The 72,089-nt window shown below is 39.4% G+C and overlaps 1 long non-coding RNA gene across 2 annotated transcripts; it reads right to left on the bottom strand.

The window, feature by feature from the left end:
* Positions 1–14,755: 14,755 nt before the first annotated feature.
* Positions 14,756–41,474, bottom strand: LOC131574751 (uncharacterized). 2 transcript variants are annotated; one of them, XR_009276570.1, is made up of 5 exons: positions 41,385–41,474; positions 21,442–21,517; positions 15,762–15,941; positions 15,464–15,657; positions 14,756–14,828 (listed from the first exon to the last, which is right to left on the bottom strand). It is a non-coding gene; the product is annotated as an uncharacterized LOC131574751 (long non-coding RNA). The 2 variants fall into 2 exon arrangements; XR_009276569.1 differs by lacking the exon at positions 14,756–14,828 and having other exon boundaries at positions 15,349–15,657.
* Between the last annotated feature and the right edge of the window lie 30,615 nt (positions 41,475–72,089).

Below are 72,089 nucleotides of genomic sequence, written 5' to 3'. Positions count from 1 at the left end.
GGAGGTTTCTTAGTTAATGGTCTTCAAAGGATTTTCTCAGGAAACCACCCCCATCTTTTTCGTATTAATGATTCTATTATTTGCAACGTTTTTGGAAGTATGTCTTTAAATCTCATTGTACATTCAAAGATTGTGGATTGCTTGTGCTTTTTATTTATTTATTTATTTATTTTTATTGAATAGAACAACAAGCTGGATAATAGGAATTGGGAAGCTTGAGGAGAAATGCAAAAATTTGACCAGTTGTTAAAAAGCATTCATTGACACAGTATGGAAAACTAGCAACCGGGTCAATTTTGAATGCTCTGTTTTCAAATAACTCTCTGAGGTCAAGGTATTTTTCAAAATCATTCCCCTCCCTTCATATAATGATCATGGTCAGTGCAAATGCCTGTCTTAGGTCTAGAAAGCCATCATTCTTTGAGACAAGCATCACTGCATGTCCTGCCTGTGTGATGTGGGACTGGAAATATGTCTTAATGTTCATATGCCTGAAGCCTTTGAGAGAAACTCCAGAAGGTTACAAAGGTACCTTCTGAGGAGAAGAGGTGCACACTATGTTTTTCCCATCTATCTGGCATCAGAAGGCATTGCAGAAGATCAAGCCTGGGATCTGTGGCAAGGCAGGAGGTCCTTGTTCTTTCTTTTCCAGTTCTCCCCCATTTGTGACACCTGAGAGTAGGCTGTTAATGGCCAGACTCCTTTATTTCTTTCCCATGTTGTGGCCCTACCCCAGCCTGAGATGTGGATTTTTCCTATTGCCATGCTGGATGTTGAACTGAAACATCACTGAGTGAGAAACTCATGAGAAAATATTTTGTCTGCCCATAATGGGTAGATCTACCACAATATAGCAGAGATGCCACAGAATGTCACCTTTCTGGTCACTTCATAACCTCTGTCCATTCCCAGCTAATAAATACATCTGGTCAGAAACTCCAAAAATCTGAAGGACAGCCCCTGCCTCAGGAAGAGCTGAAGCAATAAAGGTGCCGTGGTGATGTGCCATGAGAATGCATCAGATACCTCTGACTCAGAGGAGGCTGGAGGCAGCTGTGTGAGTCCTGTTGCTATGTGAGTCCTGTTTAAAGCCCAGGATGGGGAAGAAGATGTTCTGCTCCAGGGGCTCATGTGCAGGTAGCTTGGGGTGGCTGCAATGTCTGCTCTGTGATGGGCAGGTGGAATCACTGCTCCTCATTTTATCTCCTCAGGGCATGGAGCTGGCCAGGAAAGGCAGAGGCAGAATTTTGTGTGTGCTTTGCAGTGTAGGAGCCACTTCCCTGACTCCTGCTAGGGTGTGTGTCTTTATTTTGTGTATTGCAGGGTGTGTGCTCTCTCTGACCTCCCTACAGGGGATGTCTTATTTCAAATGAAGAGCTGCTATTCCTTGCATCCAGGCAGAATTTGGGAAGGGGAAAGCTCTTTGTCACATAAGTTGTTATCCAAACACTGCAGGAAAGCTCTTCTAACTGGGAAAAAGGAGACAGATTAAATGAGCTACCACCAGCACCACAGGATGGACACCCATGGCCACCTCTTATATAAACCTGTCCAAGAAAAACCCTTTCTTATGATTTTGCCAAGTAGTGTTTATATTCCAGCCTTGGGAAATAAATCTTGTGTCATTAAATAGGAAATAGTTTAACACTTTACCAATGCTATCATAATGAATTAATTTGATATTCATGGGAATACCACATGTGCTTTCCTAGGTGTCCTACTACCATTTCACTTTCACTAATGGGCACTTGAGTCATACTGATTTTTCCCCAAAGCCACATAATGATCTATAATATTCCTGAATAATTGTGCTTTAAGTGGAAGCTAACAGGGTTGACTACTCCCAGAAATATGTCAAAATATTTTTACTATTATAAGCAGGAATGTGAATACTAACTGGACCTGCCAATACATTTAAATATGTGGCAAAGTTTTATAAAAGTAAGTTCTGGAATGTTTTTTAAAGGTTAAAAAGTCCTCAAATGTTATTTTTTCCTGAATAATTTTTATAGCCATCTGCAGAAGAGCAGAATTGCTAAATTGTGTTAAAGAGGAAAAAAAAAAGGAAAATAAAAGCAAGCATAAGCTCATGTGGTACCAAAACATAATTATTTCATAGTAGCTGAAATAGCTTTGCAGCCTCATTTATGCCATTAATTGAAAATAAATGTTAGATGCAGGTATTCTAATACCAGGCTGGTATATGCAATTTGTGGGGGGAAAGAAGCCTTAAAAACCAGTCTCCTTCTTGAATAGATAAACTTTGCTGCCTTTCTCATGAGTAGGTATTCTGGAGAGCTTGGCATCTGTAGGGTAGTTCTGTTTTGAGGATTGTCTGAGTTTGCCCTGTGTTTGCCCTGCAGAGCCTGTGGGAAGGACCTTGGTCTGTGCTGGGCTCCCTGGGCAGTGGGGGCTGGATCCCAGAGCAGAGGGGGTCAGGGCCCCTCCCCAGAGCAGCCAGAGGGGGCTTCAGCTTCACCTCAGGACCACCAGGAAGCACCAGCTGTGCAAACATCCTCTGCATCATCTCTGCTCAGGATCTCATCACGACCCCTGTTTGTTTGTGCCTTTGGCTTGGCCACATGGGAAAGTGGGAATACCTGCGCTCCACAGGGAATGTCTGCCGTGTTCCACCTGTTTCTGGGCACAGCAAAAGCCAGGGAGTGGAGAGGAGAGGTGGATGGAAATTGTTTGCTGTGAGGCAAATCACAGCAGGCACACGGAACCCTCAGTGGCGGGAGCTCTGCCGCATCTGTGCAGCTTTTGCATCCTGGCCACCATGGAGTCACCAGGGAGAGCACGGAGAAGTTGCTGCAGCTGTGTCCTTGAGTGACCCCCAGTTGTCAGGTCAGACCTTGAATGCCAATGAGCCAGGAGCCACCCTGTCACGCTCACGTTAATGAAAAGGAGGAGGTCCAAGAATAGGACTGGGTAGGAGAAGTGGAGCAGGACATCTGTGTCCTCAGGAGGATCCTGTCGTTCCAGAAGGAACCACTGAAATACGTAAGACTTCTTTAATTAAAGGATTTACCTGTAGTCTCAGAATGGAAATGACGTGCTTTGTTGTGCCTAATTGGGAGGCTGATCTCCAGAGTCACGGCACTAACTCCCGAGCGCGCAGAGAAATTTCTACGTGCAAATCTCACCACAAACCAAACTGCCGTGGCAGCCCCGTACACGGCAGTACCTAAGAAACATCTAATTTTTATCTGATTAAGAACTGTAAAAAATGAGGGCAGGAGCCTTGCTCATGCATTATTGAAATGTCTGCAGTGACGCTGGCGGGATGGCAGAGCGTGCCTGCTGGTGCCCGAGGAATGGAGGCAGTGTCTGGTGGGATGCAGGGAGCCCTGGAGAGCAGCGAGTGCCTGGCTGCGGGGCCTGAGGAGGCTCTGAGTGCCCCTTAGCTGTCTGCAGGTGGAGTGTGTGGGCAAACAGCATCAATGTGCTGCATCCCAGGAGGTTTGGCCTGATCCAAAGGGCAGGAGACAGTTATGGGTGTGTTTTCCTCTGCTTTGGGTTAGTGTTGGATTTGGGCTGGCAGCAGTTCTCCTCTGCTACAAGACTTGTCACGATATAAAACATCACCTCCCTTCTGAATCACAGCAATTAAAAATATGTGCATCCAATCCACCCCATTTGACAAATTCACATCTCCTTCCGCTCCTCCAGCCTTCTCACCTCAAAATACATTTACTCTTCATATGGCTAATTAGCCCTTTCCCACTTATATCTCTTTTTTGGAGCAATCCCCAAATTTGAGGCATCAGTATTTATCAGTGAAAAACATTTTCAGGCAGAAATTCCCTACCAGCTCTAATTAAAAGTCAAGGCTGGTGACAAACCTTTGCGGGTGCATTTAGAGAATCCCATAAATGATGTGTTTAATGGTACACTATATCATATGTAGCCCTGAGAAATCAGAAATATAAGACTCCGAGTTGGAATCCATGTTGGATTTTGCCAGGGTCTTCGCTGTGTGCCCTCTTCACCCAGACAAGGCTGCAGGGTGGGCTGGACGTAGCAAGATTCCTGCTGTGCAAATTATAGTCTGGCAAATTAAAATGACAGAAGTGGCAATTTAAGTTAATATGCTGGGCTATGAACTCTGCTGGCAGAGGTACAGACAGGATGCCTGTTCTCCTGTGCTGACTTGTGACGGTGGCATTGGCCTCTGGGACAGGGACAGGGCAGTGATAACCTCTTCAGCCATCCCTGCTCTATCTGATGGGAACTGGGAGTCCCAATCTGTTTTGCATCATTTGGTGAGATAAACCAAAATTGTTAATAAAACAAGTGCCCTTTTGCAGTATCACTGCAAGACATCCTTGAGTCACGGAGGACCTTGAAGGGAAGTTCTGTTAAACTAAGCAAGTGAAATTCAGCTTGGGGCAACTAAGGAATCCCTTTCTTGCATTTATAAGGTTTTAGAAGGTTTGTCAATGCACCTAGGCTGGTAAATTCTGTTCTTCCCTATACTCCTTGCACCTCTGAACCAAAGCGCCACTGAAGGCTCTGTCACTGAAATAAAGGCACAAGACTTTACAGACTTACTATATGAAACACTGCAGTACTTATGCAGCATTTAAAAGCCCTGTTTTCCCCCTCATTTACCTTTGGCACTACAGGACTGCAGTTCTATGCCTGGACAAACTAGTTTTCAACTGGGGCCTTTTTATTTTTTGGAGAAGTGTTCAGTCCTTAGTTAAGCTATTTCAGTGGGGAGTTACTCTTCTTTTCTCATCTTAAATTTTGCTGTTGTAACATAATCCTAGTGATCTGGAATAGAGGACCAATCCTGAATGGTGAACAGCTGAACTGAGGAGCCTGGCAGCAATTCCCAGTGCACACATTTGCACATTCAGTTTAGGTTTGGGAACCTACTCTGGTTTCTGTGGAAAATAAATCCAGTTTCAGATGCTGCTCTGCCATGTAGTCTGGGCAGCTGGGGGATGGGAGTCCTGCATGGAAATCAGAGTGCCCCTGTGACCTGGTGCATTCCATCCCAAATCTATTTTTTCATTGTAAATCCCCCAAAATGGCCTGAACTCAATAGGCCCGAGCAATGCACTGCAGATCTATATTCCCCTATTCCTGCTTGCATCAGTTTAAATACTGAGTTTAAGCTGGAGGCATTAATGCTGTATAATCAGGGTTCTTAAAACCAAAAGAACTCGACACATTGCAAATTTCAATTTTCCACCTAATCAGTGCACTTCTTTCAATTTTACAAACAAGCATATTTCAACTCCACTACTTTAAATGACCCCCCTGATATTATTCGTTTATCAGTCAACTCTGATAGGCCAAAATGCATTAAATTATATATACAGAATATTAAGAAAATTTAAATGCAAGTCCAAGTAGAACATATGTAATGTCTGTTTTAAATTAATAATAATGTTACACATTTTCCCATTAAGCTACGTTTGCAAAGTTAGCCTGAAGAAATAGTGTTAAGTATCTCACCAGAGCAATTCAGTGCTCAGTTGACAAAACAGACAAATGTAGTACTTCTCATATAACAGCATCCATAAAAGCAATTACTAAATTCTTAGCCACTATGAATCAACAACTTTATTGAATGGAAACATTTCAGTCAACACCAGTGCCTTGATAATAATATTTAAGGTGAAGAGAAACTTCTAAAGTATGCCAACAATCAGAATTAACAGTTGGGGTGGACATGTGAGGTTGTATTTGCTAGTGTTTTTTTTCAAGTCAGTAACTGAGAAATACTCAGTGTGAGTTTGGAAAGAGGCACAGATGTCAGTTTGAGCTCTGAAACACAGCTTTTCTGGTCTCTGATGCAGTTCCTGGCACTGGTCAAAAAAATCTAAGGAGCTGCTCTATGTTATGGCCTCTTTAAATGAAGGAAGCACACCTCAGTTGCAAGCCTTTTTTCTGAATTGTTCCTCCCTCCTCCCCTGCAGATGTCTGAGAGGCAGCTGGGAATCCCCAAAAACATGAGCATTCATGAGAGTCCACTTCTTTGATATTTAGGGTAGACAAACAGCTCCAAGGATCTGGGACAAAGAGATCCAAAAGCTGGGTCTGGGCATAATGCTGAAAAATTGCTTCACTATGGGTTATTCTGACTATTTTTATGTGCAGCATGGGAGTGAGAACTGGATTAAGAGGCCTGGGGGGTTGAATGGATTACAAACAAAAAGCATTAAGCTAATCATAGGAGTGATGTTCCTTAAGGGCAAGGATGAACTAATGGCTGAATTTTTCTTTGTCCCTGTATTACAATCATGGAACAGTAAACCAGTCAAAACAGTAGCTGTTTCCAAGCCAGGTCTGCTACATTATGCATTTCTATAAGTTTTATAAATATAGGTGTTGCCTAACACGGATTGCTTGCACGATCTTGGATGTACTCATAGAAAGGGAATTCAAGGTCAGCAGTCCCTGAAGGCTGTCAAACTATTTACAAGTTTGCTATTTATAAGGACTAGTCTGGGAGTCCTAGAAGCAATAAGTTCTTAGGCAAGAGGTTTAATTTCTGCATGACAGAAGAGCTGCTGTTTCTGTATCAGTGTCTAGATGCCATTGCAGTTCTCTTAAATTATCTTAAAATCTCTTCTACTTTGTTATCTAGATTCTAGTAGTGTCAGGCTCACCCCTAACCACTCCATATAACCTGAAGAACAAAGAAAGCAAGAAATATCAGTATAGCCCCCTGTTCTGTGCAAGTTCTATGAGGGTTCAGGGATAGAAAATCAGAAGTTTAATGATTAATATAGAATAATAATCGATTGACCTTGTGAGTACAGCATGTTATAAAATGAGGATTCATTGCATTTCTACAGAACACTCTCTGAAGAAAAAAAATTCTTTTCTAAGGAAAGTGAAAAGTAGGGCATACTGGTTTCTGCAGACCAGAAAAAGCACATTGCTTGCTCTCATATTAGGCTTTGGAACACTCAAGTGAGGTGGAAAATGTAGAGAAAAATTTGTGACTGAACTGCAAACATCGCAGACTCAGAAGAACTGGTGTACAGAATTCAGATAAGCCTCTCATGAAGAGAGAGACTAGTTGTTCCTTCCTCAGCAGCGTTACTGAAGAATATGTACATACTGTGCCTTTTGTTCTTTTTAAGTGGATGATACATCCTAGAAGGGCATCACTCATTCTAGGAAGTGAATCTTTGGAAGTCATCTTTTCTGGCTGTAGTACCTGAATGAAAGCAGTGTTCAGTGCTCTTAATCTAACCCCATACATTGTCTAGACCCAGAGCACTCTCCCTGTATTTGTTAAAAAAACCCAAAACCTTAAGCCCTGCAATCCCTCCCTCACCCTGAAAATATGAAAACCCTTGAAGAGGCATCTGGACTTGCACATTACTTTATCTGTTCAAAGATTCACAAAGGGATATTTTCCAAACTCTCCGTGCTTCTTTCAAGACAACAGTTTGCATCATGCTAAGGCAGCAGGGAGATGGTAAACAGAAAAGGGAATGCGATACAAATGCTGGCAAAAATCAGGGAAAGCAAGGTGGGAGCAATATCACTCAAGCTGTCAGATCTGTGAGCAAGCCTCGTGAACCAGCTGAGTTATGGCAAACTCCTGCTATGAGGGAATTGCAGTAACTGAGCCTTGCACTCAAACATTTATAAAGGTGTCCTGGGATAAATAAAGGTGCAGCCTCTGTAAACTCTGCCGTGAAAACAAACACCTTTGAACCGAGCCAGTTACAAGGCTCTATAAAGAGTGGACATAGCTGATGTTAATTATAAGATTTGTATCTTGGTTTTCTATCTGGAGAACAACAGCCTGAGTCTTCTTGGCTGTCAAGGAGTTAAATGCATGGCCCTGGCCTGAGCTGCTGCAGAAGGCAGTGCTGGCGCTACTGCAGTATCCCTGTTGGCATACGGAGTGCGCTCAGTTCAGGGTCTCCACTGGAATATACAACAAAATAGTAAAACCTCTTTGATTCCTAGGCAAAGCCTCTGCCATCTGGGGCCAGACCTTCTTAAAACAGTGGTTATATTTTGTCAGGTAGAACATTCAGCTTATTTTAAGATCATACCTCATGCACTCAGACACTGCTGTGTGTCACATTGAGCTCTGTTTAGAAGCCTGGTCTGGATTATAGAGACATTTCAGAAATAATGTGCTTATCAAAAGTTTGAATCAGACTTGCTGTCTATAACCAAACTTAATAATCAGACTCTTGAACCATGTAAGGGGTTAGCAAAAGAGCAGGGGACATGCAGGGAGACAATGATTTAGCAGAATTTCACTCGGCATTCAAGCATGCTAGCATGTCTGAAAATAAGGGATACATTATTAATTAGTTAATGTTTGCAAAGTATTTTGACTCTGGAACGTGCCAAGTGTTCTTCTTCATTAATTTTCAGTAAATATATGACTAAGCAGTATATGTAATAAGGACACAAAATGTGGTAAGTAGACAAAAGACCTGAAAACACACAAAACATTTTTAAAAGAGAGATGCTATCAATTGGGGGGGAAAAAATGTTCAGACCAGCGGAGTAAACATTGTGATGATGCAGCTACCAGTTATTTATTAACTCAGCAATAATGTAGGGGTATGCCTGACAGCAGTGACGAGCAGTTGAGACAGCCAACGTCCTACAAGACCTGTAAAGCCGACCTCTGTCACCTTTTCTCCTCCAGTGCTAAATTTGGCACAGCCCATACTCAGCAGACCTCCTCTTGCCTTCTGGGCTGCCTAACGCCTGCTTTAGGAGCAGTGTGCGCTTCTGCAGCTTTAATAATGTCTGGAAAACCACTTGTCGGTGGCGGTCACAACCCCTGAGTGGCTGCGGGGAGGTGCGCTCACACCAGGGCCCGGCAGCACAAGCTGCTGCACGCTCTTCCCCTCCCTGGTCGTTCTCACATCCCCATCTGTTCCTTTCCAGTCTCTCAAGTGGGAAATAAACTGAGTTAGAGTCAAACTGTCAAACTCATAATATTCGAGTGGGTTGAATGTCACACTGGCAGAATTCATGCAATCCATATTTCATTCAGCGCAATAGATATGCAGTCTTGCACAGATCTTAGAAATCAATTATGTTTTTTTCAGGAAGGTTTGAAGAAACAGTAGGGGCACTTCAACAAAATGATTTCTTGCCTTCCTTTCCAATGAAGTAACTTTTTAGTGTTATGATCGCAAGGTCTCGATTCCTCAAAACAAGCTCGTAAGTGCATGCCTTGGCCATCTGCTGCTGCCCTTAAGTCAAAGTCATGGTCCTCAGTTTACAACATCATACTTGGAAGTTTATGACGTTACAAATACAGGATTGACACTTTTGTTGACAGCTAGCCAATAGGATCAAATGAATTAAGCAACAAGCCATGTCCTTGAAAACTTTGGCTGTAAAGACGAAGACCAAGTGGTAGCTGGAAGGAGCTAGCACTGCCCTCACAGGTGGTTATTAGAAATCTGTCATGAGCACTCTAAAAATAACTAGGAATGATCTTGTAGCTTTCTGACATACTTTTAACTATTTTTTTCAAACGTATTTTCTCTTTCCATGTCAGCTGTCCTGCATATTCAATTAGATACATGCATGATAATTTTGACCTAAGCTAAGGGACCAAATGATAAATCAACTTCTAAGGCCAGGCACACAGCTGGAGTAAGTGGACTTTACATTTATGCAATCAAGGGAGCTAAGCCAAATTTCTCCAAGTTATGGCCACCACAATAAACTTCTCATGGAGCAGGATTCTCTGTGGCTGCAACTTTTATCATATGTGGAATATTCTAATTGGTAGCAAAAGACCTATTGATCCCGCTGTGCAGAGCATAACCTGTGTCTATCAATGTGGCAGGTATTTAATAAGAATAGTTTGAAGCCCTTCAAAAATCTACAGGAAGTCCCTCAGCTACAAGAACTCAGCAAAATATTGCTAATTTTTTACTGTTTTTAAGTCTAGATATGGGTCAGGGTCCCAATGGTTTTACTCTGTCCAAGAGAAATCATGTTTCTGCAGCTGTCCCCACTGACTTTTAGAAAGTATGTAATTTTTCACTGTGTTTTAATGAACCAGCAGATAATTTGGAAAAAACATAACATGCAGCAGCTCAGAGGGTGTTTTCCTGGTGCCAGGAATCTCCCTGGACAGCATCACTTACAGAACAGGGGACACAGTCCAGCAGTGAGCACAAACCCAACATCAGCTGGGCATGGAGACCAGCCTTGGGATCAGACCTTGGAAGGTTACAGTACTGGAAGTTAGAGATTTTATGAGAGATTTTAAGCAAGGATGCTGGATCATTCATTGTCTGAAAATGTTTTGAAGTCACTGACAACATGCTTCCCCTTACAGAGCTATTTCTATTAACAAGAAACATTGTCCTATTTTCACCTACAGGTCAAAACAAAAGAATTGGGAGCCAGAGAGCAATTTTATTTATCTTTCTAGAATGAATTACTCCACTCTGTTTTTATTATTTTGAGGGACACAATTATGAGATTCTAGGAGAAAAAAAAAAAATCTAAATATATTTAATTGCCCAAATAATTGCATAGAAAAAGGAAATAACAGTCTTTAGTTATGATTCCTATTTTAAAAGATAGAAAATCTGCTTTGTTTTTGGGAAGAGCTTTAATAGATTTTTTTTTGAGGGATAACTTAGAAATAACAGTTTATTTTGATTTGAAAAAAGTATTCATTCAAACAAAAATTTAATGAGTCAAATGCCTGTAGCTGTTTCTAGCAGAAGCAAGTTTGCTTCTGTGGAAAAAATGCAAGCTGATGCTAAATGGTAGGTAACTGGTCCTATGCCATTTTGAAGTTTTATTTGATGGCTTCAGTGTGAAGTCAAGTAACAATGCTGGAGATAGAGACCAGAAGAGGGCAAAGTTTTAGTTTTTAGTTAAATTTTGCTCTGGTAAAATTTGGTTGTGATTCCCTTACTGACAAAGTAAAAAAGGTCCTGTTGCAGGACCATAACAGGGAGTTTTCTCCTCTGGCTATTGCTAGTGGGCAGGCACTGTGCTGGTCTAATCAGCAGAGTTATTGCTGTTTTCAATCTGTTCTGGAGTGTCAGGAATGGGTCTGTATGTGGAGGGTGTTTTTAAGCAAAAGAGGTAATATTTTGAAAAGTGAAATGGGAACCTATCCCTCCTTGCAAAAATGTCCTAAGTTCTTTGTTCCTTGAAATTAAATTCCAATTCGCTTCTGAAATTAAGGCTCTGATTTCTTACATGACTGGGGGACTTTTAAATGTTTGATCTAACAAGTCCTGCTCCACTCTCATGATCCTCCAAAGCTGAATTCACATGACAAACGCCAGCTTTAAGCTTTTTAGTAAAAATGGTTCCATCTGAATGACGTGTATAGCAACCAATAGGCTTTTCTGCCAACCCCCCAGTGTCCCAGGCAACGTCACTGTCTCCATGATCTGCGTGTGTGGCAGATGTGTTGAACGCATCCACATTTACAATGTGAGTCTCCTGTGGCCATGGGAGGCGCAGTGTGGGATGGGCTGTCCTCAGAGTCAGGGTTGACTTTGTTCTGTCTGCATGATGTCTAACTCACAGGGGCTCCTGAGCTGTGACTGGGCTCCAAAATGCTGAAAAATGGTACAGTATTAAAATAACATTAGTGTTTCATGCCCATGCTACAAAGAAGCATCTACTGCAAGCCTTAGAAAGAAAAAAACCCAAACAAACAATGAAGGTGAAGGAGGAAAGAGAAGTGGCAGAAGGCTCTTTTTTCTGCATCACAAGCCACCCAGAGAATGTCTGTGTGTTTCACTTGGTTATTTATTTTGCATTATGATATCTGACATATCAGAAAACATGAAAGGCATTTGTGAGCCTAAGACAAAAAGTAAAATGGCGCTTGAAAATGATTCTTTGTGAAGGCTTATTTTTGTTTTGTTGCACATGAGACTATCAAGCAGACAGGTTTATTTTAACTCTCTAACAAAATTTAGTGACTGGAGACAAACAATTGTCTGCTATTATCATTCCTGCTGCCAAAATTCATTAGGTTCAGGAACATCAACTAAACTATGTGCTAGAAGGGAGCACACAGCTACCTACACTACTGATGAAGATGTGACCCCTGGAGCCAGTGTAGTGTCCACATAGATCCAGGAGACGCCATGGCCTATTAAAAAGTAAAATATCTCAAACCATAACCTTCCTGAAATTCATTGTTAGCAGGCCCATTCTGCAGCTGCATGTTTCTGTGTGCAAAAGACCTTGCTGTCTGTCATGAACCTTGTATCCAGCTTAGCTTTTTAAGGTCTGTACTTCATCAAAAAGTAAACGCATTCTCCAGGATGCTGGTATTTGGTTGCCAGCCTGAGAGAGGCAAGAGGCTGATGGGTCATATTAAAAAGTGCCCTTTTACCATGAGTTAAACTGATTTTCATTTCTTCTGAGATCTCAGCTGCAGAGAAAGGAAGCTAGCTGGAAAAGTCAGCCGGGCCTCAGCAAAATAACCTCCTTTAGAAATGTAGGCCCAGATGCCTGGGATGTACCTGACTCATGAAATGAATTTGAGTGAAAGAAAATTGTTTAATGACTTTGCTGCCTTTTGTTCTCCAAAGTAGTCAGGATCTTGTTTGGCTAATGACAACTGGAAAACACAGTCAGCTCTGAATTGTATTGATTCCTTATGTGGCTGGGTTTTTTTCCAGATATCCAGTTTTCCATCATCTTTGCATCAGAGAGATGCGAAACAACAGCAGCATAATTTAGATCCCAGTATATTAAAAACCATGCAGAGTAGGGGTGCATTCATGTTTGTGGTGTCTGCAACCTCTGGGAAGTTGGTGTACTTGCTGAGCTGGAATCTATTGGAGTGAACTATTCTGAAATCCATGGAACTTTTTTTATCCATGTAAAGTGAATATATAAAAGTAATCACTTAAAAGGAGCTCTGTTTGTAGAATGGCTAAAGAAGATAAAGGAGAAAGGTAATCTGGCATTAGAGTTTAGTGCATCTGGAAAAGAGGTTAAGAGCTAGGTGATGTCAGCTCCTGCAAGCCCAGAGAGGAATCAAGAAGGTGTGTCCAAAGGGTGATGATTCAGACTCCTTAAAGAATGGAGCCAAGATGTGGGATCTGCCCACAGAGATGTTCTGGAAATGCCTGGCTTGCCGGTAAGAGTGACAATAATGCCTGCTGGAACAAGCAGTGAGCTGACATCACAGGTCATGGTGTGATGCTGGGGGGCTGTGGGGTGATGTCCAACTGGGGACACTCATCAAGCTGTCCCTGCTCAGGGCAGTGTCTGACCCATTCCTCCACAGGATAGCCTCCTGCTTGTATCCAAGCATGGAAGTCAAATGGAAACACAGAAAGAGAGGCAGCAACTGGGGCAAACAGGGAGATGGAACATGCTGAAGCCATCCATGGATTAGTCTCTGAAGCTGGGAACCTAAAGTGCAATAAAAATGAAGAAATCAAAGGTCAGCTTGTATATCAGGAGATGCTGGCCAAAATTGTTTCCCCTAACAAAGCTAAATACTATCCTCAATAACAATATGGCAGGGGTATATGGTTTCCTTCAAGGAGCCTTCTGTTTAAAATACTTCTATGTACACACATACATATAAATGTAAATATTTGTGTTTGACTTGCACATGGACCAAAAAGACATTAAAATAATCAATCAATCAACCAAGAAAAAAATGAAAATATTCTTGGTCTTGCAGGACCAAGGAATGTACAGGACACCAGGCTTTGTGAACAGCCCCTAGGAATACATCTACATTGTGTGACTGACGCTTCATACTTAGGGCCAAGAATAGTTTTTTTTAAAAAACAGTGCAAAAATTACACAGGCACTTTCATCACTCTAGATTACAACAAATAGTCTGTGTTTGCCAGCAGCCGAGGCTGTGGAACAGCTATTAGCAGATGCTGACTGTAGGATGATGACCACTGAAAGTGGATGCTTATTTAAGGGACGTTTTCAGGAAACGGCCTGCTCTTAGGAACAGTCTATAAGTGAAAATGCACTTTGCAAGATTTTTACATCTTGCTGGCTTGCCTTTTGCCATTTTACAGCAAAGGAAATGTTAATGTGTAATAGAATTAGCATTTAGGAGAAGCCTAGAATGCTGTTCTTTGTAATATAGCCCAGTATTATTATTCAAGACAGGTCTTCTCACAGAGCAATTTAAGCCCCCCAAAATTACCCATCATTACACAGACAGTCCATTTAACATTCTGAAGCTAATCACACAACAACCTACCCTTCCAGAGGAGATACAAAACCTCACTTGGGTTTTAAGTTCTGATAACAAGATGAGGTTCCAATTGAGAATTTCAGCTGTAAACCAAATGACCTTCAATGACTGTAGACTGGAAAACCTGGTGACTAATCTAAATAGATTTCCAGGCAGGGGGAAGAAAACACCACCCAGCTCTTGTTTCTAGTCCTCTGTGTTATTAGGGGAATGACAAAGACAAGCAGAATATGAAAAAAAGTCATGACTCCAGTGACCTTCATGTCTTTGTCCCAGAAAGGTCAGGAGTAATCAGCAAAACTTTAACTAGAGTTCAAATTCAGCTTTGCTGTCCTTAGAGGCTGGTAAAATTAAATATTCTGTTCTTATGCTCTGTAAACAGCCACAGTAATTGGTGATGTTTCCCAGCACTGGCTATGAAGATGTACTGGCATAAGCATTAATTCAGAGAGAGACAGTATTTCACATGGTATATAGCAGATACAACCAAATCTTGATTTCAGCTTGTAATGCTGGAAATCAAAATCACATTCCTTAAAATGAGATCATACCAGGATATGAGCACATACCAGATTGTCTAGGACATGACTTTGCAGTTTGTCATGCTTGTCATCTAAGGCAAAACACCTATTGTCAATATCTGGAAAAAAACCCCACTAAATGGAAAGGCATCAGGCAAGTCAAAGTCTGCAAGAATAAGCCATGTGAAAATAGAAAATACAATGAGTAATGTAGAATAGAGCTCATAGGGACTTTCTGACCTTGGCCTGGAATGCTTTGTCCCTTTCCTCCTTTTACATGTCACAAGACTTATTTATTTATTGAATATCCATTCTGATTAGAGCTGTAGGAATGACCATGTTGGATCAGACCACAAGAGACCACAACTTCCAGCATCATACTGTTAAGTGAGCAGAAGTTTAGAGAAAGTGTAAGGAACTAAGGAAGAAATAAACATATATTCTTGAGGAAATTCCCCTTCTTGCTCTTGATAATAAGGAATTGCCTTATGCCTTACTATGTAGGAAGGTATAACCTCTTCAGTAGGATTTTTAGAAACCCTGGGTTTATACCTTGGGACTTTCCTGTTGTCCACATTAATATTTTGTCAGATTTTGAATCCTGCTGAACATCTGACACAAATTATGGCCTCAGGAAACAATGCAACAGACTAATTTTGAGTGCAGTGAACACATGCGTATTTCTCAACATATTTTTATTTTGTTTATTATTTGTGTAACTACCCATTCTGATTCAAAGGTTTTTGTATAGCACCTTCTGTTTTGCATGCTTCTCTTCAGTCAGTCTTCACAATAAGGATCCAAGTGCCTGGTAGTTCTTCACTTCCCATTTGTGAACCTCCTCAGTGGGGGCTTTTGAGGGCTTGGAAACCAGCACATGTAAGTATTAAAGTCTGTAATTGATTTTTATATACCAGTGTGTATTGCTGTCAACAGGCTTCTTGAATCCTGTAAGAAACATTAAAAATAAAATGCAAGTTTCAGAATTAAGTAAAGGATCCATTAAATGCTCTCTTCTCCTCCTCCAGCAACTTAAAAATCATGGCACTTACCTTGAACTTTAAAAGGTTCCTTCCTTCTTATGCATTCAGATACTGAGTTGCATTTCCTGTGTCTTGAAACGTAATGAGAGTGGATATCCTGTGCTGCACAGCATCAGTAAAATTGCAGCTGTCAATGCGAGACACCTGCAACATCCAGTTTTAGAGCTGTTGAAATGGTGACGAGCATTTCTGAAACGTGGAATTTGGGAAGAGTGAGAGATTCTGGTGCAGGATTCAAAATCAATATCTGCATACTCTGCTTCGAGCCCTGCTGACTTCAGTGAGTGCACATGAAGTAAAATGTCATATATCATGAACAAAGGTGACAAAGCCAAGCTTTTGGGCATGCTCTACTGCTGTTAGTGTCTGCACATTCTGCAGACACATTTGGTAACCAGGACTTCCCCAGCAAAACCTTTTGTATATTGGACAATGGGAAAAGTATCTCAGCTTTTCCTTGCATGTATCTCTCTTGAAGGATACAGGGTGAGAACATCTGAAATACAGCAGGGTAAAAGTGTGAGTAGCCATAAAGGGACAGGGACAAAACACGTCCCTTTAGCCTTCCAGTTTTTATTCTGCCTTTTCTCTCTGTAGGTGATGTAGGCAATAATGAGTCAGAGTACACAAACATATATGTATATACATGTACACACGCTCTCCCTATATAAAAATATATATAATACATTTATATTGGCCCTGTTGGTTCAGAGGTAGCCACTGTAATATAAATACAACTCTGCTCAACACGTTTTCCAAAATTATTTTCAGAAAGTGATTGAGTTTTAACTAATACATCCTGTGATAAAAAGATAATAAGCTGTGTGCAATGTCATGGAAATTATATGTATCAATATAGTATGAACCAAAACAAAAAGAAAAGATGTTGTTTCACTAACATTTCTTACAATGCCTCTTATAAATAAATCACAACATCTGTAATAAGGAAAAGAATAAGATTAATTATTACTTAAAATGTCATTTCCTTTAAAATGCCAGAATGAAGTTTTTAAGATCTTACTAAGGAGAGACAGATGAAAGTTCCTAGAAATGAGATCACAAACTTTATCTGTCCTCTTTAGCTTCCTCAATTTGGAAAAAAATTTAATATTGTTGTGCATCTACAACTGCATGCAGTCTTTGCCCACTGCATTATCCTATGCTGAAAGTATGTTTATGATGAAGTTCAAATATTCACAGAGTGATAAAGATGCTCATACCTTAATGATGGCTTTAATTCTCAGGAAACTAACCATGCACTTCTTACAGTTGAGAGCTATCAATGCTAAATAATTTTGTAGTCAGTGAGCATCACATTTAGTATGGTCTAGGAAAGAAAATGTAGTCTAACCATATGTAAATATTTAGCAAAAATAAGGATTTAATTACATTACATGATTAAATTATTTTAAACCCACTCTAGGACAGGAACTTCAGTACTGGGTAATGGTTAGGTCCTAGAGTTTTGTCCTTCTCTTATCTCCAGGCACTGCAGAAACTAGAAACCATTACAACAGGACAAAAGATCACCATTACAGGGTTATTAGAAGGGGCAGGAACATCAGGAACAAGCTGGTGTTCTGTTTTTAAAAACAAATGACCTATTAATTCACAAAAACAACCCCATTACTGGAGTAACAAACTTAGTTTACGCAAATGTCCCTATCAACCTTATTCAAGCCCAAACTTGATTTAATTTGAAAAAGGAATGAATAAAGCTTAGGGTAATGGCAACCTATTAGACCATGCAGACATTAATAAGACATTTAAGAAAGTGTGCTGAGAGAGTGACATGAACATCAAAAGAGAAACCAAGAGAACGAACTGCAGAATAAAGGAGAATTTCTATCTGAAATCATACCAGAGAAGGCAGAAGGAGCATGTGCCTAACTCTAAGTGAGAGAGAATAATCACGTTAATGTCTGTTTCCCTAAATAGTTTCACTTTGTTTCTTTATTCTATTTTTACTGAATCTGATTTCTATTCAGGTTCAATTAATAATAATGAGCCTAAAATTAATTTGCATTATCATTTACAATGGATGCTTTGATCATGTATGTAGTTGGAACTATAATGCATACATTACCATATTATGCAAATTGCATTTTCAGCATCAGCTACATCTGTATATCATTTCTTCACACCACAATCCTGTGTATTGTTTCTTTGTGTACAGCCCTGTAGAGGGAGAATCTGAGGAGATACTACCAGGGGAAATACTGCTACAGGTGTGCCCTCCTCTTATGTTCTCTCTCTAAACACACAGTGTTAGCATCAGACAGGGAGAACTTTAACACAGATGGCTTGTTTGTGTCCTTTATGAAATTACTCTCCTGCTTTAAGCCCACACAGGCAAGCAAGCACGTACAAAAAGCCCAAGTACTAACACTTTCTCGTTCTTAACACAAGTGTCTCTCAAGCAGAACTTGTAACGGCTTGCAGCATAAGAAATCTGATGAGAATCCGACCTCAGATTCAGCCAAGCCAAAAAGAAAGCCAAGCCAGTACCATGATATACATAAAGATCTGATTTCTAGGTCAAACTTATGCATTTGTTACACTGAACATGCTGAGAGAAATGTTGCACATCAGTGGTTAATGGAGCCACTCAACTCTCCCTCAGCTGACTACTTTTTGCCACTGGCCAAATTTTGTATTGCAGTGAGCCGGCTCAAAGTTATTAGTAGTTTACATTTTTATACTGCCTTTCATCTTATGAAATACTCCCTTGCTTTACAAGTTGATACAGAAACCATATAATGATTGTTTAATCTGTGACAGTGCTGAAACTTTGTGGTGAAACACAGGAAGGATTTAGCAGTCTAGAATAAGAGCTGTTTTGGAGAGGAAATGAAGACTGTAGTGCCCACTTGAAACAAAGATGGGAAAATATAATTTTTAGGCTTGGCATCTGGCCAGGCCATCAGAGTTAACACGCACTACAAATATAATTACTGCAGTGGGATTTTTAATGAGCAAGGTGGTCAGAACTTTGCTTTAACATGTCAACCAAAAATGCACTTGGGTCACACCTTGCATCTTTTCATCAGACGACTCATGGGCAGACAAGCAGATAAGATCCTCTTCATTCATTTCTCTCTCTTTTAGTTAGAGCCCTAGGTAACTCAAAAATCAATTAAACAGCCAAACACTGTCAAATGAAAATTTTAGACTGCTTCCAATTTCATTAAAATCTTGCACGAAAACCTGTCCCTCCAGCCAGGCTGAGGATCATGTAAGTTTAGATTCTTCCTTCCACAGATAAATTACTTCAGAGTGGCCCTACAGGCTTGATCCTGCCTTCCAAAGGGATGAGGGTGAAATTCCTCCCATGAAGCCACTAGGCCTCCAGAAGATGATTCATTTGGCCATTTCACTGTGCTTAGCCTGTTTTACAGGAGATAAGAGCAGTGCCTGAGGAAAGAGAAGGGGATAAGTGGGACTGCCCTTTTTTCTTGCCAGCAAGCTGTTTGGTTGGATCATCCCGTCTTTTGAAACCTCTTTGCTAAGAACTGGGTCTATTTGCACTGCTATTTTCCATCCCAGGGTACACTGGGATGTGATACATGCAGGATCTTTTGGGTGACGGTATTTAGCTTGGTGTTATCTGTTGAATGACAAACACTGAGTATTGTCAGAATGAGGTATTCCTGTGAGTCCTCAGCAAAGTGTTCATCTGATTAAACTCCTAAAATTTGATAGACATTAAAAGAAGAGCATATTAATATTGTCAACAAAATTTAGTTCTTAGTCACTCAATTGCAAGCGTCAGATATTTGTTGCTCAGTAAGCAATTAAAAATGATCTGATCACCATGCATCTCTTCAAGCAGAGAACTGACAAAAACATGGGGTGAGGAAACATTTTTGGTTTATCTTCTGCATATAGGAAGATGCTGATAAGAGGGAAGAATCATTTTAGTTCTGCACAGATAAAAAGATCGCTCCAGGCAGAATAGATTAATGTACCTGTCTATACAAGCATAGAGGAAGAATGAAGAAGGGAAATAGATTAGTATTCTGCTGTACATGGGACAATCAAATATGATCTTTGGATTGGCAACTGGACTAATAATAATCACTGTAATAAAGCAGGGCCTTTATATCTATGATATGGAGTGCTAGCTAAAAGATAGCTGTTTCTTAGCAATAATGAGCTAGATTCTTCATCACTCACCACCTTGTGTAATTATTGTGGTGAGTTCAAAACAAATCCATTATGCTACCAATCAGATTTTTTTTTTCCTTTCATGTTGTGTTTTTCTCGCACAGGCAAAATGACTACTCACTATGAGTAGACAATGAGGAACCAGGCTTAATATATTTATTTTCTATGTATGAATACAGAAAATGTAAGAGACCTAACGGAAGACTGCAATAGCAAAAAGATCTGTTATTTAAAGTTTAGGTACTTAAATGTTGCCAGAGCCAACCCTGTGGTTAAACAACTCCAAGAGAGAAAGAGAAATGGATAAAAAAAAGCAATCTGGCTTCATACCAAATAATACTTTTTTTTTCTTTCATAATGATTATTATTAGCAGTTGTGTTAGTAAAAGCATGCACAACAATATTGAATAACACTAAGACAAGTAAACTGCAATGAACTTAGTATTTTAAAATTCAAAACATCTGATCAAGATGCCTCTTGAATCTGAGATAACTTTTATTGGCCACTTTTGTTTTAGTTGAATTTTTTGCTAAAGTGGCTCTTCATAGCTGAAGTGAGGATAATCAAGGTAAATTATGAAAAAAAATTAGCTATGTGGTAAAGGTCAACAGAAAGTCTTGTTAAGATCTGTTTTTTATGAAGATATCCTGTCTGTACTGTCAAAATGGATTAACATTATAACATAACGGAGCCTGTCAATTGAAAGGAAAGGCAATATTAGCACAGAGATACTTGTGACAATTAATATTAGGTTTTGGTTTAGACTGTGAAAGCAAGAAAATATCACAACCTTATTAGCTCATATCTTCATTTATATTTTTCTATCACAGGTCACAAGAAGGTGCAGAGGTGGTTTTTTTTCCTTTTTTTTCTCCTGTTGTTACCTTGTGGACAGGAATTTTAGGCTTGAGACTAGAAATTGTTAGATTTGTAACTCTATTTCTTTAAGGATAATTTTCCTGTCTAATTCTTACCACAAGCACTACACTGAGCTTTAGAGTTAATGTGGTTTTATCCACCAGAGCTGAACTGGGAATGGAAGGTGAAGGAGTTGTCCCCATGTTTCTGTAACCATCTGTTTTCCAGAGTTACTGACTATATAAATAAAAGTTACTCTGTGACCATGAACAGTCCTGGGCTCACTTGTTTGTCTTCCAGTCCAAAACTACAAATAAAACTTCCTCACAGGGAATTAGCAACAAAGGTTTAGTTATTTCCCACAATATTGTATATTCTGAGCACACCAATATATGAAAAATGTCTTAGTTAGAGCTGAACATTTCCAGGGAGTTTCACTGTTATTGTGTTAGTGGTAGCAGGATAAAGCCAGGGCAGACACCTCAGTCTTAAAAATCCTTCTAAATATTATTGTACGGTCAAGTCTCACTGGCAATTATGCCAACAGTTACCAATGACATTCTAAAGAGACTTTATCTAGGTATAAAAACCCACTCCTGCATTTCAAAACGTCGCAGGCCTTGAATTGAACAAAACAGAAGCTGGGAAAGAATGCTCACTCACCCTATGGCCATGCTCTGAAGGACTTTGATGTCCTCATGTCTGTGAGAGCTTTTACCTTCAGTGATGATTTGAATCCCTGGAAAGACATACCTGTGACTGAAGTGATCCAAGACATAAATCTGACAGGACAAAATATGGCATGCAGTATAACCCTCAATACCCTCTACATAAATTAGAAACTGTGTGAGCCCATTGAGTTTAAAGCACTTCCCACACGTTTTCAGCTCTTGCTACTTATAAACCACAGCAAATTCCAAGTATGGAAGTTTTCTGTACTCACCAGCTGCTTCTTTCTGAGTGACCACCTGAAATTGTAGAAGCGTCAAAAGCACCCTAAATGCATCACCACACTATGCCAGAAGGCTAACCAAAAAATCAGCTTTTCATCCTGCCTCAATCTGGGAAGAAGAGAGTGCAAACTGTAAGGAGGATGCCCAAGTTAGTGAGAAGTCTGATCAGTGTGTCAAGCAAGGTTTAATGTTAACAAGAACAGTCACCACACAAAATGAAACCTCACTTTTCTGGACATTTAACCGAAAAAACTGCATGAACGTGTTGGTGTCTGATCTGCAAGGGCTAGCACTTCTGTAATTTTCCAGTGACATAAAACCAGTTAGTACCAGCTGAAATACACTAGCAGCTTCAGTAATTAGTAGGCATAGCCATTTCTTGTCAGTTCTACGGGCCATATCCTCAGCTGGCGTAAATCAATGACACTCTGGGTGCTGGAACTGTATTACTTTACTCACCTTGAAATAGTTATGCATACTAATTACTGCCTTACCCATTACTGCTCTTGTCAATTCAGACACCTGATTTACACCTGGTGAGTTTGTTCCATATATTTAGAAGTTTCTGCACATTCCTTCAGGAATCTGTAGTGTCAAATAAACTTCCCAAATAAGCCAGACACATGCTTTCCGTTATCTATCAAATCGATGCTCGGTGAAGTGACACCATTGCACATAAATCATGACTGCAATTATTAAATCAAGCTGAGTCTGTATTGTGTTTCTTCTCCTGTTGAGTAGAATTAACCAAGGGAGAACAGGCACATCAGGATTGCTGGGATGGAAGAAGGAGTTAAAAGCCCCACCCAAGCTCTCACAACCTAACCTTTGGAGCATGCAGCTGATAATGCGAAACAGAACATAATGCCCCGGAGGAGATACATCTGGAGGTCAGCTCAGTCAGCTACTGTGGAACTGTTCCAACAAAGCAATCAAATATCTAGCAAAACCTATAAAAAAAAAAATCACATCTCTGGTATATAGACATCCAACCTGAGCTGGACAAGGATAGAGAAGCCTGATTTTGTTTTCATACCCCTGTCAGGCAACCTAAGAGCTGAGTTTTCTCTCCACAAACACAAAGTGTGGTTTTTAACTGCAGCTTATTAAGGCTCAGTTTGTCTAACCCAAGCATAATAAATTCATGTGTCAAGATTGAAGTTGATTGCTCATCAGAGAAAAATGAGACAAGATAATCCACTTTGCTTAAAATGTAATGCTTTAGGAATGTTACAAACTAGTGCAAATGTTTAACTCTCCATGCCTCATGGGTGGTTATATAACAGAACACCCATTCAGGGGCTGATTCTTATCTCTCAGTTGCATAAGGCCATGTCTAGACAAGGATTTGAAGGTGTGTTGTTTGAGAGTGTTCACAGAGTGGTCTAGTTGGCAGATCAGGAAGCCTCCCCCTTCCTCCCCCTACCCCGTTTCCCAAACTTTCATGTATGTGGAATGGGCGAAGTGTGGGTCCCTCTCCCTCAAGTTTTGGTTCAATTAATTTAGCAGGTGGCAGTGGTGATTTGTCCACCCTGGAGTCAGAATGTGACTTCAGAGGGTTGAGGCAGCAAAGGGATATCTCCCTGCCCACATCTGAACTAGAGCTTTCAAGAGGTCTAAGGATTTTGCCTTTTCAGCATTATTTCCATATATCCACTTTCATGCCACACAGATGACGTACATAGGTGTCCTACATAAGATGGTACTTTGCCTTTGAAAACCAGGACTAGAGATAAAGGATGAGTTTCCAGTGATGGTTAACCCTTTGACAGTATCCCCTTTACAGGAAAATCCTTCCAGTGCTGGTTTCCTCTTCCATTGTACCTACCCAGGTATAATATTTTTTCTTTATTACCCCATTTCCAATGAACTTGGCTCAGCCACCCACTCCTGCTCCACATACACCTCATGTTATTGGGAAAAGTATTCAGCAGAAAAGCAGGGAAATTTACACAAAGGTCTCTATAGCATGTGAGCTCAGTGGATAAGAATCTATCCCAACCAGTTTCTTTTAAAGCATTGCATTAAATTTCAGTCTGTGGTTCCTCCATCTCTCATTTTCCCCCTTTTCTATCAGCAGCAGCAGCATATGGCAATGGTGAGAATCCTTACAGAGATGTGCCCACCACGTGCCCATCTGTGGCTTGTTCTGTGCAATGTTATTAATCTCACAAGCAAGTTCTAAGAGCAGCAATATTTTTAACACTCGCCTTTATTCACTATTAGCATATTTCCCTTCTCTTTATTTCTTTTTTTCTTAAGCACACCTAATTTAAAATTTACTTTTGTATATTATTTTATTATTACTTTAAGTTTCAAGTGTACCTCAGAGGCTTCATGAAAAAAGTTATTTATAGCTAATACTCTACTTTAGTTCTAAAACTTATAAAGAAACATTTCCAGTCGATGAAGGTGAAAAACCATGCCCATATAAATGTAAAGTTTTTCTTCTTATAATCACCGTTAGTTAATTATGTTTTCATGTTTATAAAAAAAGAAGTAGGGGGAAAAAAAGAACTGGGTAAAGTTTAAACCACATTCAGAGGGAAATCAGGTAAGAGATCATACTGCTGATGAGAAATATGAGAAATCCTGCCCTGCTGAAATACATGGGAAGGTAATTATTTTCCAAGGGCCAGGGATTTACCCTTTGTTTTTTAAAAATTAAATGAATACAGACATGTAGGTACATATGCATACATATTTGGTTTTCTTCTGTAATAAAGTAAGAATGGCCAGGCCAGTTGTGACAGTTCTCTTTGTAATGGAGTTTTCTATATGCACACACTTTAAATCTGGTTTGATGACCAATGGTTTACAATGCCATTAGGATGGTTGAGACCATGAGGTAACTGTTAAGAAATGTGGTCTGCTGCCATATCTGGAACATATCAGCTCTCGGTAGAAATATACTTTTAATAAAGAGAAGTGCTTTAGAGGTTTCTCTCTTGATATAGGCCTAAGTTCAGCAAGCTAAGTTCAATCACGCAGCCAGCTTCTAGCCTTCCAGTACACAATAGGGTTTTAAAGTTTAAAGTTAGGTGCAATGTTTAAAGTTAGGTTAAAGTTTGAGTATGGTACTGAATAGAAGCCAGAGCGAAAACATCTTTCATTTAAGATGAAAATTCCTGCTTTAAATTTTCTTCCTTGAACTCTGGCTCCAATTTGTGAATGCAGTGGTGATGTTCAGGTTTCTGTGTGGAGCCCAGCAGGAACGTCAGCAGTTCTGCTTCACTGCCGAGTATCAATAGTGCTCAGAGATCAGAGCTCAGAGCCAGCACTTAGGAGGGGCAACCTTGTCAGTCACCACTTGACTGCTGTGCTCTGTTCTTGACCAGCCCAAGCAATTCACATCGTCCTCAAGGTAAGATGAGTGGGTGGATCATGGAAGTGTACAAACAGCCTTCAGGATAATAATTCAACTCCTCTCCTTTTACCTTGAAGCAGTATATTTCCACACACAATCAAAGTGCATAAGACAATATTCAATTTAAAGAGATGTTCAGGCTAGGACGGGTTGTATTTAAGAAGCAGAGAGCAGTCTGTATTTTATAAATAATGCAATGGCTTGTGGTTGCAAGACAAGCCCTGGATTTACAGACAAATGATGCAGAATTCCTGGCCTGTCTGCAGGCTACAGTGAGTGAAAGCCCACGACGTGACTGAGCAGATGAAGAGACAGGTATCACTGCTGAGCCTGTAGTCTCCCAGATTACAAGGGCTGCTTCTGGCCTTGCCACACAGATGTTAGTTTGGGAATGTGCTGCAGCAGAGTCTCTTCTGCCCTTGCATTAACAGGTGGGAAGAGTTGGGTTCTTGTGTGCCAGAAATGGGACAGTGACCCTGCCTCCCCAGTGAGGATTCTGTCCTCAAGACATGATACAGCCCTTCCTCTGAACTGGAATTTCAAACTTTCTGACCTCCAGCACAAGGAAAGTCAGCAGATAAACAATATATACCAGAAGACCTCTACATTAAAGATTTCTCAACTGTGTCTCTCTAATTTATGGAAATACTTAAAGGAAAAATATCACCACTTGTCACAACTTTTGTGTTCCACTTTCAATTGCAGTAGCTGACAAACACTTAAAAGTTGCTCGCTAGAAGTGAGTAACTGCTGCAGTGTAGTGCAACACTCTACAGAAAGATCACCTCAAATCTGATTCTGCCTGTCACAGTTACCAGTTATGCTGCTCATCTCATACTGGCCATGTGTCTCCAGTGTCTGTGTCCCTGAGCTGCCTATTGACATGTCAACAGATAGGACAGAAGCAAAATATGAAGAAAAAAAAATCCTACAGCAAATAACTCGGTCCATTATGTAGCTGCTAAAATATTTATGAGAGGTTTAATATGCTTTTTAAAAAAATAATAATATTAAAGAACTCATGTGTAATTAAATGTGATATGGAAACCATGCTGTTTGCTAGAGCTATTGACTTCACTGTTTCATTCTCCCAAACTTAATATAAAATTAATCATTAATTTTCAAGCCAGTAACTTTTTCACCAGTGCAAATGCTGGTTGTTTAGGTCTGAGTCAGTGAGATATTAACACCACAACAACATAGATTTATATTGTCATAAGGTCATTCAACTCAAAATGGGACTCTTTTTTAATGAAATTGCCTGTATTTTTGAGCTACATCACAGCCAAAGTGGAATGCTCAAGCTTTTTACCAGTCTCGTAGTCAATATAAATGGTCTGTTCTCTTACACTTGTCTTAGCAAATTGTGGGCCCAAATCCTCAGCAGGCACAAACAGAGCCCACAGAGCTGCACAACTTGGATCTGTGGCGGATGTAGCCCCTTCCTATAGATTTTCTGCTTGAATAAACTGTTGTGTATTGAGAATACTAGGCATAATCCAAGTTACTCTGGGGACTAGAACTCACACGAGGTTTATCTAGTATTAACAGTTATTTGACCTTTCTTGGCAGAGCAAGAAGAAAATGCTCTTTTACACACTCTTATGCAAACCTCTTAAATATTAAATGAGCTGTGCACAGAACTTTTCTTGTGTGAAGGACCAATAATACTTTGGACCTCACTTGAAATCTGGGTCACTTTGACCTTGTGTAAATGAAATCTTGCATTTCACCAATTTTTCACATGCTTGTTCTGTCTTGAGCAAAACCTCAGAATCAAATAAGCACCAGCTTCAATGTAGAGGATGATTAACTTAAGGAGTTCTTGGCTTCTTCTTCAAGAAGGTTAACATGACCTTGAATGGCAGGAGAATGTTTCGGATTTGTATTGTTGAATCTTATGTGGACTGTTGTTATAAGAAGTTCACATACGAACTTTATTTTTAAGCCGTAACAAAGAGACATTTCTCTCCCACTTCTTTTTTGAGATTATTAGTCCATCTACAAACTGAAAAGAATCAGTCAGTTGGCTCTTTTCTACCTTACTGATACTCAGCCAAATTCATGCACGTATTTCCCATTTACTTCGGCAAGAGTTTTGTCGATGGCAGTGCCGTAAATTCTACCTCCACCTTCTCTCTAATTGGCACCAACATCAAATGCTAAAGGATGTCCTTGGAAAATCAAGAAACCAGGAGGTGAAAATGCACAGCTAAATCCAGTTCTCCACTGCACATATAGCTGTCTATTAGTTTATTTTAGCCTATTCCACATCAGGCTCTGTTCTCTCCTTTTTAAAGTAATCAGTAAAAATCATGTTAACATGAATGAGGCAAAATTAGGCATATAAGTGAAAGCGAAGTCAAAGCTTATCTGACGAATTCCCACTTAGGACTTACAGCTTGACACAGTGGTCACTGAAGCATTTCTAAAGGTCATTGTCTGATATGATCTCTTCATAATTGTTAGTGAAATGAATGCATCTTTATTCTGCTCTGCTTACTAGCAATGCTTAGATAAAATGTGGATTATTCACAACTCCTTTCCTTTTGAAAATAGGCATTTTTAGTTTCTTTAAGGGAGAAATAAGGCACACCCAGTATGAATCAAACTGAAAACAATTGGTTGAGGTTTATGTGCCAGCCAAACAGTGCCATTTGCAGTTTCCAGTTGTAATTTGTACAGAAGGTCTATTTTAAACAGCAGTGCCATCAGTTTAGGGTGAAAAAAGTCTCAGAAGTTAAATCCTACTGATAATGGAAGAGTAGGAATGATTCCAAGTCATGGTAATGCCCTTAATTCTATGTCAATAGCCATTCTAACCATAGGTGCGTACTTGTAGCTCTTCCTTGAGAAAAGACATTCTCCTGTTGTGACACTGGGGAAAAGATACTTCTTGATAAAGATGCATGTAAGATCCTTTCAGCTGAAAAGTGGAAAAACAGTCAGATTCTTTCAATTCATACCTATTTAATTTCTGATAAACACCTTCTTTACATTTTTTTCTAAGCTTGTTTGTATACTGCTGAATTCCTCATTAGAGTGAAAAGAAAAGTACACATTCTTAGGCTGACTTTAAAAAAACCACCTTCTTGACCTAGATATATCAGAATGTTTAACACAGCTGATAGTCTGTGAAAATTGTTATGGATGATGTTGTTGAACATATTTATGTAAAAATAGTATTGATGAGCACAGGTTATAGCAGAGATCCCCACTGTGCACTAAAAATCTAAGATGGTCAAAGTTCTCTGTGAGAATTTTATAGGGTGCAAAAACTTCTCCTAAGAAGGGAAATACTTATACATGGAGAAAAATCAAGTGGTATAAAAGAGGAAAATTAAATAAATTATTAGAAGGGAAAGAAGACAATGGATCCATCTGGTCTATGGGAAAGCTAGGAAGAGAAATGAAAGCTCTGCAGTTTGTTTGTTCAAACTGACTAAGTTCCAAGCCAGTGAATAGATCAAGTGAAGTCATCAACACAACTCACATCCTCACAGTAAAGCATTTAAATAAGTCTATTGAAGGACTGATTAATCTTGCATGTTTCAGGTGTTCTAGTGCTCTCAAGACGAATCATCTGAAATTAAAACAGATGGGTAGATAAATCAGAGGCAGAGATCTAGGTGCAATTTTTTGTGTTTCATGATAATTTACATGTAATCAAGCTGACTTTTGAAGTTAAAGTTATTCAAATGTTCATACAAATATTCCATGTAAAAAATACATTTACAGTTTCTGTGTGGGTGTTACCCAATAAGAGTAAAATGATTTGATGAAAATGGGCCTCTTGACAGGGAGGATTCTACCAGAGTCACTGTCTGAAAGGTGATTGTTTATTTCTACTTGCAGATGTGATTTTTCAGACCAATTCTCAGGAGAAAAGTAACAGTTTTCAGAAGCAGATTCATTGTTTTCATCAATTTCTTTTTAATTCTTAAGAGAATAAACATTTGGATCTGAAAGCATGCTAGCATGACTACAAGTTTGAACAGCTTTAGGAAATTTTACCCATGTTAGCATTCTCATTTCACTACTCCAAGCCTAGTTTCTTCTTGGTCAAAAATGAAAGGAGTTTGGACATTTTGACTTGAAACCTCCAACAGTGTGTGTTGGAAGAAGCAGACCACGATTTCTACATGCAATTGGAAGGGCTAACTTTTCTGTAACCAATATTAATTTCATTTGCCTGCAAGCAGTGTAAAGATGAACTATTTATGAGCATTCCTTCATTGAAAGAATAGCTAGCAGCTTTCAGTTTGAAAACAAAGGTTTTGTTGGGTTACTTTTTAAGAAAGTGTGTATTCTGATTCTGCACCAATAAAGATCATGTGGATCTTTTAGGAGAGTAATTCACATGGTTAAGCCAGTTAGCAGCTGTTTGGATTTTGTGATTTTTTTTGTCACAGCCAGTAGCTGAGACAGCAAAACTGTCTCTGTCTTTTTTTTTTCCATCTTCCACCAGATGGAATAAGGCTGGGTACATGCACACAGGTGCTCACAGGTGGCTGCTTGGGGATGCTTTTCTGGAGTGAAGTATCAAAGGTATGAGTGGATGTGTGACTGGGGCCTAAAGGATTCTGGGAGCTCTCATTTGAATGAAAAATGATATATCTTACACAGCTCTTTTCTCAGAAGTTCCTCATTTTCTCTAGCTCTAACATGTAAAAGCTCCAGCTGCTTTAACACTCTCACTTTTGGTTATTAGGAAGGCTGTAATCCAGAAATAATCCAGCTGAGCACAGAACTTTTTTTCCAAAAGTAGGCAGGGGTTTGTTTAAAAGAAACAGAAAAAGGAGCAAAGAGATGGGGCATTAATGAATGGCACAATGGGCCACTGATACTGCCCTGCAGAAACAAAGGGCTCTGTGCAAGAATTCCCTCCTTTAACATGTGATAGACCTTCTGACCTGGGATCACAATGGCTCACAGACAGAAACAAGGGAGGAAGCAAGAAATCTCGTCATTTCTTTTCCCCGTGGGATAAACAACATTTTTATTCTACCTTTAACCCTGGCGGGAGACACCACCACTTAGCAAACAAATCTATATTAAGTGCACTTGCTGGAATTATTTACAGCATCATTTGTTCCAGAAAATGACACTAATAATATATTGCTGAAATCAGAAAATTGAATTTGACATGAATATAGCCTTCTGAGTTGTAAAAAACATCTTTCGTTAATCAGCATCCCTTATTAAGGAATTCCCTGTTTTCCTGTCCCCAACGAGAGGGAAAATACCATTGTTTTCCTACAATATCCTTTTTTGACTCACAGACAAGCTACTTTTGGCACTCTGGCTTTAACCATATGTGATTCTACACAAAGCAATTCTCCTGCACCTTCACAATGTATTTCTGAGAAAAGCAAAAGCTCCTCTCCACTTTTCAGGGATAACTTTGCAGGAATAAGGATTCATAGGCACAGCTTTCAGCAATGGAGAACACTCTGCAGGTGTTTACTTCTCGTAGCAAATAATATTACTTGTTAACCAATGAAAATGGAAATTGTCACATCAAAATGTGTGGGTCTTTTTCAGAGTACCCTCAGAATTAATGTTTTCTGGTTGCTTCTTCCTCCAGTTTCCACATATGCCTGTGTAACTTAACTTTCATGTAATCTGTCAGGAGTTTATTCAGGAAATAGAGATGTCCTGCTGGCCAAATCTGTTTTTGTAATGGTAACCCTGCAGGTTGTATGCTACTAGCACTGTTTTAATGCCAAGAAGTTCCTGCATTAAATGGGGGAGGTTAAAAGTCAGTCTTGCCTTGCAGCTGCTTTTAGTGAGCTTTGGCAAAGGTTCACCAGTCTGTCCATAAATGTACGGTGTCATTGCTATATAGGAACATTAATCAATGTTATCTGCTGCAGAACTGTCTTGCACTGTGATTTTGACAGGAACTGCAGACAGGATCACATGTTCCCATTATTTCTTATATTTTTAGTAAAGCAGCTGTAAATACTACTTTATTTTAAGAGTTAATTTGAACAATGAGTATTCTTTCAGCAGAGTGTAAGAAAATGACCCTGATTATACTTCGTCTCCAGAAATTCCTTTTATGAATAGTATAAGGTGATATCAATTATCACTCTCTGTTTTGGAAGGGTTCGATTGTTTTGTTATTTAAATAATGTCCAGCTGCAGTAAGAGTTTCTTAAGATTTACAGTCACAAGGAGATAAAATATACAACAGTGTATGCTTTTTGTGTATGGTAGTTTTACAGAAGACTGTGCTTTCCCACTGCAGAATGGAGATAACACAAGATAAACATGAGAATTTTTAACAAGAAAAGAAAGTCAGTGGCGATTTTCAGGTCTATGCTTTTAACTCATGACAAATATTCTTTCTATCTACTGTCTCACTTAAATGCTTGGATGCACCTCAGGAAAACTCCAGTTATCCTCATGGATAGAGGAGCCCAGGGGTCCTGATATAGACAGCTTGAGCAGCACCTTGCTGATACCTAAAGCAGCCAAGTGAAGTCACCCACCCAAGCTGTCACTTTTTTGAGAGTGAGAGGAAGAGAAAAGGTTTCCTCTGGAGCTATATTTACCTCATGTTTCTAAGAAAGCTATAGTAGAATGTCATGTTCAGCAGGTGGCAGGATATAGTGTGAGTATAAATGGACACAGTTTTCAGACTATGGGGAGCTAAAGTCCTGTGTCCATTGGAGGATGTATGGTTGCTGAGATACAGAAATGATAAAGGACATAGTAATGTAGATGGAGAAATTAGACAATCTGCTATGTCTTTGAAGTAGACATAATTTTGTGCCATCATCTGAACACCCAGGTTCCAAAAAAGACATTTTTCTTCTTTTGTTATCTAAGGTGATCAAATATAATATTGTTTTGAAGCTTAATGTGTATCATAGCACTTGTGTGCTTGACATATATGTAGAATTTACGTATTTCTTTCCAGCCATTAAAAAACCTCCAACACTTTCAACACCTCTTCTATTCTTCTTATTCTTCTTGTTGTTATTTTTATTGATTCACTCCTGTCATCTTCTAAACCAGTTCTTCAGTAATGTTGGTTGTTGGTTGTGTATAAACTGATAGTCCCTGATATGAGCAACTTATATTTTAATTGGATGGTTCCTCTCTGGTGAAAAAAAACTACATTTATGCTCTAACATCACCATTCTTCTTTTAGCTCACCAGTACCATCCTACTAAGTGGGACTACGACATGCCAAAATGATTTTCAGATAGTGCTGAATCAGCCATTCCTCCTCAACAGCCATTCTTGCAGCAGAACCAACCTGCATGATGCCAGCAGCCTGACTTTTTTCCTCAGGATTTGGAAAGCCACACAGGTTAGGGCAAGTCCTGCTGCTTCTTTAGACAAGGTGAAAAACTAGAACCACATTCAACAGCAAAGTAAGAGCAGAGAAATCCAGTCAAGGAGGAGTTAAGAGATGGGAGACCTGACTGCAGCTGGTGCTCACTGAAACTTCAGCTTGAAGAGGGAAAATTATGTGTTAGGTTCAGCTTGTACCTTAATCCAGTGAAAATAGTATTTAGCCTGTATGGATGCAGAAAGGAGAGGTTCTTGTGTTCTGGAAACCTTTCATAAAGAAACTTATGCCCTTGAAAATAAAAGGGAACTCAAGCCTCTGTCCTTCAATATCGACCTCTTTCCATTGCAGATGACAGTGAGCCCTCCTTGTTTTGTGTTCTGTAACAGAACTCAATTACATGTAAGGAAAATAGATCTGTTTTCAAAATTAAATGTATTACCTGTAATAAGAAGCTTTCTGTTCTTTGAGTAGAGAAAGATAATAGATTCTTCTAATTTCCTGTTCCTTGTTGAGGCCACAGTTTAATAGTGCTGTCTGGTTGGGGCAGAACAAAAGGTTAAGCCTTCCTCAGTGTCTCTCTGTTCTTGTGAAGAGACCAAAAATTGGTGCTGCTTTTGGATGAAAATGTTGCAAATGAGGTTTTGCCAGAGAACATATCTTAACTTAAGCTTAATCTCTAGAACGAAGGATCTGCTGCCCCGTTTTGCCTCCTCATAACCTGTTTTACAATCTTCTTATAATAGAAATTTAATTTTGAAAGGTTTTTCTGGCCACATCATCATACTCTTTGTTCCTAATTCATTCTACTGTTTATTCTTAATTTGCTTCATCAGTCTTGCCATGAATCAGGAATTACTATTGCACCAATCTGTGTGGTCCTAATTATAAAGACAGGACAGTGATTAGGCATTTGTCCCTGTGATATATATTATGCTGTATTAAGCATCTCAGAGAAATACATTAATCTTAACTGGTTGAAATAATGGTTCTGACACCTATCAATGCAACTTTGCTACATTTTTAAATAAAAAACAAAGATAACTGGTCTTAGCAGTGTTTTTGTTAGCCATACAATCATGATGCTAATTTGAAGCTGATTATAAACTTTTTTGACTGAACAAAAGCTGAAATTTGCTGACCAAAAAAGGATGTGTTTTTACGTGTAGGGCTGACCCAGTCAAGAAAAGAAATAAATGGGAAGATGACCTAGTGCAAACATTTATCATGTCCTCAGATGACACCTCAACATTTCCTATACCAAAAGTTTCCTAACCTTCATAGATACCAGTATTTAGCAAATTAAATATTTAATCTTTCAATTGTGGAAGAACATGGGGCATAGCAAGTACAACTCATTCTACTCGTACTTGCTGAAAGTTATCTCCTGCAAAGGATTAGCTGCTGCATTCAACAATAACGAAGCTCTTGTTTTCAAATAAAGAGGTTAATTGGCTTTGTACAAAATATGCTTATATAGCACATATTGCTAATATTGCTTTTGTGAAGGCTCATTGCAAAGGAATCTAAAATTGTCTTTTATTGCCATTTTTACGATAATCTGTCCTTGACCAAAAATTATACTTAGAGAGCCCAAGCTAGCATGTCATTACAGCTGCTTAACTGGTCACTGGAAACCTCAGTGGGTCTGTTGTTACACTCCAATTGTGTTTCCAGGCCTGGGCCTTTGAGTTGCTTCTTCCTTCTTTTTTTTGTGTTTTTTTTCTGTCATTAGTGTCATGGCAGCACTGATGATCTTCCACTTGCTTAGACTGTGAGCACAACAGATTATAAATGGGTTTCTAATTCTCATTGATTAAAAAAGTTTCTGCGTCAGTTTAAGATGTGTATGTCTCATTATGTACCCATGTAAAATCTAAATAAAGACACACATTATACATCTGCTTGCCAACAGAGAAACACACACTTGCACTTCTATTTAATATTTCATGAGTACACATATGTGATATGATCCTTTTGACAAAGACTTTAACAGTTTTGACACTGAGATGGTGGTCTCTGCCTATATATGTTCTCTTTCCACCATATGTCTCTGCAGGCACATAAAAGCTTGGCTTGACAGAGAGTTGGCTGTAACTGTTCTATATTTTTCTGAAAAATTGTCCTAGAATTTGTCCATGTCAATAAAATGAACTATGTTTACAAAAATACATCTTTCTCATGCAAATTTTATCAGTGATCATGGATCTTTCTAAGTACTCTGTTCCCACTCAAAACTCAAGAGTTTTGAGAAATTCTAGTCTGCAGAAATTTTTCTTGACTCTAACTCCTCTGTTTTTGTTCCTAATTTTCATCTTAATTCTGATGGGTTTTAGGTTTCCCTAATTAATGTGCTATTATGTGTCATCCAACTATTTTTCTAGATTATGTCTTGGATGAATTCTTAGTGATACCTTTTTATAGTGATATAAATACCTTTTTTTTTTAGTGATACTGGTTTTAATTAATTTCAAAGAATGTTAGGTTGCTGATGGTAAATAATGTATATTCTCTCAAGTTTGTCTCCAGTGCCATACGATGAATAGTAATGAAGTGTTAATTTTATTTTGTCTGTACATAACTGTATTACTGCAAAAATCTCAAAAAAAAAAAAAAAAGGTAGAACCTCATTTAGACAGTTGAAGAATGAGCAACATCAGAGTTCTTCAAGCATTAGATTTGTCACTGGTGATAACTATACCTTTCTCTCATAGTCTATGAAACTTTCAGGGCAACCTCCACATATGTCAGATTAAAGTCACAGGCATTGTGAAATTTTATCAACAGCAAACATGGGCCAGATTCTCAGTGTATCAAGACTTCTCGCAGCTCTATCTATGCTAATGAAGATTTTCAGCTCACAGCAGCCACAGGTCTTGCCTGTTTCTTCCTGCATGATGATATTTCACAGTTATTAGATTTTATAGAATTAGCTATTCTAATTTTAGCTTCTCGTGTACCTAGATCCATCCTTCCAACAAATAAAAGAGGAATGAAAGAAGAGATTAAAAATGTTTAACTAGTGAGTGCTGCAGAGTAGGCAATAATGTTTAATTGTCATTATTCCTGCTGGTTTCATCCCAGGTTGGTAGGGAAGTGTGGATGTTGTTGGAAACATCTGTATGACCAGCTTGCTCTCTGACTTTCTATGTAGTTGTGTCTAAAGGGCAACTCAGACTCTATAAACCCAGAGGGCAGCCAAAACCATTTTCTTTAGCCAGTCACGGTGTGGACATGGATTAAAGGATATGTGTGTGGATATGGCTTAAGCACCCTAGGTCTTTCTTTCTGGCAAAACTCCAGTGAGGTAGATGTCTCTCCTCTGTTTACCTACAGTCAGGATCTGTCTTGGCTGGTTAAAGTTCAAGATTTCTCTCTCATTTAAGGCCAGAATTATTTTTATCGCATGAATTTCCTTTTGAAACCATCTTGGAAAAAAGTGAGAAGTAGATCCAAGTTTTTCCTCTAAGTGTATCCTGTCAACAAAGACCCTGGAGTTCAATGGTAGAAGGACTGAGACCCTAGGTCAATAAAAAATACATTAGCAAACAACTTAACCAGCTTAGCTGATCCTTTAAAAAAATGCTTTGCACTTAGTAAGAAGCACATTATTTCTAAATAAATTAGAACCAGAACAGAAAGGGATATTTACTGCTACATAAAAGGAGAAAATGAACTGAAAGGGCAATACGCTGTACTAAGACTATTTGAATATATGCATTTTTAATGACAGTTCTAAACCAGCAACTGTTCAATTAAATACAATCTGTCATGGTGGGGATAGAAGGACACAATCATGCTAAAGAAAGACATTTCATAACAAATGGTAACTTATCACTGGCTTGAAATGTGTGTGTGTGGTGTTTAAATAACATTAGACAATTATAGAAATTTAAAAATTATGAGCTTGTAAGTGGACTTTCTTTCAATTTTCCTTCCTTTTTAGGCTGTTTCTGCAATGCAGAACACATATTTTCCTTTATTTGCCCTTTCAATTCCTGGAGAATATTTGTCTTTGTGGAAGTTAAGCAATACAGTTATATTTTCTTACAGTTCACCAGTAATTCCAGCTGAGAGCAACTCCTATGCTATTCAGATATTTAGGGCTTAATGTTATTTTACCTGCTCAAAACTCCATCAGCACTGCACATTTGTGCAGCATTACACTGCATAGTGCAGTACATTGCCTTCACACCTTGTGGTCAGTTAGTACTCACTGTATAAACAGTGCTGCTCACGTGAAGAAGTCATAAAGTTTCATAAAGGCATTGCAATCTAAAAATCACTAAGCAAAGTTCAAAGAAGCAAAGATAGCAAGGAGTGTAGGGGTAAAAATAAAAGACCATGATGTTCCTAAGAGCTAAGGACATCATGTATGTCAAGGAGGATTATATTACATGTTCCAGAAATTAAGAAGAATTGGCATTCAATAGAAAATGGAATCAGGGAAGAGAAACCTTTTCTGGGGCATATTCTTATGAGTACACAAGAGCAAAACCCCATTATACCTACTTACCATTTTTCTGCAATTTGGAATGTGTCTATCATTAGCAAAACCAGCCAGCTTAATCACATTAGAACAAAGCTTTTGGGGGACATTTAAGTCTTCATATCTCTCAAGTGTCCTGATTTAATTGGGACATCCTGAACTTTCACAGTAAATCAGAATTCCAGCTGTCCTCGAACCAGCAGGCAAATTTTCACTTTACCTTATTCTCCCCCTATGCTGGCACTTTCCAGAGGGTAAACAGAGGTCTGATAAGACAGGGACACAGAAATGTCAGATGTCACTCTATTTAAATACAAAGGCATTTTAAGGTTGGTTACTTGGGCAGAACTGCTTGTGCATATAAATTGCCAGTTCCAGTGGATTAAAAGCAAGAAAAATACTGTTTGGATTAATATATATGCAATTCAATTACACTTTCACTTTAAAACCACTCTAGGAGCTCCTGTTTTCCATGCTTTGTGCTTGGAAACAATGCTGATTTAACATGCCAAGTCCATTTACTTCTTGTCTAATTTCAATGATTATTTGTATGAAACTTACTGAGAATTTTTTATTGACTTTTTTTCATTAGAAAGTGCCTAGTCATAGAAATTTCTGCCAAGAAGTATCTGTTTCAATGACAGCTTATTCAGGAAACATTTCTCAACTTATGGTGGGGAGGAATATTTGGTCAAGAGTAGAAATAGAGCTTAGAGTAACACAGCAGAGTGTGGAACCTTAGCACACAGAATATAGAACCTTTCCACTCCAAGCATTTCACTCTAGGGTTTCTTATATTTTAAAAGAGGACTTTCACAGCACTGGCAGTTATGAGGCATTCCTGTAATTTTCTATGGACTATCATTCAAATACAGTCTTAAATTACACACAAACATATAAAAAAATATTTTTAGGAAGAGAAATCCATTTTCATGCAGCTACTGAGGATTTTTAGCTGTGAGATTGACTTGTGTGTTCAGGGGAAGCCCCTGTGGTTGAGTACTGCCACCTTTTAACAATGTACCTCTTGGCAAAAGCACTCACAACCCTGGAGCATGGAAATCCAACTCCAGTACAACACAAGCAGTAGATGTGAAATACAAAGTGGAGTAGCAACAAATGGCAATAAATAAATATAGATATTTAGTGTGGAAACCTAGCCAGGGGAGTTCATCTGTTGTTAATACACTGAAAATTCTTTGTGAATGTTTCTTGTGACCGATCATACTTCTCTTAAGTTACACCCCACTTGGTCATTTTTCAACTGCACCAAGGATCACAGCAGCTCTTTACTTCTTGCTTTATGTAAGCAGGAAGAGCTAGAGAAGCTCTGAGAGAGGTCAGTCATGTCCCAGACATTTGGGAAGTGCCCACCCAGCTCGGTTTCACTGCAGTATTTGTGCAGCCTCTCAGAGCCTGGCATTGTTTCCAGGCTGCAGAGCTGTCACCCAGGAGCAGCTGCTTCTTTCCCTCCAGCTGCAGCACTATAAACATGCACATGTCCAGAAGAGCTGGAGCTGCTGCCTACAGGGGGTTGTGCCTCTTTGCAGCCACCTGCAGAGCAGGATGAGGTGCCAGGAGGATCATAAACCCTGGAGGAGGGAGCCTGCCCTGCCCTGTCACAATTTCCAGCCATGAGATCCAGTGCACTCCAAGGATGGGACAGGAGAAACAGGGCAGAGAGGAAAGGGGGGCACATTTTAGCAGTCAAACCCATTAGTGCAGTAGTTTTAATTGTTCTGTAGAATCCTTGGAAGGAGCTTTTTGAGAGCCCCAAATGAGAATTTACTTTGTATCTAGTGGGAATTCTGCTGCTGAGAATGCTGAAAGCACACAGTGAAAGCAATGTTGGGACTCTACATGTTGGTCTTGTTTGTAGGGTGCTAGAACTCAGTTTAAAATATACAGTTTCTGCCTCTCAGAAAATAATTCTTCAGTGGATAAATTTTTAAAGCACCTCTGTTTAGGTGGGTATTTAGGAGGCCTTCTCTAGGCAATGAAGATTCTCCTCTATCTGTCTTTGCTCTATCTATGGAATTGCATTCTCCTGTTTTCTCAAGTCTACTCTTCTTCTGCTACTTTTACTCTATGGTTAAATGTTTGTACTTTGCTGTTTAACTTTCCTCATAAAACACTTTAAATTTTTTAGTTTGGGATGTAAGGTTATATACTTCATTATTTTTTTTATCTTCAGTGATCAAACAGGCAGGTGTAATATTTGTTGTAGATTATATTGCATTTTCTTTGCTTACAATTCTTTTTGTATTAAATATTCAATGTCATGATGCATTTTACTAATTAGCTCAAAGGTACCACAGGCACTAATTATATCACATCCATTATTGATGTCTCATTGGATGATCTAAAAGTAGAAATCTGTATCTTTCCTGATGTTCTTCACAAAGCTGTGAAGAACCCAAATCAGTCATCCTTTTGTTAACTTAAATAATAGTATTTATTTGTCTTGTCTGTTTGGATCTGTATAACTTGATTCTTTCTGCCTTTTACCCTTTCAGCTTTATGACTTTATTTTTCAGAGTTTTTAAGATAAGTAATATAAGAAATCCTAGTAGCAAAAGTGGTAATTGATAAATTTGATCATGTTGTCCTGAGTTTTAGGAAGGCATTGAATATAAGGTTGTATTTTCACTGGGAAGTAAAAAAAAACAACCCACAGAACCTCCACAGTATAAATATCTTTGTTTTTCATTGGAATCACATTTTCTTAGATTTCAGTAGCTGGCCATGGTATTTCTGAACTGCTCAAGATAATGTGGCACATTATCTACAGACCATAGAGGTGCAGCCTCCACTTGGAGAGATAAGACTGTGCCACCTGGCTCTCAACTATACAAACTATGGTCTATAATCACACTGGAAGTCAAAAAAATGTAAGTTAAGGCTGTCTACTTTATGTATAAACATCGAACTTACTGTTGAATTTAGATTTTTGATTCAATGAGGAAGCAACATCATCACCCATTGAATCTTAGCAGGAAAGAAGAACTGGGTCCTGATGATCCTACAGATCAGTGACTTTCCCTTCAACACGGTGGATATTAATAGGCATTTGTCTGTGTCTAAAGAATAAGCTTTTAGTAAATTTCCTGGCTGGATTTCTGTGGAAGTCTTGAAGAAAAATGTGTGATTGTGGCAGTTCTTCACCCTCTGAACATGATGGTACCAAACTCCATGTGTGCAGTGAATCCTCCCTTTCCTCAGAGAGAGATACTCACTTTCAGCAGCTTAAAAAGCTTCATTTGATCTTAGTAAATGTCTTGCAGGATGCAGTAGCATGAGTCCTCTTAAGAGCAGGGCAGGGTAGGGAGTACAGAGGGTTTCAGCAAGAAATCCTTGATGTTGATAGAGGAGTTCTTCCTCTTTGTTGGACCTGAATTGTGCCTCCAAACTATAGCTGGAATGGATTAATCCTGACCTTTCTTAAAAGCTCGATTGATTTTCTTTATATCAGGAATATGTGTACAGCAAGGAATGGTTATTGCTACAATCTAGTTCCAAAATTGTAGTTTGGGATCAATTAGTAGGTCATGAAGAGTTTCTGGAAGGATGTGGCTCAGCACAGCTTCCTAGTAAAGCATAATGTCTGTATTCCAAAGGTGTGAGTGCCCTCCTGCTCCCTGGCAATAAAATATCCACTTCACATGGCCTATGTCAAATAGCTGTTTATTACAGTGGCACTTTCCTCTACTAAACCTGAGACAATCAATCTTCTGGGTTTTAAAAGCCTTCATTTTTTAATTAACATTAGTGCCAATCTACCTGGAAGAAATGTGGAATTTTCCTTGCCATTTAATCTGATGTGATGTTCACAGTGTAAAAACCAAACAGCAAGTATTCTGCAAGTTCTTAGAACACAGGATTTGTCCCTGACCAATACAGTAAAATGAGACTTTGAAAATGGATGGGGAGGGATATTACATTCTAAACTTTCTCTTTCCTTTGAAAGGAAAATAAAAAAAGCCCAAGCAAAAACCAAAAAAACAAAAACACAATCAAACAAAAAACCCACCAAAACCAAAAAAACACCAAAAGTGTGTGTAGTTGTTTTTTCCCCTCCAGACCAAGATTATTTGCACAACTGTGCTGAAAGATATAATTCAGGCAAGTCACATTATTCACAAGCTAGAAATGACACTTTTCCTGAGCACTGTAGGAAGAGCAGGCTTTCATCTGCAGCCTGCTATTTATTTCTATAATCCACACAAGAAACAGCCATCACCCAGCTCTCTGAAAAGTGCCTTAGCAAGGCATACAAGACACACTAAAAAAGAAGGAATTGCTGCTGCTTTCCTGGGGAATATGCCACCCTTTACAGGACACAATCATGTGATATGATAATGATGCAGCTTATCTGAGACAGTCAGTTTAATGTATTCTATTCATCTCTTTGAGGTGTCAGTCTTTAAATCTAATGGTGCCAGTCAAGTTTAGGCATGTTCTACAGCAAGGTTTCATTCAGAGTCGGCCTACCTGAACAATACAAGAGGGAAAGATTCAGCATGGACTTGGCACAGCTTCTCAATATCTCTGTCTCTTCCCCAGCTTGGTTCCACCCTTTTGCTGCAAAGCCCTCAGCAAGAGGGAATGCCCTTTGACCAGACAGTAAAACAGCAATGAGGAAGCACAGTCCTTGCAAAAGGATTTTAAGAATTTGGAATTTGCTGCCAAATCTTGTTTTGAATCTATCTGCTTTAATATGTGGTGCACTGAGAACCAGAATGGTGATCCAAATGTGACCATGCATGTGGGTGCAGATTGCTAGTAGTGCCACTAGCTCCTCTGGTTTGTTTTTCTCTCCTTGATATCCTTCAAGCCATACCTGCTGGCACTGTAATTTCATAAAGCACCATCAATGCCAATTTATCAAAATTGAGTGGCACTGAGAATCATGTTTTATTTCAGTAGGTTCTAGAGACAAAGAAGTGGATTATCTTGATCTGAGCAAAATTTTGTTAGAAACTTGCAAGAAAAAATCCTTTTAGTAAATGTTTGTCTCTAGGATACAATGATTGCACATCTCACAATGCTTCTTAGTCTCACAACATTTCTGTGTTAAATTAACCTGGATTAGTTGAAGTTTAAATTGCTTCTGATAAATTACCAGTGCTATCGTTCAAGCTTATTTTGCCTGCCTTGGTTGTGTAGTTTGTTACCCCAAGATAAAATACAGTGATTTGAAGGACCATGCTGGTCATTCTGTATCATGTTTGGAAAGCAATGCTGCTGAACATTCTTGACCTTTTAAAAAATAATCTGAAAACAAACCAGCAAACAAACAAACCCATCCCATGTATACCAGATTTGGGTCTTGCTTGCTTTCTGCGTCCTTTAAAGAGAAGTGTAGTGATTGGGTAAACTGGGTGCAAAATGAGCAAACTATATTTTTGCTTTTGTCTCACCTTAATTGCTTCTGCCTGTGTGCAACATGACACAGGTTTGAGTCATTCAGAATTGTCACTTCTATAATTAAAAAGAACTGTTACCAAAAGAGTAGATTCACTGCTGGGATTGAATTGCAGAGCGTGTTTAATTATCATCCCTTTTTCTACTTATTATAACATATTATTAATTCAGTTTCTCAAAATATCCTTTTCATTTACAGCCATTGATGGAATAAAATGTGACACAATTTGTTTTCTTTTCTGCTAAGTAGATGATGTACTCTAACCAGAGCAGGTCGACATGACCTTAGCTGTACTTACACCACATGATAACTACAATAGGGCCTTATCAGAATCTCCTACTCTTTTATGTGCTTGAAAATTCCAAAAAAGAAACTAATGTGTTTGAGTAGACCCTCTCCCCTGATAACAAAAGAATACAAATGTAGTTATGAATTGTTAGATAATGCCTGTCTGGGATTCTTCCTAGGTGAAGTTAAAAGTAGAAGAACAAAAAAAAATTAGTAAAAGGAACAATAGAAATAAATGAAAGAAGTTCTTTGAGTGATCGTATCACTTTCAAACTACGTAGGCAATAGTATTTGTTTATGTTTTTGCCATTCAACATTCTTAATTTTTGTGTGTGTATTTTGTTTGTTTTGTTTTCCTTCTTTCTCTTCTTTTTATTTTTTATGGTAATGTGCTTTACACAGCCTTGTGAACCATGACCAATTTGCTGTTTTTTTGAACTTTACAGTGTAGAACAGTCACAGGCTGTCTTAGCCTATAACTCTCATCTAGTGTAAATCAGTAGGTCTGTGTTACCATTAAGCCAATGTTTTTATCATCCAAAGGGTCTGAGAAGTGGATAGACCTAATTTGGCAATGGCACACAGATAAAATTGCTATCTTTACATCCAGACTACTTTTTATTCCCTTTGATGCAATGGAAAGCTGCACCTTATGGAGATGTCAGCTCCCAGGAGTAACACCAGCTCTGAGTGCAGCATTTGAGGAATTACTCATTGTTAGTTAAGCACTGACAATCTTTTCTGAGCCATTGAAGAAGGTGTGGCAAAATAGTCTGCATCCCAAAGATTTTGCACTCAGATGGGTGGATAATTCAAATGTCCTTGAACACCTGGGGACTGATCTTAGCTAGGCAGCTGATTCCTGGTCTCCCACTCCACTGACTAACCTTGATATTAGCTTCCCACTGAAAAAGAGAAATAAACATCTAGTGCTCCTTCCTTCCTTCCTTCCTTCCTTCCTTCCTTCCTTCCTTCCTTCCTTCCTTCCTTCCTTCCTTCCTTCCTTCCTTCCTTCCTTCCTTCCTTCCTTCCTTCCTTCCTTCCTTCCTTCCTTCCTTCCTTCCTTCCTTCCTTCCTTCCTTCCTTCCTTCCTTCCTTCCTTCCTTCCTTCCTTCCTTCCTTCCTTCCTTCCTTCCTTCCTTCCTTCCTTCCTTCCTTCCTTCCTTCCTTCCTTCCTTCCTTCCTTCCTTCCTTCCTTCCTTCCTTCCTTCCTTCCTTCCTTCCTTCCTTCCTTCCTTCCTTCCTTCCTTCCTTCCTTCCTTCCTTCCTTCCTTCCTTCCTTCCTTCCTTCCTTCCTTCCTTCCTTCCTTCCTTCCTTCCTTCCTTCCTTCCTTCCTTCCTTCCTTCCTTCCTTCCTTCCTTCCTTCCTTCCTTCCTTCCTTCCTTCCTTCCTTCCTTCCTTCCTTCCTTCCTTCCTTCCTTCCTTCCTTCCTTCCTTCCTTCTCTCCCTCTGAGGTGACTGACTTTGCTCTCTTGTCTGTAAAGAAAACACTGCAATAAGTGTTTTTTCTAAAGCTGCTGCTAGACTCATTTCCTGATAGAGAGTTTAAGAAGAACTTTAAATATGGTCCTCGTGACATAGAAAAGAAGGAGCTAAAAATATATTGTTATTATGATAATTAGTGAGGATTTCCCTCTTCTATTCTCTGGAGAATATACTCACAAGACTGCCCTTTAACAACTGATTACCTGAAACTTAGGCTTTCAGATTCATGGAGGTAGAACACAAGAAAGAATGAGAGAGAACTGTTTCAATAGAAGGGATCAGTGAAGACCAAAGCCTACAGTGACTGTCCAAAGAAGCCTCACAGTTCCAGCAGCTCCATGTCCAGAAAGATCAGTTATACCCCATTTTTTTGTCACTGATGCCAACTAGCACAGAATAGGCCTATCTATACTAAAATTCTCTCATGGTCTTCAGAACAGGATGGCTGCATTTTGGTCAGTGAGATATGGCAGTCAGTAATACAAATGGTCCCACACCAACCCTCAGGATCTGCTTGGGAAATCTCTGGGGCGGTGCAAGGTGGCCCAGAACAAAATCAAAGCACATACAAACTATTTAACAGTTGTTGAGTTTCAGTGTCCAGATACTAGTTAAATTACTAATCTAGATACAGTCAAAGAGAATCAATGAATCAAATTACGCATAGGAGGAGTTTTGCATGTATTAAAAAAAAAAAAAATCAAGTATTTTAAATCCACAACACAGTACTGGTATAACTTCTCAGAAGAATAAAAAGCAAATTGGTCATGCTTTGTGATTTTCATGCAGAGAAATCCAGCGCTTTTTTTCTTGCTATAGCAATAGAAAGGAAGAAAAAAGAATACCAGTAAAACTGGCTGTATTTCAGCAAGTGCATGTGCTTTGCACACAAATCTATAAAGAAAAGCTGTCATTTCCTAATGTAAAATCTCTTTATTTTTTCATTATGCACCACTGAGTCCTCATTCACTGTAGAGAAAGTAAAGATTTCCCTCAAGCTTAGGACAGGAAAGTATTTAATATCTGAGACATTTTACAGATAGTGTTGAAGACTCAGATGCTTCTTTCATATTTATTAGAATTGAGATATGCTGTGCATTGCTAGTTTGTTGTTGAGTTGAGCTGATGTTAGTGATTTGCACTGTTCCTGACACCATGCAATTTATTAAACTACTGAAACAACAAAAATAAATAAAAAGGATCAATGCCTTAATGTTTAAATAATTTTTTGCATTGAATCAACCTTTGAATTAGGAAGGGCTGAATGAGAATAAGAGGGAAAAAATAACTACTGTTAAGTCCAGGAAATTTTGAATTAGATATTCTCTTTGGTCATAAAATCTGGTATTAATATTTAAATGCTAAGAGCTGTGTCCTTTTAAACATGCAGGTTTTTTTTTGGTCTTAATAACTGATGTAATCAGACATAGCCACTGAGTTCATGAAGGAAACAATTCTTGCTTCCTTCCTGTGTGTCTGACTGGGCCTGCTCTCATGCTGCCATTGGACTGTGTTTTCTTCATCCACCCCACTTAACTGAAGATTGTTGATATTTTAAATAAGCATTTTATATAATTATTACTTTATATTAAGGCCAGACAAGGTCCAGAGACAATACCCCCTGCCACACCCCAGGCCGTGTACCCACTGCAATGTGAGCCTTGGGGAAAAGTACAGGAGGACTCTTTGGAGATGCTGATGAATGTTATGGAGTAGAAATTCAGTCATAAGAACTAATGACTGTCTCACTGACAGTAAAATTCTGAAATTTAAGAGCATTATTTCAATTTTATTACAGAAGATCCAAACAATAAATTATTACCCCCAGTTTTTAGAATGAGCATCTCTCTTCCTGATAAATGAATAGGTCTTTGAGGTTTATGCACCTTTTCATACTCATCATTAGAGGAGGGGTCATAAAAAGGCACTGTGGTGGCAGTGTGCTTTAGATGTTAAATATTTATTAAAAAATGTGTTATATAATTTTGTGAGCATTTACCTTTTAGGGGAAAAAATGTCATCCTTATGTACAGTTTCACTGCCTTTGTAAACTATGAATCACCTGCTCTTCCAGTTCATGTGAGCCTAGTTTCCCTGATGTGAAATAAAAAATGCTATCCTACAGCTGCTGAGGATCAGGCCTGGTCCATTTGATCCATGAAGAAATGAATTTCTTTTTGTTCAGGGGCTGTATTTGTTTCTGGGTTTACATCACAGTCTTTGGAACCCTTCATGTTTACCGCTGGCCTCTCTTTTGTCTTCCCTTTAGTCTCAGGCCTTTCAATTCTGCTTCCTGTACTAATACAAGCCTTTATGTCATTGAAAATTAACAATACCAAAGTGGTGCCCTGCCAGAGCAGAGCAGATCAATGACCCAGGAGCAGCATGTTCCAGCTCAATGGTGCACAAGTCATTTTGACTTCCACTCTCCGGTGCTCAGCTTCCAAAGGAGCAATCCTTTTGCCCGGTATATTAACTTCTGGAAACTCCTTGTTAATCACTCTATCTGCAGTTCCTGCTCTGAAATTTCTGCTAAGAGCTGAGTGGAGATTTTCATCAGGCTAGACCACTTTTCTACTGCTTTTCTTTCCAAATCGTTGTGTGCCGTCAGTCAGATCAACAGCACTGCTGTGGTGTTCTGTACAGCAGTGCTGGGACACACTGCTGACAGCCATGTTTACCTTATGGAAACCAAGATAATTCTTGGAAAAGAATTCTAACAGTATAAAATGACAGCCCTTAAATAACAGGACAAATCATACATTTAAAGGGAAAAAAAAAAGAGAGGCATATATGCAATGTTCTCCAAAACATGAAGAAACGTGGTATAATCAGAGATTATAGTATCATCAAACCCTTCCTTTTTTGGCCTTTTTATAAAGAATACAGGATTCAAACCTAATATTAGAAGGATGGAATATCTAAAGGCAGTAATTAAAATTTTGCATGTAGTCTTTCACTAAGGTTGATTGATGGGGTTAAAGTCAGAGTGATCACAAGACTTAAAGGGTGCAGGGTCTTCCCATGGCTTTGGAATAACCACATAGCTGTCAGGAGATTGGAATAACCACATGGTTCAGGAGACTCTTGGTTTGGAGTTGTGCCTTCCTTTGCAGTTATTCCTGAAGTCTGCCTCCTTTCATCAGGGAATTCACTGGGATGGAGGGATCTGAGCATGTGTGTATGTCTGTGTGTGTGAATGCAAAAGCAGTTTAATCACTGAGGCAGGAACTTTTCTGCTCAAATATTTCAAACTATCATTTTTTCCCTACAAAAAATGGAGTTATGGATTTAGTCTGGGGAGATGTCTCAACCTTTTTCTCAGGAAAAAAATTCTTTTTATGATGCGAGTGGGATTTATCATCACAAGAAGGAGCAACTGGGGCTCTAGAGAAAGACGTAATGCTGTTTCATGGAGGATTTGGATATTTTGAAATTTGATCTTGCTCCAAGTCAGAAGGAAAACAAAAGTGTATAAGTTTTTTATGAAAGAAAAGCAAAACCTGATGCCAGGAAAGTCTGTTAAAGCTCTGCCATTCCCCTTCTGAAGCTGACTGACAAGAAATGGGATGGCTCTCCACCACGTCTTTGCTGAGCTGGAATGTTAGTCTCAAGCATTAACAAAATAACAAGATAGGAGAGTTCCAAGGGGCAAAAATTGTCTATAGGAATTTATTGACCACAGTGTGAACACAGTTTTTCACTGAAATCGCAAGATACTCTTTTCCTCAAGGGAAATTAGAGCTTTTCACACATTCTTCAGTGGGGTGCTGAAAGAAGCAGGAGAAACAGAGGTCTATCACATTTATAAATAGCTGAATTGAAAAAAAAACCAAACACATCGCACAACAACACATAGTTTAGAGACATGTTATTTTTCTTCCACTGTAGTGGCCTCATTTCAAGCCAGGGATGTTCAGCTGGAAAGTCCAGGCAGCACAGGTGAGTCACAGTGTGTGGCACCAGGCTGTGGTCAAAGTCCCAGTCCCTGATAGCCTCCCTGCCCTGGGAAAACCTGGTCATATTTGTGGCCACATCATAAAGCAGCCACATTTTTTGGCCAGGATGTGGACTCTTTTCTGACAGATTTCTGTCAGGATTTCTCTCTGGTTAGAGCAAAGGCCCAGAGTGGAGAGGGCTGTGGGGTCACAGGCACTGGGGTGCCCTTCCTGCACTAACAGCCCCATCCTGCATCTCCTAGCTGGGCTGGACCAGATTCCCTGACCAGGGATGGCACCAGCCTGGCCATCTCCCTTCCTGAGGGAAGCTCTCCAATGCCCCTGGAAACACCACAGCCTTTGGTGGTTCCTGTGGACAAACCACAAACCCAACCAAGGACAAAGAAATCCATCATTAGCTTCAGATGTAGAATAAATAATACTAATAATATGTAAAGAGCATCAACTGGATGTGGAGAGGGACTGTCACTTCACTATGAAGGATGCTCTTGGATATACAAGAACATAATTCACAACAATATCCTTAAAAAGACAGAAAGAATTTAAATGCATGTGTATGCTTGGGTATTTAATGCATCATGCAGGCATCGTATTTCTTTCATATTTTAAACACAAATCATAGCATCTTCTTTAATGGGCAGAGATCCGTGGCAATGATGGATTTTTATGGCAAATAGCACTACTGTGCCATGCTTCTTCATTAAAGCCCTGATTCAGCAAAGCAATTAAACATATGCTTAAATTTAAATATCTGAATAATCCCCAAACTTTCTGGTGCCCTGCAAGTGCTTAATATTCTGTAGATCCATGAGGAATTTGCTTGAAGTGGGTCATTCACACCACATATAATAGCTCTGTATATAGAGGATATCTTGCCCAAAAGAATTGGTTAAAACGTTAGATGCATTATTAGCTCTGCATTAGTAATTTTAATTTTCACTGCCTCTTTGATTGTGAAGAATGAATGTGTGTGCACACATGAAGTCAAGACCTGAAAAAATGATGAAGGTAAAAAAAAATAAAGGGACATTGTGGGTTCAGGACATCTATAATAAACTCAAGCTTCATCAGCATTTCTAAGTTTTTTAACCAAGAAATATTGATTCATGTTTATTATATTTTATGGCACTTTACAACAATTTATAACACTTACATTAAGGAATAGATGGGCCGGGATAAAAGCCAATGTGAGTATGAAAAAGATGAAGTGCTGTCAGGAATAGCAACTTTCAAGTATCAGGTACAGCCTTTGTTTTTACACTTTATCTCACCTATTTAATACAGGATGGCATCCCATAATGATTAAATTTAAAATACAAATTCTAGAAAAAGACTTGCTGTAAAATGGCTACCTAAAGAACACCTTAGCAACGGTACTGCTTCAATAAAAAGCCATTTGTAGAACATGCTCAAGGTAACTGTAACTAAAGAATATAGCTGTATTAAATATTGTGTTGAATGCAGTTGAATATGTTCAAGACATGGTGAGTTTGGGCTCCAAAGTCAAACTAACCACTTAAATTTTTTTCCACCAGAGCTGATCATCTTAGAAATCAAGATAAATTCATTAGAAAACCAGTTTTGTGAACAAAATCCCTTACTGCTATGCTACCATAGATATTGATACAAAGGAAAGTCTCCCACTGTGAGTCAAAATCTGTTCATTGAAATATTCATAAGCCAGGTAAAACAAAGCAAATAAGAATATATGGAGTCTCCACCAGGTGTTTCCTTTCCTCTGTGCAATTGCATAGTCCAGCTTCTCTAGGACCAGCAGCCAGATCCATTCACTCCTGAGCTGAATATTGAGGATTTATTTTCTGCCATCCCAGCTCACAGGCATGGTCCAGGTTGTCAACAGTTCTGGAGGTACTGAAGGATCATGTGAAACTGAAATACGGATTGAGGCTGCTTTGTGAGCCTGTCCACGGCACAATGAGTTGAAGAACTCCGGAGTTACGGGCAAAACTATAAAAACAGATGCAGTATACCACTGTCTAATTTTGAGTGCTACTGCTGTTCCCCATTATTCAGTGGAGGATTCCCTCTTTGTGAGAGAGGCACTGTGGTAATCCCAAAATGATTAGGCAGGAAAGAAATGTATCTTTTGGAACAGTATTCTGGTAACTGCAGGTGTTAGAAAAAGCTTGTAAATGGTGAGAGCACCAATCTCTAGTATATATTGTCCATTTCCCAAGATTGCTGATTTAATTCTTTAACATTCCTTGAAATGCTTTCTCTAGGGACACTGGATTTTTCCTCTGAACTTTGCCCATGTATTTGCCCCTTTTCTGTGAACATCTTGTGTTAATTTTTCACCCTTGCACATCTTCCTGGCTTATAGGGAAAAAGATATGAATGTTGGGAATTTTCTAATGTGGAAAATGCTAAACAAACTGGAGCCTTATGGGCTTGTTGCCCTATGGAGAGACTTTATGCTTTATGCATGCAAACATGTAGCAAAATGATAATGAAATGGTCACGAGATCACATGGCTCACGTGATTCATCAGTTTGAAGGCATATATTCTGGGAGAATTATGTTTTCAGTGTCATCAGGCATGAAACAACAGTGAACTGATGTTTTAGATTGTTACAGTGATAGAAAATTAGCTGAACACAACAAATGTGGAAAAGGGAAGACATGGAATCACCTAAAGGCCATCTGACACCATGAGCCATGGGGGTTGTCTTTTGACAGTCCTTTTGTGTTGCTATGATGTCCACCTCTCCATTTCCTCACCTTCCTGTCACCCCTCTACTCATCACTGCAATATTTTTCTCTAAGGAGGGTATTTCATATCTTCTTCTTAGTTGTGATGATGGCTGGGACCTGCTCTTCAGCAGGGTGTGCGTGCAAGCATCCATCACACAATCTATAACAGCATGAAGTGCATCTTAATCAGAGACACCTCACACATTTGACATAATCAATCAGCAGCATACAAATTATAAATTATTTGCCTGAATGTATCGCCAAAAGCTGTCATTAAAATTATTATAGCAGTGCAAGTTTGTGTCCTGGTCCTGCAGCCTGATCATCGCACCCAGGAGTCTTGCATCTGTTCACGGTTGTATTATTTTTTCTCAGTCACAGCAGTTCAGTGGTCCACCTACACGGAGCAGAATGTAAGACCGGGGCCCAAATTTATGTACCATCTGCCCTTGGTCATGCATGCCAACTTTTATGAAAATCAATCACTTTGTCTCTCTGAAGAGCTCCCACATGAAAAATTCCCCCATGTAAGTTTGGAACTTACAATGCTAAATTTTAATGATACATTTTTACTGGGATTTTTTTTTTTTGTCTATTTGTGTGTGCGCGCTAATATTCAATATTACATTATTTTGAGTGGAAGATGGCAGCTCAGCCTGAGGCATGACAAAATAGTCAGAAACACACCACCTGCTGTGCCCCATTGCTTTAATATTGTACTGTTTAATAAGAAAATGACCTCAAGTGTTTGGATGACAACTCTAAAATGGACCATAAATATTCCATATATAAGGAAAAGCTGAAAGCTAAAGTACACTGCCTAATATTGCTATGGTGCAAAAGGGAATAGGAATACATTCAATTTGCCTAAGTATCTAGTAGTGACAGCCACTAACATTTGTTTAGGACAAACACCAAGTGGATGTCTGTTTGTTAATAAATGAAGGAAAAGAAATATGGGTTAATGTGCAAATGGACATTAGAGGAGCACAGATTTTGGTTTGATGTATAAGACACATAAAGAACCCAATTCTGGGCACTGCTAAGTGATTCTTTCAAAATGCTGAGCCCCTGCTAATTTCAGTAGGAGTTGAGCAAGCTCAGCACCTGGCAAGGATGGGTCTATCTATATTTAAATATGGAACGAACACTCATCCAAGTGGACTCACTTATGATAAGCTGATGCAGCCTAGAAATTACATGTTTGGTTAAATTGGGATAATCACAAAGAGAGGGATGCTCAAATAGGCAGTGATAATTGGTACAACAATGTCTGTTTCCCCCTTCTGATCTTGTGTCCTCCCTGAGGGTTCTCTCCTAGCCTGCATTAATTAAGAGAAGGCATGTGACACTTCTTACAGCCTTTGACACCAAGATGACCTTTCCCTAGGTTCCTCATGAACCCCTGCTGACATCAAACATGCTTTTTACTGTACAGGACCTTTTATCCACCAGACATTCATAAAAAATATTGAATAATATTCCTGAACAATTATTAGGATGCACACAAAAAAGTTATGCTGTTATGACAAATGGCTGAATAGTTCATAGGGAATATTTGTTTGACTAACAGGAACTTTTACTTCAGTGATCCAAAGACTTTTAAAAAAAATGTATTTCCCACTTGAAATCATGAATTTTCTTGCTGCAAATAAGTATTGGTCATTAGATTTTTCTCCAGTCATCTGTCACGGATGTGTGGCATTTAAACCTGCTAGACAGAAGGCCCAGGGGCCTGGTTATGCTACCTGAGTGGCTACTGCAACTCTTTTGAATACAGCTACCAGTGAGAAGGTAGGTTTACTTTTCTGTTCCTTCATGCTTTATTAGATTTTTTACAATTAAGAATTAAAAACATCAATGTCAGGTCTTGCAAAGCTGTTCCTTAGAACATGCAGGGAAATTAAAAAAGAGAGCACAGAAGTACTCAAGACAGATGGAACATTTATCTTTTTTCCCAAATACCTACAGAGTAGTTTCTGATGTATCCACCTCTGTTTAATCAGTGACTCAACACTTTATTACTTTACTATAAACAGCACGGTGTGGCACATTGGGAGAAATGCCCCACCAAACTTTCAACTCCCACCAAAATTACAAGTGGAAGTTCCATTATTGAACACACAAGCACATACACACACACACACATACACACACAGAGCCAGAAAACCAAAACCAACCAAACAAAAATTAAATAAATAAATAAAGAATTAAAAAAAATGTCCCAAAGAACCCAACAGCTGAGCAAATGCAAGTATGTATGTAGCTGCATAGCTAAGTACTCCCTCAGAGTATCTGTGGCCAGCAAACACAAGGCACTGGCATCTGCTGTGGGAACACGAGGCCCTGGCGTGGGCAAACTGGAAGGGGCCATGTGAGGCTGGAGCTCATGTTGCTGGTGCTGGTGAATCTTTGTGGGATCCCTTGGCTCCAGGTTACCTCAGAACAGCACACACACTGCTTGGCACATGTTCCCAGTCTGCCAGAGAGTAAAAAAACAAAGTGTGGTGAGAGGCATGAGAGAAGCAGTATTAAGGTACCCTGAAGTATATTCTCTTCGCAGATATAAATCTTCTGGCTTCGTGTGGAAAATGTGCCTAGTGATGGGTGGCATCATGGAGAGAAGCAACATGAAATACCTGTTGATGAAACAGGAATAAAAGCAGACAGGTAAGACACTGCCGCTTCTGCTTGAATTTGCTTTTAATTCTGTATGTGCTGGTCCCTGTAACAGCTTTCCATGGACTGTAGTTTGTTATCCTGATGAAACTCCTCCCTGCAGTGATTTGCAGGGCATTTACAGTGCAATTATCCCTCCTTGTCATTCTTGTTTGTGCTAGCTGAGGGTCAAGCCAACTTTCTGTAAAGCCAGAGAGGAACACGGGTAACGCTGGGGTCAGTTCCAGTTCCCAGGGATCTTTCCTGATCCCTGAACTTCTGAGCTGTGCCTTGGAGCCGCGCTGGGCAGAGTTGCTGCAGTGCTGCTCTGCAGAGCCCCGCTGGAAGAGAGCTCCGTGCCATCGGAGGGAGGAGTGGGTGCATCCCACCTCTGCACAGACATTCGAGCACAGGGACATCCCACTGCCAAAGGTCTCCTCTGAAACCTGAGGTAGCCCTGGGTCACAGGCTGGACTCTTGCCCTCAGAAATGTTGGTGCTGAGGGAGGTACGTGAGTCCATGCAGCTGAAAGGTCCTTGTTAGACCAATAGCATCCAAACATCTCCACAAGTATCCCCTATGACCATTTCTGTGGCTTTTTCCATTCCAGTGTCTTTTCTAAAGTCATTTCCCTATTAGATTCTCTGATACTCAGCTGGACATTACTGGTACTGTAAACACTTTCTGGCACTTAAGTCAGGCTGTGAGGGAGAGTCAGAGTAACAAAATGGGGACTGATATCTCTCTTGCAGTGTGCTGCTGTTCCACTGAATAACACTAGCAAAGAAATTTGTGTGGGTGGGATTTGCATTGCCCTTTTACCTCTGTTTTCTCCTCTGTGGGCTCCACTCCTGATCCACAGCATTCCTGCTGTGAGCATCATGCCTCCTCATTGCAGGCCTGCTTGCCTTAATGTAGCTGCTTTATTTCAGCATCATTTCTAGGGGTTCTCACTTGCTCCTCGTTTTCTGCTTGCCCCTAACAACTCCAATTCATGCAGACTCTTCTGTGCCAGTGCCTTTTATCCCAAAGCACTCCTCCACCTGTTCAGTTGCTGGTTTTTTTCCTTTTTTCTTTTGGTGTTTTCCCCTCTCCCTGTACCACATGGCAGGTCACTTGCATTAGAGAACTCCTCTACTTCTATCTCTACATGGCATAAAGCCATGTAGTAACATGATTTGAGCATAGAGAGCTGGTATCTCCATCTTTGCTGGAAATAACCGGCACAAACAAATTCTCAAAGGAAGTTCTTAATGAAATTTGAGCTGAAAGGCTCCTGTTTGGGCCTAGGCACATTTTGTCAGTACATATTTTCACAAAAGCTCTATGGTCACAAAGAGCCATTGATGAGCCTCACACAGCCACTTGATCACTTATTTTATCTTCATTCTCAAGAAGTAAAAATAAAAACTGACATGGCTATTTTTAAAATTACTCAAGTATAGAAAGATACATGCTGAGTGGTTTAAAAACATTATTTTAAAATCATATATAAATTAAAAGCTGCTTAATTTAAGAATGTATCCTTGCCTGAGGTACTTCATGTTGAAAAGTGGTTACTCAGCATATAAAGTACCATAAGCACTCTCCATAAGAATTTTTATGACATAACAATTTTTTTTTTAAATGGTTATTTACCCAATATTTCTGATGGCCATTACAGCTTATCAGATCAATAGCCAATGTTCCTAAAAGTCACTTAATTCATATTTATGTAATCCACGTTAGAGAAAAGATCAGTTAATGTATATTTACATCAGATGGCCTAATAATTCCCTTAAAACTGTTAAGACCCTCTACTTGCAGTCCTGTGCATTTCCATGAAGGCTTTTGCTTTATATAAATCCCTTAAAACTCAAAGAAATTCATGCCACCAAACTTCACTGAGCTTCTAACAAGTCAATTCTGTTGATAAGCACTTTTGACAAGTTCTTGAACAGTGAGGGGGGCAGGGTGAGGATTTACCTTTAAGAATTTGTCAGATTGAAAGCTGTGGTTTTACACCTTTTTTGTTTTCCACTGATTCCACTGTACTGGAGTGCTGGGTCACAACTGCTGGGTTTTTGGTTGTATGGTTTCATGGACTGTGCTTTGTTCATCAGCTGAGTTTTAATTAATGGCAAGAATGTCTACTGCTCAACTAGGCATTCTTTGAAGTTTTAAATTAAAATACCTTATATATTTGGCTTAATAACAGTTTGGTGTCTTAAAATTACAGGCTTCATGTTTACACTACAAGCTCTGTCATGCTACAATTGAATATGCCCATTAGCATGAGTGGAGCAAGATGTTACTTCAAGGAAGATCTTTTTAAGAATAAGAACTTGATCCTAAAATCTGCAGTCAGGGGAGAGCAATTCCATTTGATTTTAGTGGGTTTGACTAGATGACTAGTGATACTGGTGGGGACACTGCAGGGTCAGGTCTTGTTGTGGTTGCTGTTTAAATGCTTTGGCACCATTTACAGAAGCAGTATTAGGGACCTGTACTTCTTTTTCCTTACAATAAGGATACTTCTACTCTATCCTACTTTTGAAATGTTTATTGAGGTCTGAGACTGCAGGCACCTGAGTGTTTCTTTTATGTGCAGCAGTCATATTTCCTAACAACATACTGTTAAAATTCTGAAGGTACAAAAATGAAATGGAAAAACAGGGGGGAAAAAAGCTTTGGTCTGGCTTGTAGGATGCTGGGTTTTTCGCTGGTTTTGTTTATTTGTTTGTTTGTCTGATTGTGCTTTTTTTCCCAATAACAATTGTGAATTGCCACTGTGAATGAGTCTGTAGCAAAGATGTGCAGGCACAGAGTGGGAAGCCGACTCTCACACAGCCTCAGTGGGGTTCTCTGTTCAATCCAGGCTGAAGCAAGCCATGCAGAAAGAGGGAGAGTTGGCTTGTCTCAGCCCCGGCCCCATATCCTCACAGTTCACGTGGCTCTAGGAATGCTTTGTCCGCAAAATGAGTTTGGTCAGCTGGCCTGACTGCAGGCTGATTAGGGAAAGGGATGTGTGCAAACAGGGAGAGAGGTAAAATTGGGAGATGGTTTTGTGACTGAGACTCCCTTTCAGGGGACTGCTGAGAAAATTGAAGCAAGCTGTAAATGCGCAGACTGTAGATGAAAAAGCCAAGGGAAGAGATACTGTTTGATCTGTAGGGGAAGGCATGTATAAAAGATCTCAACTTTCTGTTGGTTCAGATTCAGGGATTACTTCAAAAAGGTTAGGAAATGTAATCAATAAAGTGCACAAGTGCCATATTTTTATGTGTTTGAATGTTTCTTGAGGTAAGCTGATGTAAGATACAATTGGAGTTTAGAACCCTTCAAAGGTCATATTTCTGTTTGTTTCTGTTGCCACATGTCCTGGAAGAACAGACTGTAATCCTAGTTTACCCTGGGTAAATACAGTTGTGGAGCCTAAACCTATCTAAACCCTGTAGTCCAGTCCTTCTGCAGGCGTTACAGACCCATACTCAGAAGCCCACCAATGAAGTAAGCATGAAAAGAGTGGGGTGAAACAGAGTGATGCCACCAAAATCAGGTTCAGACAAGATAGCATCTGAAATCCCTTCCCCTGAGTACAGGCAGGGTGTTCCCTGCAGTGGAAATCTCCCTGGGGAAGTGACTGGAGCTTTAAGAGAAAAAAAGGGTTAAAAAAAAAGAGAAGAAATCCGTGGCTTTGGGAAAGCTGTCTCCAAGTAGTGTTTGACACTGCTTGGATCCCACACTCTATACAGAGCAACTGTTTCCCCCATAGTCATTTATATAATTATAACCTTGCTTCATCCTTTCACCTTCAGAGTGGGAGGTTTTGTAATTCTTGCTAATTTCAGACAGATCTCCCACCATTTCATGAGGAACATTTTATATAACATAAGTATTGCAGTGTGGCTAATGTCTTTAAAGCTGTGTTTGAATATCTCATGGATGGTAGGTTATTTTCATTCGTTCAGCAGTTGAAAGTAAACTGAAGATTTTGTACTGCTCACAGTTAAAATTTGGCCTTTTCAGGAAGCAGATGTGACAGGGGCTGGGCCTAATGGGCACTTTACTGGTGGCTGGGTGGTCAATGCTTGAATCAGTTAATTATTAAACAGATATCAATTGCAACAAAGATAGTGAGACCTGATAATCACATAAACATATCCTCAGGTTCAAACATGACATGCTATGCAAAGTCAGGCTACATGAATGAATATATGTTTTTACTTCAAAAACAAGATCTAAGTGCTCATAGTTTTCCAGATTTATTTCTTCTTTAAAACCAGGCTGTGGTTTCTTGTCTAGTTTTTGACTTCTACAGCAATTCATTAAATATTTTGTGTGTCTTCCCTGCTTTGGCAGCACTTTATCAGTGCTTGAATGAAGATGACATCCAGGAAAACCTTCTTTTTGCTACTAGCTTGCCGGGAGCTGAAACCAGCTTTCTGGTATGATATCAATAAAATCTGTAATTGGAGAAAAGGTACCCAAAAAGAAAATTTTTTTCACTTTGTAAACAAATAAGAGAGTGAAGAGGTAGGCAGAAAACAGTCAAGTGCACTATGAATCACTGCAGGGGTGCAAACAAAATTCCTTAATGACAGAGTTCTCACTGACAAATTCTGTTTGTTTTTGCCTCTAGAGCTGTCTGTGCTAATGACAAGCAACTCTGCTTGGAACTTATTTGCATGAAGTATTGTACAGTGCACACTGTGCATGAGTGGATGAAGGATAGGAGGCAAAGCTACCCTGGGACTGCATCCCCATGACAACCCCACTTAATGAATTACTGAGAACCAGGGGAATACTGAACAAAATGTCCCTTCCCGTATGGCTAGAGGAGCACCAGCGTGGACATTGTCACGCAGCACTGCTGGGAAGAAAGATTTGAGGAAAGACTTATGGATGGGATTAGTCTAATGAAATGTAGGTTTCCACCTCTGAGCTAGTCAGCTTTGGCTCCATTTAGTAGTGGGAAATACCTGAGTTTGTTTTTCCAGATGAACTTCCTATTGAAGAAAATTATAACGGGAATTTTTATAGATTGGTTTAGATTTAAACATGTCAGCTGGAGATATCTAAAGTAAGGTGTCATAAATACTTAATCCCCATTGTATATTCTCTGCTATGCTGGAATATAACTACAGAAAAATTCAAAGACAATAAAGCTGTTTTAAACAAAGAAAAGGTCCTGTCATGCCAGTAAGGTTGTTATACTAAATCAGATCCTTCTTTTTCCCTCAGACTGCTGATAACCTAAGTGAGAAAAGTTCCCTCACTGTAAAACAATGCACATGAACAACCAGAAAATGAAATGTCCATTTCATTTTGAATAATTGGTGTGTCAGTGATTCACAGCCCACAGTGAATTGAGATGTATTTATTTAATGGCTTCATCATTTTAATGATTCATTTTACTTTAGATTAGAAATTCAATTCAATGTCTGTGTCACCCTTCAGACTCAGAAGTAACTGGTTGCAAGGTTTTGTTCTCACACTTGACAGTTCAGATCCCCAAGATGTTTCTACAAGTAGCTCTGTTGAGGCAGGTGGGACTGCTGAAAACAGGAGAAGCAAAGCTGGGCTTTGTACAGTTATTTAAATGACAGTCAGTTGCTTAAGGAGTTGATAGGCTATGTCTAAACTGTGGAATGATGAACTGGTGTCTACTCTGCCTGGACTCCACACTGGGATGAAATCCAGGTGTGCAGCTTTCTGTCTCAGTCTGAACAGCACCCTGGTGCCTGTTGGAAGAGGAGAAGTTGGAAACTGGGGTGCCTTTCGGACAAGTCCCCACCAAAAAGCACTCAGGATGTGGGCAGAAAAATGTATCATCATGGAGGTTTTGTTGAGTTGTAGACTGAGCTTTTCTGTTCAGTCTCCATTCATGATCATGTGCTAATAATTAAGTAGCTTTCATTTGAAATCTGAATGTGTAAAAGCGATTAGACTTTAAATTTATTTTCTCTCAGATGGGCTGATGTCTGTAACACTTTCATACATGAACAAGTCACTGAAGCAGTACTGACTGAGAAGACAAGCAAGCATTTAATGAATTATTAGTATTATTTTTTCCCATAGATGTGCCCTATTTGGTCTGGAGAAGGCTTGGAGTGCAGGAGGGCAGAAACTAAATAAAAGTTTATGTTACTTGTGGGTTGTATGCTTAAAGGAAACTGTATTTAGAACTATTGGTCTGCCAGGCTCCTTAAACACTAACTGAAAAAGAAAAAGTTTTAGCTTGCATTTTTTTTTGAAAGAAAAATAAAAAGCAATATATTTCAGGGCAAGAACTGATCCATAATCAGAAGGATTTTTCAGTTGTACTAGATGTCTATGAGCACAAGTCAAAACAAGTAATCATGGTTGTAATGTGAAGATTCACCAACCTGGAGTTCATCCAGCACCTGCAAATGGAATTCTGTATTTCCAGATTCCCTCTTCCTTTAGTATCCATCCACTATCCCACCTTACAAAAGAGATTCTTCTCTTCACATCTATGTTGAGGCAGAGGAAAATGAAACTGATATTAAACCCTCATATTCAGGAGAATGAGTTTCCACAGTTTACTCCTGTGCAACTAGTCTGGAAGCTTTCATGCTGAACTACTGTTTATGAACTCTAAAGGAACTTATTTCAGTTGGATAATGGTTAATTTACAGCCAGAGCTTAAAAGGGCAGAAAAAGATAGCAGCACAATTGGGTTCAGTGCATGATGGGGAAAAATAAATATCTCACAGAAAGAGATATCTGAAATTCAGATCACATTGAGATGCAAAGAAAGCTGTGAAAAACAGTAGGAGGGTGATTGTATTCCAATTAGATTTCTTCTGCTCATATAAAACAGGCTTGGACTGAAAGTTAATCATCTGATTTATGGATGTTGGGAGGAGTGAAGCCCTACGAACTCCTGAACAATGAGAAGCAAATGAGATGGAGGGGAAGAAAAATGGAATATTTCTGAGACTGTGCTTCTAGGGAAAAACAAAGACAACAGAGTCTATACATGCTCTTGGTTTAAAAATTTACCTTAGTATTATCCTCTTACATTCATGCTTGTGCTATACAAAAATGTTGCCTTTTTAAGCAAAGCAGTCAAAAGCAACTCATGATTTCGCATGTCACAATCTTCTGGGCACATGACAAATATATTTCTACAAGGTTCCTGCAAGACCTTCCAGAGTTATGTTGCTATGGTGGATTAGTTCATTTATATGATTGGTCACAAGCAATGACATCTGATCTGAGCCTGTGTCACGTGTAAAATGTGCCCATTCCTTAGCTGAATCCTTTAAAAGCATTCCATGTGCGACTTGTACAGAAATTTCTGCCGGCCAAAGGGGAAACAGCAGGATTCGTGTAACATCCATGCTCGGTGACTGGAGCACTGTCAGGTCAGCGACAGGAGGACTTCCTGGCACCAGCTAGTATCCACTCATATGCTTTTGTTTTTCCTTCAATTAATCCATCAGTGACTGGCCCTCAGAAATATAATACCAGGGGCATTTGTGAAATGACCGAGAAAAGAGATGTGATGATGTACCACAGGTGCCATTTCCTTCTGCCATTCTTGAACTTCGGGCTTCTGCCTAGACCTGATGCTCGGACTGATGCAGCAAAACTCAGTCCAAGCAGGACAAAGATGGTAATGGTAAACAGAGGGCATTACTCTCAACACTTTTCATCTCTTTTGCCTTCAGGTGAAGACATACCTATGACTGGTAAGTTGCATCCATGGTTAGGTCACTTATGTAGCATTTTCCATCAAGAAAGGAAAAAAAAAATACTTTTCTTCATCAGGTTTTACCAGTGCTTCTAGTTCAACCCTAAGCCAGGCTATCTCTAATCTGGAGTCCCCTTTCCACTGCACTACAGTACTCCAAGTGTCTGCCTGAACTCTCAGTTATTATTATTAATTAATTAATTATTATTAACTAATAAATGGGTTATTTAGCTGGATTATAATGCAGGATGAATGTCTGGCCCAGACACCTGGGTAGAACCTCAAAGTTTGCAAGCTGGTATCTGGGCATCACTTATTAATACCTTTTATACCTTTAGTGAACATGTTCTAACATTAAGTTCTTTATAGCCTCCAGGTGGTGGGAAATGCTCTCTCTTTACCAATAAAGGACCTTTCCCCTGGTTTCTGTGTTAGTTTGCACAGAGGGCTGAGACAGGATCAAAATTTGGATCCTGATTTTCATTTCCTGGTGTGCATACCAAATACATAAACCTTTTCCAAAGAGCTGTTGATAATCTTTAATGTTAAACTACAGACCCAGCTTCCCACCTTTCAGTGGGAAAGGACTGATGTCTCTTTCCTAGCCAGTGACAAACACTGACATACATGTTAACATTTTTCTACTCCTACTCTGCTCCTGTGCAACAGAAAGCAGAGCTTATTCTCTAATTGATTATTTCTATATTCTTAATAGGAAGTATTTATAATCTGAAATAGTCTTTAGCAGCCATCTGTTCCTTATGCTGCTCTGTATATGCCCTCATCCCTGACCTAAAGTAACCATCCTTTCTTCAAGAAAAGGAGGTTTAAATATTCATGCTGGCTAGGTCTTGAAGAAACTCTTAATTGGTATCACAATCTCCCACACAGAAGTGGTTTATTCCTGCTTTAGACTCTCAGCATTTGAAATATTTACTATAGTCAATGAGAACACATCTTGCCTCACAGGAGATAAAATCTACTTGAAAAAATTTCATGTGTTCAGTCTTGCATTTCTGAAGAGCACTGAAACTTCCACCACTTGAAATGCAAAATGAGACATACCCAAGACAGCACTGTTGGCATGTTAGGCTAATTTTGTATTCTTGTAACTGTGACCGTGTTGCCACTGGAGTCACAATAGGGGAGGTGTAGAAATCCTGGTGATGGGAGAGCTACATTCACTCCTGTTTTGAATGCCTGAGTTTTCTCAGTCATCCATTCTTTCTGGTGACAGAACTGAGGACTTGGATCAGCATCTCGTGCACTGGCATCATGAGATGCCTCAAGGTAGGAATCCAGCCTGGGATTCAAGTACTACTCCATAAGACCCCCAGTCCTCTGCCAGATCTGCCAGTTTTTCAGGATGCTCCCAACAACCCACACTGAGCTGAACTGTGAACCCTGAACCCTCTTCCCACAGCTGCACCACCTCATCTTCTGCTCTTCCTACGGAACAACAGACACAAAGAGCTAAAATATTGGTGCAATTCATGAGCTTCCTTCTTCAAAAGAAATTGTACACCCCACCACCTAGTCATAGCAATCTGCTGAACAAGCACCTAGTGTAGACCAATAAACGAAAGGAAACTCAGGGGTCAGTACAGGTCATTATTTTCACATACCTTTGAATAATGAGGGCATCACATGTCAGCCAGAGGAGAACAAAATGTCACATTCTCTAGCTAAAGGTCATCATCGGTCATAGGTCATGGAAGGGAGGCCAGGAAATAACCTATGAGGTTAGGATGAGTGCACAAAGAAAGGGCAACAAATGTCAATGAAAGCATGCAGCTGTTGTGAGATGAAACAACTGAGGCACCCTTTTGTGCTGACACAGGCTTAAAAAATGTCTTTGCTGACATTTTTTTTTTTTTTTAGCTGGCACTTTTATAGGACATTGACATTAATGTACCCAGCCCTGAATTAGCCTTTTCTGAAAGCAACAGTTTGGAAGTTAAGTGCAGCATTTTCCAAAGAATCATAAGCATGACATTTTTATTTCATGTGATTGATGTTACAGTGGACTTCTAGTAACAAATTCTAGTTTGATTCTCAATCATTGCATCTGTTCAGTGTGATAGCAATCAGAAACAAATGGAGGTTGCAGTCTGCATTGCAGAAAGGTCTTCTGGAAATTCCTTCTGCCTTTACCAACAGTCAGATGTGTCATTTCATGTTTAATACATTGCATTGCATTTATCGGATTCTTTTAATTCATGGATTTCAAAAAAAGGTTGATTTCAGGTTTGGCCCTGCAGTGGTGACAAGCACTTGCAGGTTAATCATACAGGCAAATAATAATGAGCAGATCAGGAATGTGTGGAAATATGTCAAAACTGAGAGACAATTTCTGATGAGTGAGCTGCACCCTTGACTCATCAGTCTTTTGCTTTCTCTTTTGCTGAACAGCAGCACAGTACCATTTTCTCTTGTCATTGTGGATATAAACCTGACAGTCTTCATGAAGTAACATGATGATGCCAGGAATGCATGTCAGATGAAGGATTTCTGCATTCCTCATGCCTATCTTCCTGGACAACATATGCAAAGAGACTGTCAAAAAAAACCACCACCAAATCAGGAACATTTTGTGTCGATATCTTCACTGTGGCTGGGCAACTTTGCAGGATGAAAGCTAACAAAAATTGCTTAACTCATGATGAAATGCCCATTGTGAAATATTGTATATTTACAATAAATTACAGAAAAGTAAAAGAGTGTGATCCAGAGGGAGGAGAATGGTAAACTGGAATATACAGTTGCTGCCTTTTATTTTAAATTCTTTCAGTTGGTTATTTTATGACATAAGACTGAGATAAAGACCCTCTCTCTGCTTCAGTACTGCTTCCTGATCAAAGAACACTGACATCTGTTTGGAAATTCTCAGGTGATACTAACTTTCAAATTATTCCTTTTGCTGACTTGGCAGTCAAGTTTTTCTTCAGAGGTTCAATAGTTGAGGTAAACAGTTGGTTTCTCAGTTCACTTTATGTTTAAGCAATTTTTTAAAAATAAAAAAAAAGAAAGCATCCCAGCTCAAGGGTTCTAATTTTGTTTTTTACACTCATCATTGGCTGCAGTTTCTGATCTGAATCACACCACTCACACCCCATTTTTTTTTTTAAATTAATTTCCAAAACCTATTTTCTTTATTTCTTGATTATAGGTTTGTTGGGTTTTTTAATGAGGTCAGATTTAGTTTTGCAAAGATGCTAACACCTGTTCATATTTGCACACCACTAATAGTCCCAGGGAAGCCACAAATGTAACTCAGTGCAAGCCCTTCAAAATCTGGACATCAATGCTTTGGTCTCTGTCTGCAACAGGAAATTTACAGGATTTTTCCCTGTAAATTTCATCAGGGGTGCCTAAGAATGAGGCATCCATGCAAATTCTAACAGACTGAATAATCATTTAATCAGACTATATTCTGACTGGGCTTATTTACAAGCTGCATTTATTTTAATTATGTTTTCTATCTATTCACTCTTCCTTATTTTGGGTGTGTAATTGGCCACCTAAGAAACATGCCATTCTTTCAGCTGCCAGGTTGACTGAATTAGAGAAAACACATCTCAGGCAGGTTTGAATGAAATGTGTTTGCAATATTTGAGTTTAGAATACACTTTCTCCAACTTTCCTGTAAACAAAAGCCACTCTGGGAAGAGGTTGTAACATGTTCAAATGTGGCTGAGTTGGAATTTCAGAGTTTACAAACACTCCCACAAAGCATTTACCCATTACTCCTATACATGTAATTCTACTCTCAGTAAGCTCAAAGGTTCTAGGGCTTTTTTATTCTGAGTACATGAAAAACAGTATCCTTCCCTATCACAGTTCTGTGCTCTTCCTACTCTGTTTAAACAGATCAGTTAAATTACAAGCAAAATGAACTGTCTTTATGGTGTCTGAAGTTAATAGTCCATGCATCAGAGATTTGCTTTTCTTTTTATTACTTAAGACCAAAATAAGTTAATTGTGGTTCGAAATATTTTAGAAAAATACTGCCCAAATCCTTAAAGATTCTTGGTTTTTTGGGGGTTTTTTTGAGAATAGGCTTTGCCAAGCCTGAATTCAGCAGAATCAATAAATAAATAAGATTGTCTTTAGGTTGCAGAAAACTGCAATCAGTGTGCTGCTGTGACCCATCGAACAAGCAAAGGGCACTGGCCAATGCAGTCCATTTCATTGCCATTACTGGTATGATGGTGACTCTGGGCAACACCCAAGGAAGGTGAGTCAGAACTCTACAATAAATATTGTAGATCGAATGCTGAAGAGGCTTTGCCCTTACAAGTACATTATATAATACTAAATATATATACGCTAGTGCTGAGTTAAAAAGAAGTCAGTGACTTTAACATGTCATATCTATATGGAGGTCATTGAACCTTCTTTGAAAAGTAATTTTTTTCTAATGTCATCTGCTTTTCTCATGATTTTTGCCCCCCTCAACCCATATAAAATGGATGTGTATTCAATCTTGAACTAAGCATGCTTGCAATGATTGAGATATGTCTAAGGTCAGAGCTCACAAAAAAGTCATAAGGGAAGCAGCAGGCAAAAAAGAGAGGGTTTTTTAAAGAGTGTTCAGGAGCCTCTGTATGAATTGGGCATGACATATTCATGTTACTGACTTCATTTATTTAATGTGGCTCCAAATAATTGATACCAGTGCAGTGATAAAAGTACAGAGACTTCACTGCCAGAATTGTGATAATGAAGAGCCTCCCTGCTGATTTCATTCATGGGGCTGTTAGTCTGCTGGGAAAGACCTCTGATGAAAACTGGGCTGCAGCAAATGCCATAAAATAATCAAAGGCACAGAGACCTTTACCTGAGGGGAGCTCAGCCAGAGAGTGATTCAGGACAGCAGAGGCAAAAAAGGGAAAATGGCATTAGCCAACAAACCAGGCACAGTTTTAAAAAAAAATCTGATCCAAATTGTGAGGACTGCTTTATGTACAGAAATCTTCCACATCTTTGGAACAGATCAAATTACATGGCTCCAACAGTTGGTTAACTGGTATACCAACAGTGCTTACCTCACTGAACACAGTCCAAACTTACTTTGTCCTCATCTACCATCCATTTGTTCTCTCTGCCTCAGACCATGAGCTCTCAGAAGCAGTGGCTGTCTTTCTTTTTGTTGTATGCTTAGTACAATGGGCTCCCTGTTTGAGCTGTAGAACACAATCCTGTAGGCTCAAGACAGCCATGCACTGCTGAAACACAGTTAATGTCAAGAGTCCTAGAAAGGAACTGAATATTAATATGAATCTGAAATCCTTTCTAAGCAAGGACCGCATTTGTCAACTCTGCTCATTTGTTTCTCTTCATGTAAGTGTGTCAATGGTTGATTAAAATTCATAAATGTGCAGCAGAGTTACTGGATAAATGTTGAGTTATTGTTTACATATCAAAGTGCACTGAAGGCAGGAGCCTGGATGTGAAAAACCATCAGGAAGAAAGGACCATGGTATAAGTCATTGCCAGGACAGACTCACCAAATAATCCACAATATCCCTGTGCAAACTCTGCTAGTGATTAATTATCTGTTATAATACCAAAAAAGAAGGAAAAAAAAATTAAAAAAGAAAAAAGAAAAAGCAGCATTTTACTTACAGCCCATGTTTATTGAGCTTCAGCTTCCAGTGACTGTGTGTCTTGATTTTTTTTCCTACTAGATAAAAGCTTCTGCTAAAAGCTTCTGCCATCAGAAATCTCTTGCTTGTGTGGGTGATTGAGAATTATCAAGTTGCCTAAATTCCCCCTGCTGTGCTTTCTCTTTATTACATCTATGTTACCCAGCTGTCTTTATGTCTTCAGATGCAAAACCTGGGTCACAGCAGTCTGTGTCTTCCATTCATGAAGTCACTATGCAGTGTTTAAGGATAATTCCATCCCGTGTCTTCAGCTTCTCTTCCAAAACTGCTGCATAAACAGCTCTAGTAAAAACTTGTCATGAATAACCCCTTATTATCTTAAAATAAAAGGTACTTCAGGTAAGTTCACAGGCACCTACAACTCCTTCTGCAAATGGATTGCTGGGATGTGCCCGTGGAAGCCAAAGTCACGGCTGTTGTGTGCAGTTATGGGTCACACGTACTGAAGTGGGTGCAGAATTAGAAAGGTTTTCTGCTCCTGGAGTTTAACTTGATTCTTTAATCATGTACCTTGGTTTGCAGTGTTCTTTCAGTTGGACAGATGGACAATTGTGGAATAGTGCTGTATATATGCTTGCAACAGAGTCTGAAAATGATGTGAACAGAGGTAGCCTCTGGGATGACAAAGATGGAACTATTGCAAATGTGGCTCAGAAATGCCATTTGCAATTGTTCTTTGGGAAAAGGATTCAGAGAGAGCTGTTTACAGTGATGAATCTCAGTATGGGAACACAACTGCAACAAACATTGAAACACCTTCCCATGGCTGAGTGAGAACAAAAAAATCAACACAAATAGGCAACAGTGAACATTGTGTGCCATCCAAATATTGCCACTAACACTGTGCTGGCTGCACTTCTGTTGACAGAGCTTTCTAATACAGAAGGGAGAAAATTTGGGCAAGAAAAGCACAGTTTGATGTGGATGCAATGATACTGCTGCTCTCATCTCTGCTCTTTAAAAGGAAGGAATTTAGACACTTCTTCCCATTAGTTAAGCTGTTGCACTTCTAAGACCTGGGCCTTGCCCGGAGTGCAAGATTTATATTGCTGAGTAAAACAGGGCCAGGGAGCTGCTAAGCACAGGCTCCAGACTGGGGATGCTGCTGAACCAATCGTTCATATCTGTCTCTGCCTGGCACCTCTCTGATGAGCTCTGCCCAGGAACAGTGTGGGTTCTCTTTGGGAGGTTGCTCACCCCAGTGATCTTGGCTAACAATGACCTCACTGCACTGAGTCTGACCTCCTCCAGCCTGCACAGTCCTCTGCTGCACCTTTGCACTCTCCAGCACGACAGCCCTTGGCTAAATCAGCCCTTAGGTGGTCTGTGGCACTGCTGCACGTGCTTTTACCCAGTGTCCCTGTCCCAGACAGCATGAGAGGCTCCCCACAGGGCTGGGGACAGAGGACCAAGCTCTGTGTAGTGACGGAACAGCCAGTCTGCTGTGGTGGGCCAACAGCCCTAATGAGTTTAGGAGCGAGCCAGTCACTGCCATTCCACCCTTTGTGCCAGGTACTGTCCCCTGGCTCTCCTTTCCCTGGTTGTGCAGAATCATCCAAACTGTCCAAAGGCCAAACTCAAAAGTCCATGGCTATCCAGCAAGAAGGTCTGTGTTAAATGAGTACAGCTGGGGTTAGGCATTCACCTGACAGCAAGAACATTCTCAAAGAGAATTTAATTGTTGTGTTATGATAGCTGTGTCTATCCCTAATCCAGCCAGGAGAACTGTAATTGTTAATTTACTGTGATGTAAGCTGAAAGTTTTCATTAAAGCCATTTCTCCCTGGCAAATCTAATTATGACAAATTATTTGAATAGATAATGAGACATAAATTATGTTATTTGAATAAATAACAATAATATAATGGTAACAATTGCAATTGAAAAGCAAAAGAGCACCACAGCAAAACAATGCCTTGCTTTTGAAATATTATACACAAAGCATTTCGCTTAATTTAAAAAAAACAGCCAGCATTAGAAATAGGAAATAAAAAGATCCAAGGAAAGCCCAAATGTCAACATATTTGTATTAAAATATTTTGGGCAAAGTAATTATCTTTGGTACCTAATTTTTCCCAATGTTTAGATTATATTTTGGGTTTGTCCCCACTTACTTTAATACAGATACTTAATATGATCTTTTATATGTCAAAATTTTTCAATCCTGACATTTTTAATGGAATGGAAAATCCATTTGACAATCGACTTTAATTTGTATGCTTTTGAACTGTTGTATCAGCTTTTGGCTTCTCGCTCATAATGTCACTTAGCTGCGGCACTCTTCGTTCTTGAAAGAACAACTATTACAAACACACACTACTTTTAAAACATCAAAGTGTAAGTGAGCACGGTCTGTGTTCCCTTGCATAAACTTGCTGCAGAAACTGGGCACAGGGAAAAACAAAATCATCTAGAAGGCTCCTCTAGGGCAAGCTCCTGTCCATTTGTACTTGCTGTGCTCACTCCTTGAGCAGGAGCAGTCAACACAAGTCAGCTCCAAGGAAATCACTGCCACTATCAGGCAGCTAACATCAAATTGGTACCCTACAGATGAAGAGCCTGATGCAATTTCATCTTGAAAATGACTAAGTCAGGACTTGGAGTGATTGCTCTGGAAAGCAGAGGTTCAGCTAAAACTAGCTCCAGTTGCCAGTAATGTATTGATTTAGTATGCCAGCTATAGCATCGATTATCTTCTGCCTGATTCAGCCCTCAGATTTCTATCTACTGGAAGAGCAGAAAACCCTCTCTCATGAAAATTACTTCTGTATCCTCCCACCAAGTAAGCCCCCTCCAAATCTAAGGAATGCTTTGCTGTAGTCAGAGTCACTGCAAATGACCAGAGCTTCATGTTTCTCAAGTAAGGTTTCCAGCAAGGGTTGCACATATTAATAGGGTCAATTGAGGGCACACCTGCAAATGCAAGGGTATTGACTACAGGCAAGTTAACCTCTCTGGGCATGATCTAACCCATCTAATCTACTGCCCTTTTCCCCCTCAGTAATAAGGCAGCTGGACTCCTTAACGAATTTGTTTTAATTTCTTTTACATTATGGACATTTCCTCCTGATGTTACTATATGTTAGATTTGCTAAACATGAGTGTAGTAGTTAGATCATTTTTAAAAGCTAATTGTATTTCTTGTGCTAATGAATTATTCATAGGTAATCACATAAATCCACTCTCCACATTGATGTTTTATTTTGCATACTAATCTGAACATTTTGCATTTTCCAGGTTTTGATCTACAGATGATCTTTGATATTGACCTATTTATGAATTTAGGGGTTTAGTTGCCCTTAGTGTTCTGGGGTTTTTTTATGCAGCAAAACAGTGAATACATTTAATTAATGTATGAGACAGGCTTTGTCTCAGGACAACTTGTCCAACAAACCCTCTGGTTGTTACTTACCAAGGGCCTTCAAAAGATTTGCTAAGGACTGATGTAGATATCTCTGCAGGTGATACACAATACCTGTGTACCAGATTTTACACCCTAACTTTTACTCTGCAGTTTTTCTACTAACTTAACATATTCAGAAGCCCCAGGAAAGTAATAGAAAGGGAAGGATGTTACCTTGATCTAGAGAACAAAGCACTGGCAGTTGTATAATGCTAGGGGCAGACTGAACATCATCACACAATTGAGGCAATGCATATAGTCATTATGTCCAATATCTGGTCCTTTCTGTGCTAGAAATAGTTTATGTTTTCAAGGTTCTCAGCAGCTTCAATCAATTAAATGGCTTAAAATTCAAATAGTGAGCAATCTGTGTTGTTTAATTACAATTTTTTAGGATTCAGTATTGGATGAGAGTGAGGTAAAGTTGTATCAAGGGAAGCAATTCTGTGGAAATTTGACTAGTGGGCCTGCTTTTGCAGCAGTTTTGTTATTTGCAAATCTCAGTCGCAGCAAGCTTTGCCCATGGGGATTCCTACCGGAACAACTTAATATTATCAAGCTGGTGGTTAAAAGATATGCTGAAAATTACACCATAGTTTATACATTTGCATCATGATTTTATACTGTGTTGAAAGAAAAATACTTTTCACTAATACAGGGATCAGCTTTTTTTAATAAGAACAATTAATCTTGAAGAATAGTGAAACCATTGACCAACAAGACCTTACCAAAGCAAGATTTCCTAAAAGAAGTTTGCTGTCAGCCCAAGGAGCTGAGGTGTACATACTCCATGAGGTGGAGAAGCAGAAAGTGAGTTTTCCCTGAAGCAAAATGTGAAATCCTGACCTAGTGTTGATAGGAGGCTGTTCCTGACTTCTGGAAATGCAAACCTGACTCTTTCTAGAACAACAGCTTTTCCTATTATGAAAGCATAATCAGCCCAGAGGGGTGAATTTTTAGGGGAATTGAAAGATTGGATAGAAAGATTTCAGACCAGATGCTTGAAATGTGACCATTGTAATTTTCAGCATTGAAGTCTTCCACCCCTCAGAAACATCAGGACAGATTTTGCAGAGGTAGAAAACCGCTGCTACACAGCTGGCTAGGTGAGCAGTATCTGATGCAGCTTCTGCTCACATGCACAGATTTTATGACCATGCCTATAACCAGGGGGCTGAGGGGAAAATGTTAATTAATCTGAAGCAAAAAATATTGCCAGAGGCCAGCTGCTGTCTGAATTGATAGAGTAGCTCCAGCACTGTAATTTGCAAGCTGTAGATCCGGCAAGACTCCTCTCCACAGTTTTTTCTCTCAGGCACCCCAGGAGTGCTTTAACTGCTGCCAGGGAAAAGCTCAATTCCAACAATAACTTTCTTGGTTTCGAGGCTGGCCAGAGTAAGGGTCTGTCTGCAATGTGGCTGCAAACTGGCTGGGGATGTAGGCTTTGTCTCACTATGAACTGTGTGCTATTGTTAGCAAATAACCTATGAACTTGTATCAGGGCTTGGAATTCAGACCCCAGACCTTCCCCTCATTCAGCAGGCACAGAAATAACAGGTGGTAAGGGAAAAAAAGGGCCATGCAGTAATGATGACAAGGCTGCTACTCCATCATGCAGAGATCTGCTTTGCTTAAAGAGCTTCCTCTGAAGAATGTGGTGTTTGAGAGAAAAGAGCCTAGCCTGGCTTTCAGGTCCCTCAGGAGCACTGCTGAAGAGATATATCTTGTCAGTGAAGTTTGGCATCGTCCAGACTGTAAATATAGATGTTTGATTGCAGGTTTAAGCATTTTCTTTTCAGACTTCAGTTCTAATTCTTAGACTTTTTATCCTTAATTCTGCCCTTTGAACAGTTGTGTCAAGCACAGCACTAAACAATTCACTCACTATTTT

Source organism: Poecile atricapillus, chromosome 1 (genome assembly GCF_030490865.1).
Source record: "Poecile atricapillus isolate bPoeAtr1 chromosome 1, bPoeAtr1.hap1, whole genome shotgun sequence".
NCBI classification, from domain to species: Eukaryota; Metazoa; Chordata; class Aves; order Passeriformes; family Paridae; genus Poecile; species Poecile atricapillus.
Note: the sequence above shows the minus strand (reverse complement) of the source record. Positions and strands in the feature narration are given on the sequence as shown.